Raw genomic sequence first — 58,666 nt, 5'->3', positions numbered from 1 at the left:
CTCCCATCAAACAGCAGTTTTTGTTGAAATATATATTTTAACTGTTGGCTTTGCAAAAAAAGAAGACATTTAATTCTTCATAAATCTCGAGTCATGGCTCAGATTCTCAAAAACGCTGAAATATTATTTATCAGACAGAGATTTAAAAAAAAAAAAACTGGATTTAAAGTGACAGATTATTGACACTGTCCTTCACGATGTAGAGGCGTTGCTATAAACTCTTCATACATCCCCCCACAACACAATTTCACACTTAAATAAATAGTTCAACCCGCCACAACTTCTTTAACTCTTCAGTTTTTGTATGGATTATATAAACAAGATATAATATGAATGAGTGGAGGTGAAGGGTGGCAGATTTTGTCACATATAAGCAGAGTCAGTCTCGCTGTTTTCCCCCATTTCCAGTCTGCATGTAAAGACGAGACTGTTATCAATCTTTTCATTTTACTCTCGGAAGAAAAGCCAATAAACATATTTTCTAAAATGTCAAACTATTCCTTTAAGAGTGCAAAAAAGTCTGTCAGAACCATCCAAACATTTGTATTTATCACGTGACCCTGTTAACAGCCCTCATCCCCCGACGTCTCCTCAGCCTTCGACATGACTTCACAACTAAAACTAACACATTTAACCCACAACTCAACCTCTGAACTTTAAACACGGCCTAATTAAAAAAAAAAAGGTCCTCACGCCCCTAAACACACCTTTAAAACCACCTGAGTGTGTACACACACACACACACACACACACACACACACACACACACACACATGGAGCCTTTCATTGTGTTTCAGCCACATTTGCAGGCTAATCATACCGCACATCCTGTATTTCCACATTCCAGCGGTTGTCGTGGTGACTGTATGCTGCCCACAGTGACCAGACAGTGATGTTAGTGTTGGGTCGAATATCAAAGAGCAGCAACACACAAAGGGAGAAGAAACTCTTTGTGCAACTCAGATTTAACAGAAGATTGTTTCCTCTTATAATATATAAAAATAAATAAATAAAAAAAAATAATAAAAAAAAAGCAATTGTGATGAGCGTGCCAAATTCTTTCTGTGATCTATATATATATATATATATTTTTTTTTAAACACTTTTTTTTTTTTTTTTACAGACTTCTCTGTTTTAAACTTGCAGCACTGAGCACAGGGTCCCATTAACATGAGTCACTAGTATCAATATCAGTCATACATTGTATTTTCCTTATAAAAATCGCCTACATCATTGATTCATCTCTAAAAATGTCCGATATAAAACGCTCACCGCAAGTTACCGCGATGAAAATGACTTAATTCGCCTCATCAAAAGGCAAAAAAAGGCCAAAAGTGCAAAATTTGCATTGACGAAGCTGTATTCGGCAGTTTCAATGAAACATCTGGGGAATCCAACATACGCAATGAAATAAAAACAACATACAGGTGCAATTAATATAAAAAAATATTTACAAACACGCTATTCAAACACACCGTGTCGTGCTGCACACCTGTCTGAGAAAGAAGGCCAATAATATTCTGCTGTTCATTTTGGGAGTGGAACTTTCCATCTTTCACAAAGGTGACATTGTAATACGCGACCGACTTCTTGTTCGTCATCTAACCAATCACACATATTTATGTCGGCACTCGTCCTCTTTGCATCCGTCTTATTCTCGTATGAGATGTGTGGAAAACGTCTCTTTGTTGCTTTCGATAAAATCACAAGTTACTTGATGCCCCTTTAAGATTTAAAGAATGTGCAGGAAACTTGATATTTGCAGCCAGCACTTGTTCATATACAGCAATATATCAATAAATGACATCGATTGGGAGGTCAGTTTATTAACTTAAAGTGACATTGTGGAAATTCCATTCTGCAGATCACGGAGTATTGACCATTATTTCTTTATTATCATTAAAACCTGATTGTAGACATGATTATTATTACCTGGAAATGTTGAGACGCTCTAACCCAGTTATCTTTGTCTCCCCGGAGCACCATTGTGTCTGAGGAGGAAGAGGAAGAGGAGGAGGAGGAGGCAGAAGAAGAGAAGTCTCCAGGGAGTAAGTTGGAAAAATGATCCAGGAAGCAAAGAGCTGTATTTATCTTGTTGTGTAACTAAGTAGACAGAGATTCATTTTAAGATACGTTCTAGTAAAGAGGAATTCAGAAACAGAATAAATGAGCTGAAAGACACAAAAGTGGTCCGTTTAAAAAAAAAAAAATTTAAACACATAGTTTGTATGGTTGGGCTCTTTCTGAGAGGTCAGAGGTCGCAGTCAGCTGAAGAGTCAGATCTTCTGGAATGCAGTTTGTCCGACCGCAGGGCTGCTCATGAGGTCAGAGGTCACAGCGTGCTGGAATGAAATCCTGAAATGTGAAATTTCCTTCTCCTTTTATGGATAAAAAAAAAAAAAAAACTGATATGCAGGAATGCAAAACACAATCCATACTTTATCATTGTTTGTATAGGTGTGCTACAGTGTGTAACTACAACCCACACTGACAAATATCTATTGTACTTTGACAGACCAGGCAGGGGTTCCCATGGGAGTGTTTGTGGATGTGTGTGTGTGTGTGTGTGTGTGTGTGTGTGTGTGCGTGTGCGTGTGCGCGTGCGCGTGTGTATTTGCCTGCCTGGTGATTAGGACAGGCCTGAGACAGTTTTATATTTCACTGTGTGACGAGATAAAATAAACTATTAAACGCTCTGTGGGCGAGTTTGCAAGCTTTTAAAGTTAGTGACTAAGGAAGAAGGCATGCTGGGAAATGATCACTAGTTTCTTCGATGACCCCGCTCCCTCTCATTTGTGATAACTTGCACCGACATTTCTACTCATCAGTTCAACCTTTTAGCGAGAAGCTGTTGAGCAAACGGTCGAGAAGTTAGCAGTGTAGGTTGTGAGCATGGGCTCCGGTTTGGACGCAAAACCTACGAGAAATATTTGCAGCCGGGTCGATCCCATTTGTTACGCTGCAGAAATCACCTTCATCAGTTTACCAAATTAATGCCAGCTTGAGTCTGTTCAATGTGTCCTATTGTTTTACACATAAACGATATTAATTTTTAAACCTGCATTAACATAGACATATTATTTGCTCTCATTTATAGATGTTTTTTTTTTTAAATAGATTTGAGTGAGTAGTTTTGTTAATTACAGTCAAGCACTAAGCTAAAGAAGCAATGAATGGTAATGGCAGTTATTATACTTCATTAGAAATACCCGCCCTGGACATTTTTGTAGTAGAGCACATTTAACAGGTTTTAATTTATGAGAATGACCTCATTTATATACTGAGTCACAACCTTAAATTCAGGGTGTTTCTGGAGGGCGTGATCAATGAAACCGTTGGAGGAGGTGACTGCTGACTTCTACTCCACATGAACCGGTGATGCTGACGCGAACAAAAGACAACAAATGTCCTGCTTCCTGTTCATGTTTTAAAAGAACAAATGCAATCGGATCTACTCGGTAAATCCCCCTCTGTGGATGTCATTTTGACCGGATCACATCGACCACAGCACAAACCTCGTTCCACTGACACTCGTCGGTGTGTCTCTGACCTCTCGAGCTCTGTGGCAACTCAGGAGTGTCCCCATAACACACCTGAGCGACCTTAGCGAAGGTTAACAGATTAACGGGTTGACTCCGGGCGTGTCAGCCTCTGCAGAACAAAGCAAGTCTCTCTCAGGGAAAGAAACGTCCCACGTTTGGTCAGCATGACAGCTCCTTTCGCAGAATGACTCACGGCACAATTTCAAAACTCTGCGGTACCTTTTAAAATGACAGTTAGCCAAGTGCGTCACCAGCACAAATCACAGGATGTATTTTACCACAAACCAGCACTCGTTTGAAGCCTGCGTATGAAAAGGATATAATACGAGTCCCAGTTCAAAAATCAATGCACATCAGTCTTTCTGAGTTTTATTTCAGCAGCATTCGTTTGAAGCTTGCGTATAAAATATCTATTATTGCGTGGTTCATTATTAGAGTTCTGAACTGAAATCCACACAAAGGTTAATCAAATTAACCTGGTTTTGACACTAGATGATGGGAAAAGGTTATGAAGACAATGGATATAATTTTGAGTCATATTTCAAAAATCAATGCACATCAGTCTTTCTGAGTTTTATTTCAGCAGCATCACTGATATAATATACTGCTTGACTTTTGACTCACTAAAACCACCACGTGAGAGGTCAGCTATATATATATATATCTATATATATATATATATATATATATATATATATAGAGAGATCTTCCTCCTGTTAGTTTAATAAAGCAGTGTTACAATAAAGATTAATAAAGTACTGTTGCTATAGTTGCCGTTTACGGTCGACAGAAGGTTGACCGACAACCGTTCGCCTTTAGCAGTGCTGTTAAACTTGAACATTTATTCACTGCGAGCGACTTTCTGCCAACGTTTAAACAAACTAACAGCTGTCCGGTTCACTTTGTTCAGTCACCGTAAATGATAGATAAAATATCAGTTGAGGAATCAACATTTTATTACAAAATAAAAAATAAAGAATCCAAAAGTGAATCGATTTCCCCTCCCGCCCCTTTGACACATCGAGCTGTGGTGCGTCCAGTTAGAGACGGTGTGCAGCAGCTCCTCCTGGACACAGAGGAAGCCACAGAAACACCTCCATGACGCACGCGTGGCAACCGGAATACAAATTCAAACGTGCGCCCGTGTTGTTGTTTATTTCCTGACAACCCAGCGGGCCCGGCGAACTGAGACACGGATGAAAAGGTTGAACTGATAAACGCTCGTCCCACACAATGGGTTTTGTGCATCGTTGTTGAAGTTTTAATCCCTCAACCTGGAAACCATCACGTCGCGTTCTGACAGGTCGACACACTGCGAGACAAAAACACAATCTGACTAATTGGTTCTTCACGCATATTGTGACTCACAGCTGACTGACATTTGTCATTTTAGTTAAAAGTATAGTGGGACTAGTTAAGACGTTTGGGGAATTTGCTTTTGTTCCCAGATTAATTGACGATGTCATGTGTCGGTGAGCATTTGGTTAGCTTAGCGTAGCCGGCTCGGTCCAAAGGCAATCCACCTGCCAGCGCCTCTAAAACTCAATAATTAATTTTCATCAATGTTGCCAGGAGGAAAACTACAGTTTAACAGGTGATAAATAAAATCCCAGCCACTCCGAACCTGCTGCCTTCACCTTGAATTTTAGCCTGATTTTGTTTTTGTTTCAGTGGAAAGCCAATATAAAAGAATCAGTTTAAAAAAAAAAAAAAATCAATTTCAGTGGGATCCTGTGCAAACACGAGAAAACTCAAAACTATACAAAAACCTAAGGCTTCCTTTCAGCTGTTCAGGGGTTAAAAGGTCAGTGACTTGGTGTCAGAGCATTCAAAAGTGGACGAATCTTCCGGGTCTGAAAAGTGAGTGCGAAATTGCCTTGAAGTGCAGTACCACCAAAGGGCAACTAGGGGCTGGCTGCAAAAAGCCTCTGGCTCATACACTTCCATTCAACTTCTCTCATGAAAGTCAATGACATTTCCCCCCTCCCCCCAAGTCATTATAGTGTCGCTAAAATTACTCCTTGTTATTCCTTTTAGGGATGTCCATCTGAAAATAATCATTAATTACAAATTAGGCCTGAAAAAGCGGTACTTTTTCTTTCTTTTTTAAATTTAAATGTTGGCTTTTATTTCTGGATATGGTGCCCCCGCTGAATGATGTTTTCAATTTACCCATAACTCCCCCCCTCCCCCCCACATGAACACTGCATAAATTGCCTCGCAGTCATTTTTGTTGTGTGCATGTAAACGGGTCGTCGCCATTATTAGACACCATAAATATGAGGGCAAAGGTCTAAAAACTTCACACGGCAGCGCGCGCGCACACACACACACACACACCCATTGATACCAGATCCATCCAAGCACCTGTCAAACCAGTAGTTTTGGCTGGAGGAACGGGTGGATGGGTGGAGTACAGGAGACACGGAGGGAGGTAGAGGCGGAAAGAAAGACAGCCTTTAAAAAGCAGGTTAAACAGAATACACATCTCATTCTCGAGGAAATCCCACACACATACGCGCACTGTGTTTTGGACTATGGCCTCCTCCACCTCGGGTGACATCCTGCCTTCGGGCGGCAAGATCTTCACCTCCATTCCTGACTTCTTCTTCATCCCCGAGTTTGTGAGTTTCTCATTTGGTCAATGTTGTTATTTCTGGCGCGTTTCATTAGTTTTCCTTCTTTCCGTGTTTGAAACATGTCTCAGTTTGAATCTCCCCATTTTCACTGTGGTGACCCAGAAGATCTTATTCCCCCTCTTTTATCTGCCTGTCTCCCTCCCGCACATCGTCTCCTATCATTCCTTGTTCATTCGAGTCAGCATCGTTTAGATTACGATCTAGTTTCCTTTCTTCTCTTCTTGCTTCCCCATCAATGCTCCACTGAGGCGAGTCTTGATCCGACAAGAATCTATCTTGTGTCGTTGGTCAGCAGGCATCAGTGTTTGATCAGTGGAGCCAACGCAGAGAGAGAGAGCGCCTAACCAACTGTGAAAATTAGAAGAGCTGATAAGAATAATTTGGTTTCAGCTGAGCTGATGAAGCTGATCTATCAAGACTCCCACCGGTTAAAACATCTCATACCTACTCTTTATATTAATGATTGCTGGCAAAGAATTACAGGATATACAGTATTTACTCAGAAAGCTTGATGGTTGTCCCTGCAGGAGAAATTGCAGTGGAACAAAATTGGATCCATAGCAACGGGCAAACAAGCAATCGCAATTGATTTAAGCAACGAAAAGTAAAAACGTTAAATAAAAAAGTAATTCCGTTAGTCCATAGGACATGTGTGATGCAATAGTTCTACTGTAATGATGATAATATTTTTCTACACTTAAAATAATAATAAAAAAAAACGATGTATGCAAAGCAGCTACTTCCTGCAGGGTTTCATGAATTGGATGAAATCATTTCCTTAAGGTGTATTTACAAAGCTGACGCGTCGCATTTCATAGATACGAGCGACGACTACCACCACTTAAAAATGAATGCTACAAACAGATGTTTGGGGAAAAAAAATAGTTGTATGTCAGCCTTGTAAATCATCACATTTTCGTCTAATCTGGTAATCGTAACAGCAAACAGAAGCTCAGTTTGTTATCAAAACTGTAAATACCAGATATCTTTGTGCTTTCGGGAACGTGGGAGATTAAATCTGTGATACGTGGGAAAACTCCTGTGACAGATTTGGTTGGTAAATTTAAACCGGTCATCAGTTCAGGTTTTGCTCGCTGGCTTGAACCTTTTCATCACATGATCTGCTGCTCGGGAGTGGAAATGTACTGATAATGTTTACTACTGTGGTCAAAGTTTGCAGTGTAAATTTACACCATCACAGATATCAATAGGGCGGAGAGGATAAATGGCTGAGGATGGGCTTGGGAACGGTTCACAGTTGTTTTCTTGGAATGAAACCGGATGGTGTCAAACAAAGAAAATTCAGAGGGCGAAACCAATCAGCCTGTTGCACAACATGAGCAGTTTAGTATGTGGTGGGAGTTCACTCAGCTGTAACCGTGCTCTTAGTTTTAGGGCTCACAAAGACAATGGACACTGTGCTTGTAGCTACATGCAACATAATACAGAGCTGCCTCAAATAAAGCAGCTTGATCTGACTTCACACTACACTCGTCTCCTTCGCGTCTCCTGGGCGTCTCCTGGGCGTCTCCTTCGCGTCTCCTTCGCGTCTCCCGGGCGTCTCCTTCGCGACTCCTGGGTGTCTCCTTTGCGTTTCCTTCGCGTCTCCTACGCGTCTCCTACGCGTCTCCTACGCGTCTCCTGGGCGTCTCCTGGACTATCAAAGATGACGCGCAAACACTTTTATGTTTACTTTTACAACGCTGGTTTAAGTTACCGGTCTGAATGTGAGTGAGTCTTGTTTTTAGTTTGTATGTCAATTATTTCAAGTAATCATTAAAAACACTATCAACAGATTGAAAGGAATACTGCACAGAAAATCTTTCTCTTGAAAATGAAAAGCTTCCCCTCTGTAGACATGGAAACCATGGAAACAGTACTCAGTCTGGATTCACATCAGTTACAATGGATTTTAGTGGTGACCCAGGGTCAAGGCAAGTAATGTGTCAAAGCTTTTACAGATGCAAAAGAACATTTTTCAACAACTTCGGTAGCAGCAGAGCAGACGGTGTTCTGTTGTTACACGTGCTGATAGTTCCACCACAATTTGCATATTTAGCTTTAGGCGAGATCAGAAGTTTCCCGTTTTGTACAAATGCTCTACACAGAGCAGGGGAAAAGCTATAACCTTATACACGTGTGACCCCTGCATCAAAAAGTTGGTCTGTGTGCGTCTGCGACTTCTTTACGCACCTGAAACTTGAGCAGAAAGCGCACATTTATGTTACGAAAGAGTCAAAAGTGAGTAAACAGATCATTTATGACTTTCTGTCTTATACCTATGGAGGTAAAAGCAAAGACTCATTTAAAGACGGCAAAAGTTGATAAGGCAGAATGAAATCGATTTTTGGAACAAGTACATTCAAACTAAACTAAAATATATTGTAGAACAGAGCGGAGCAAGCTGTCTTTATAACTTCAGAGATACTCAGCTGGGTTGAGTGAATGTATCAAGCTGGAGAAATATTTGCAGGTGTATTGTTTGATTCAGGGCATGGCGCATTCTTCTTGGTCAGACTGAATGTCGGTTGTCGAGGATAAAAAAGCAGTTTGTGAATAGGCTGTCCAGGCTTTGAACTCACTGTGTTTACACAGCTGATAGAAACCAGGTTTCACTGTTTTTAGCAAAAAAAAGAAAACTTACATTTCATTTATAATAGTTATAGAGTTTAAGTGTGCAGTTAAATAATGGCTGAATATGAGCTAAATAAACTGATTCACTGAGCAGATTTAATAAGGTGGTTTAAGAGGTGGTCCGTTTCTTGTTCTAATCTTAGTTTCACTTCAGTTAAGAATGTTTTTTTTTTTTTAAGGAGAAAGATACATAAAGGAACAAAAATAAATACAGATATAATATTCAGAAGAAAAATAAATACAGATATAATATTCAGAAGAAAAAGTTCTGATGAAGCTGGTGAGAAAAGACCAGACCTTAAAGAAATTACTTTTCTAACGGGTAATATAAAAGGCACAAGAGGCTTTTGTTTTCTTTCCGAGTGTAAATCATATGTTCGTTACTTGAGTTCATCCTTTACAAGAAGCAGAGTTAATTTTTGACTTTTTTTTTTTTTTTTATAGTTGCAGTTGTGGCAACATTTCCTGACTAGAGAGCAAAGCTGCTGGTTTGGATCCAAAGCTGTCCCCGCTGGTGTTTGCTCCAGCTCTACTCCTGCACACCTGATCACACTTAATACTGATTGGCTGATTGAAACACGTGACGAGGGCCGCGGGTGAAACCCCTTACTTAGAAGAAAAGGACACAATGGGCCTTTTCCACCGCAGACACTTTCACTCGTCATCGTGAGAAAAGTGCAGGTGTCGCTCCGAACATGAACAATGGCTCTGTTCTGGTGAAGCGTCTCAAGAAGCCGTGACGGAGGGGACAAGGAGCCACAACACCAGGACCTTCAGACGGAAGCAGCTAAAACACACTTCATTCATACCCAAAGTTTATTATTTACACCTGTGCTTTTTTTCACCATGACGTGTCAAAATGTTTACTGTGAAAAAGCATTGGAGTTGCACGATAAAAATTAAACGACAAAGTGCCTCTTATCGAGGAACAATTGCTGGAGGTTCATGCTCTATCTAAACGACGGAGACTCTTTCAAGCTCAAAGTTTGTCAAAGGAGGAGAGACAAAAACTAACAATGCACCCACAAATGGCAATATTGTGCGTGTGTGCGTGTGTGTGCGCGCGCGTGTTGGACCAAACCATACTTTAAAAGAGACAACTCAAATGAAGGTCCGGAGAAGCTTTTCTAAAGTCTGAAAAAAAAGGCAAACACTCAATCTTGGACACTATAAATGTACAACAGAAAGCTTTACAAACTGGGGATGAGGAGGTTTCTCTCTAATGGAAGTATGCTGCTGAACTGCATCATGGGAAATAGCTTGAATCGTACTTGAGTAGATTTTCACCGCATATATGTCTATTTTCCAATATTTGCAGGTCCTTAAGTTTCATTTCCACCTGATGGAAATCCTAATTGTTTATCACGACTCTCACATTGTATCTGATTGTATCGTAAGTAGCTCCAACCAGGAATTTTAAAATCCTGTTTTCAAGAACGATGTCCATCCATATGATTAATGCAAATGATTTAAAACTTTCCATCACCCCCCTCCGTGTCTCTCCTCACCTCTCCTGTGTGACTCTGCAGGTGTTCGGAGGTTTGGTGTGGATGCTGGTGGCCTCCACTCAAATTGCCCCGGTAAACCCTCTGGGCTGGGTGATGTTCGTGTCCGTCTTCTGCTTCGTAGTGACGACGCTGTGGTTCTTCATCTTCCTCTGCGGAGCCAATCAGAGCAGCATCTGGCCCGCCCTGGTTAGACACGCCCACCACCTGCTGATTGGTTAATTCTATAATTAGTTAACAGCTGTCAGAAAGATGTCATTAGAAACCAGGAGTATCAGTATGCTGCCTGCTTTCGACGAGACTTTGGACACTGTTGAAACACTAAAAACAAACCTTTTGAACTTCATTTAAAGTGACTTAAGCATGAGTTGTTGAAACCACGAGTTACTGGCATTAGCGTTAGCTTGCTGCCCTCTGCAATTATTAGCAGCTAAGTCATTGTTTATGTCAAAAAATAATAATACCAGAGCTCTGAAATAAGTCCTACAAAACAGGAAATGGATGTATGGAGTTTTTTCTTTTTTTCACAGGGTCAAAAGTTTGAGCTAAAACAGTATTTTACTTTTTTTTTTTTAACTTGCTGTAAATAATAAACAGCATTTGTGAATAATTTAAGAGGTAAATAGGCAATCAGAATATGGGATATTTAAGCCTTTGTTTCAGAGGTCAATAAATATTCATTTAAAATTGGAGAACGTTGATGATGAATTTGAACTCATTACAATGGGAGAGGTTTGTAAAAACGTACTGACCATGGATTTGTGCCGTTGCAGGATGCCGGGTATCATTTTGTGGCGGTGGTTTTATACCTCAGTGCATCGGTGGCTCTGGCCTACATCACCGTCTTGTACGGCTCGGTTGCTGGTTCACTTAGCATAAACAACAAAATCTACCGACTGGACATTGCTGCCGTGGTATGTCAATCACACACATACAGGAAACTTACATTCATTTCTTAAAGATTTGAACCCAACCAGGCAACTTCATTCTGTCAAATGGGAAATAAGTTACATGCATAAAATTATTAAGATGTATAATAATAAACATATTTGTAATGTAGGTTTGAATAATCTTTGGATGCTTAGACAAAAAAAAAAAATTTGCAGGAAATGGAAGTTAAGTACCTCATAATTATACGTGAGTAAATGTGATTTGCACCTTTGTTCAACATAGCAAAGGAAGTAAGAGTAAAGTGCACTGATGTGTCATATCTCTATTACTTTAGTTCATATTTTAGCATCTGACGAACACTTTTTACTTTTCTACTCTTGGGAAGAAAACTATATTTGACTAATTTAACAGTTTAAAATGGTCACCTGATCTCTGGACTGTATGATGGGATGTTATTTTTTACAATTTAAAATCAAATATTTACAAAGTAATGGATTAATTGAAAAAGATGACCTGACATAATTCCTCCATCCTCTTACCTCAAGGTGACAACTTTCCATCTGTGTCTCTGTGTGTGTTTTCAGGTGATGTCCTACCTGGTCACTCTTCTCTACTTCCTCCACGCCATTTTCTCTGCTATTCGATGGAAGAGGTCCTAAAACGCCAACCCAACAACAAAAACATCAAAAAGAAGAAACCAAATATGAAGATAACCTGTCACTAGACTAAACACAGAATTTTTTTTTTTTTTACCATTCTTATTGTTGGCAAGAGTGACTTACTTTTGAAGCAAAGTGGCCAGACATCAAGTTGATGAATGAGTGGGAAACAAATGTTAGTTGTCAGCGAGGTAAATTTGCACATCAGTGCCCCACAGTTTACTCTTTTTTTTTTTCATCAGAAACGCAGCAGTTTAGACAAAATAAACGCATGTGAAGTGACCCTGTTCACAATAAATTTGTTTGTCGGAAATGAATCTGTGGTAAAGAAGGTAGATGACTGTAAATAACTAATTAAACCACTGATTGAATTAAATATTTAGCAGCAGGTATGATATGATATTTTAAGGTAAATTTACTTGCACTGTAGTCTTTCCCCAAATAAGAAAAACTTCTCAAAAGCTCAGTTTACTTAGACCAAAAGTTGCATATAGTTCAATTGAAAGGGCTTTACTGGCATGAAAGATTCAAAAACAATGTAGCTAAAAGATCATTATTCATTGTTTTGGTGTAGCGGCATAAAAAGAGAGACATACCAAAACCTGGACACATGAAAAGCCAACACTGTCATTTTGTAACGCACAACTATAACGTTGGGCGACTTATATGTTAGTTTGGGCCTCAGCTTTAAGGAGAGCAATAAAACGGCGCAGAACTTGGAACTATGAAAAAGCGTCTCCATTCTGAAAGCGTCTAATCTTTGTCCAGATGTATTCCAGAAATTTACGACATATCTTCAAAACTAATTAACCGCAGGTGTTTGGCTCCAAACATTTCCACAAATCAAGAAAACACTGCAGCTTTTCACAAGATGTTCAGCAGCAGAGCAAAGCTAAGAAATCCCAACGAGGCTTCAAAATGGAGCGCAACACCCTTTTCCTCCATGTTGTTTTCCATTTGTTTTTGATAAACAAAATATTAATGTATGAAATATAAATGGTTAAATGAAGCTCTCTTTTGTCCGCCTTTTTATTCCATTTCAATACAATAGTTTTAGTGTCATTTCATTCTTTTTTTGAAAGGCTCAGTTTTGATGTGTTATTGATGGATGTTTGAAATATCAGGGCTGTAAATATTTAGATGATTTTACTTCACAGGTGATTTTTGAATCTATGATGTGAAATAAATGAATCGGACACTCGAAGACTCAAAGTGATGTTTGTTGAGTGTCAACTTGAGTAAAATAAAAATCAACACGACCCAACTAAATGTCATGGGATAAGCACCTAACACAGGTTATTTGTTCTGGAGGGGAAATATTTGTAAAGATACAATCAACTTATCATTAAAAAAAACAAAAAAACAATTAGATTATTTTTTTGATTTTTAATCATGTCACAAATAAAGTAAAAATAATTGTTGAGGTGAAACCCTGATATTGTTTAAGCTACTGAAATCAGTTTAATCGAAACTGTGTAATATAACATACAGAAAAATAAAATGATTCTGATCCAGAAAAGATTTGAAATCAAAATGTGTAAACTGAATTATATGGAAGTGTAAAAACCTACTTTTCACAAAGATGATGAAGGTTTAATGAAGCTACAGTTTGGATTGTTGCTTTCTTTCCTTCTCTGTTGCCACGTCTTGCTACAGCACAAACTATAGATGGTTGTATTTCATAGCTCCGGGATATAAGATTTACAGGCTTCCAGTCAAGGACTTGAAAAAGGGACAAAGTGGCTGCTGTACATCTCTGCATGAAAATATGAACATTTATTGTATGTTTTGTGTTTGTGCCAAATGAACACAGAAATGTTCACTTTGACTTCTGCGTCTTCTCGGCATTTTCCTGCTTTATACCCTGCTGGTCATCCAGCAAATGATTGCTTACCTACATTTATTTTGAGTGTGTTAGCCGTCTAACTTGCCGTTTCGGTGCCCTAATTCTTGAGAACCATATTAGACTCTACCAGCTACAGTAAAAAGCTAGTACCTAATTGAATTTGATGATTGGTGTCATTTTTTTTTTGCATGTTTCTGTTCTGACTATTGCTGCTGCTGGAAAATGCTAAGAGCGGTAATGGGGAAGCAAAACAATAAAGTCTTGAGCCCTAAAACTCAAAGAACAACTGGAAACATGCTAAAACACTGCAAAAGCTGAAGGGAGGTGCAGAGCTGAGTGGATTTGTCCATAAGAATTACACCTTTCGCATTTCACATACTCATTTGATCCTTTATCAACATAAAGTGATTCACATATTTACCAGCGCAGCATCCTGAGCGTCTACTTTTTTTTTTTAAAGAAACTCCTATGTGCAATACAAACAGAGGCTGCAGGCACTCCACTAAAAACACAAAGTAAAGGGTCATAAAGTTACTATATCCTGAAAACTCACTGAGCTGTGTGTTTGCTCAACACAAACAATGACGATTTTAGCCCGGTGCCACAAGATTCCTCTTCTGGCTGTTTCAAAACACGGGTCACCAACTTGCATGAAACACCCAGGCAGCCCTCGGTGCTGCGAGACGAAGGGTGTGTCTGGTCTGTATCTGAGCAAAGGAGCAGTTGTGGGAAGGGATCTCTCTGCCACAATAGGAGAACGGGTTTGTCCACTCTCCTATAAGGGTGGGTAACACCTGCCGCTGCCCCGTTAGTTCTGAGGAGAGGGCAGGTCGCTCGCTGCAGACTCGGCACCGGGAGAAGGAAAGAGGCAGAGATGGCTGCAACTACCGCTCAGCCTATGGGGAGCCTCCCCAGCGGAGTGGGCATCTGCACCACGGCCCCGGATATATTTTACCTGCCTGAGCTGGTGAGTGGACAACGACAGGAGACAAAGACGCTGACCTTGAAGTCACGCGTGACGGAAATCTTTCCATTCTGGAGACACTTTTCGAATTCAGTTAAGACTTTTAAAATGATTCGCTTTGCTTTTATTATTTTAATGAACACGGTATTTTACTCAGAAGTAAAACAAGTCATCCAGTCTTACAAAATGTTGCACGTGATGCATGAAATAAGAATAAATTCTATTCATTTGACAGGACAAATAGGCTACTGTTTGACACACTGTTTTAACACTGCACCTGTTTGGAGCCTCAGCTATACATTTTATATTTAAAAGAAGAACAAAAATTTAAGTTCTTTACACCAAAATACAAAAAAATAAATCATGCCATTTGTCCTGGTAAATCTCCAAATAAATGTACAAATGATCATTTTGATAAAAAAGTGAGATAATGACACATTCCTCGGGTGGGAGGAGCAGCTTCATCTTTTCACATCTCAAGTTTCGCTAATATTGTGTCCGTGCTACTTGAATCTAAGGAATAATGTGGCCAACTCTTCTTCTCCCTGAACAATAACAAAATATGCTCTTAGAAACTGCTCATATGACTGCTGGAAAAATCAGCTGCACAGATAAGGAGCTTTTAGTCTAATGAAATGTTTAGTTAAATGTTATTTCAGGTTTTTTATTTGGGCTTTTATCAAGCAGAAAGCCATATTTCCACTCAGAGACGCATTACAACAGTCAATAAATCCAATTACAATATTCTGTACACTAAAGATGAAACGGAGAAGAAACATAAATTTAAGGCTTCAAAGCTTCTTTTTTTTTTTTTTTGTACTTTGTTCTGTGTCATCCAGTTTGACTGGTATTATGTTAAATGCCATATTGAAAAGGACGTTATCGTCACTCATGTGCATTAAATATATGGGCTGGAAGGGGTAACTGAAACATAGTCGGTCAATTTCCATTAATTTAAAATGTACTGTATATTCAGGTTGTTTTATGGTGTGATTCGGGGGAAATTTACTGTGTTATATATGATATAACGTCTTCCAGAAATCGTTTTCCTAATTATATAATAGAACTGCCAGAAGGCAGGTGAGGTGGATGGCAGGAATTCAAAGTGGAGGACTGAAACATCCAGAGACTGTTGATCGCATCAATAGTCTCATCAGTTGTTTGTTTACGTAAAAAAAAAAATCCCACTCTGGTTAAGGATCGGCCAAGATGGTGGTTTCACTTACTCATAGATAAACACATTGTGTATAAAGGAGACTTTTTCATGTATTAAACCAGACCACCTTTGCCGCTTAACGTTCATCATCCCCAACGCAGACGGAGGGACATTTTTGCTGCTGAATTATGAATTAACTCGGCCTGTTCTGAATTCAATTTGACAAAGTGTACATTGTATAAAAGTATCATGATTTGCATTCACAGTCGCACAGTAGTTTTTTTTTTAGTTTTTTACCTTTTCTGTCAACCAGTGGGAAACATACTGGTTGAATCACCTGGTTTTCAACAACGAACAAAATGCCTAAACATACCCTTAAAACAGAGTTTGATGTCACAGCAAATGCACTATGTGCCGCAAAATTTGATATTTTTGCAGAAAACCAAACAAATATGTTGTCACTGCAACATTTTTGCGACTTCCCAAATTCAGTCATGAATGACATTTTGTCATTGTGTTGCTAGAAAACAATAATCGGTCAATCTTTTTAATACGCTTCAGGCAGATGAGGGGTATTTCAAACACAAGACTCATAGATATTAGATGCTGTCACTAATTCGGACTTGATTCGTGTGGTTTAACTGCTACGATGAAGCTGTGGTCACGTGGTCGGTTCGTACGCTCACTGTTTATCATCTGGGTTTGACACAGTATAACACATTGAATTCTAGAGAGTTTAGACTACGCGGATGTGGCTAACACTTGAGTAACCTGACAAACCAAACACCACCCACGCACAAAGTAAAGGGAGCTGTTTGTTTCATCAACATTTAGAGACGTGGCCTCTGATGCTGATTCATTTGCTGACTGTATTCTGACCCGCTTTCTCTTTCACATTTGACGGGTTTTGATCAAAGTCAGATTTTTTTTTTTGGTGTTGCTGTCATTTTTTTTAAAATGTTCATTTTATGATTTTTCAGCTGTTGTCCGAAAGAGAACTTCTGACTTTAAAAGGACTAAACACAGAGACATTTAAACTTGGGTTCATCGTTTTTAGATTAGTTTAGATTTAGATTTAGACTTTGTTAATCCCGCAGTGGGGAAATTTAGTCGTCACAACAGCATAGAAACACAAAAAAGGTGCACATAATATGAAAACAAATTACAAATACGTATACATGAAATAAGATAGATAAAAAAAAGAATTGTTGTAGAAAACAAATTAAATAAAAATAAGAGCAATGAATAAATACACACACACACACACGCAGAATATATATACACAAAAAATGAATGAAATGAAATTAAAATAATAAATAAATACAGCTTTGGATGAATGGAAAAGTGTCAGCAGTATATGAACCATGCGCAGCAGTGTGAATCGGTTTACGTCCAGGTAATGTTTAATCAATACAGTTGTGTCCAAGTCCAAATTATGGCGATGAAGGGAGTCTGCATAAGTCTTTCCCTTCGTTACCATAGAAGAACAGTCTTGGTTTCATCAGACAGTTGGCCCAATTAAACTGAAAAGGAAAATATGCGTGGAGGTCAGAGGTCATTGTGGGGAAAGAAGTCCGCCTAAAGAACAGAAACCAACAGGAGTATCAAAATACATCTCTGCTGAGGGTTGGGTTTCTCGTCTTCAAGGAGGCGATCCAACGTCACCGATTCATTCAGAGATTTTCTGTCGTCATGTTGGGGAAAGGAGCGATTTGAGATGTAAAAACGATACATAAAAAGAGGAAAATGAACTAAAGTCAGGAAGAAAAGAGTTTGTTAACTTTAAATGTTCCGTAATGTCAAGTCTGTGCAAGAATTTTTGCAGTGTTTAAATTTGTGTCAACAGTTAAGGGAAGTAGAAACTTAATGTTCTTTCAGATTAGACAACCATTTTTAAACTGCTGTCAGTCCCATCATCTTTAGTCTTGACACACATGTTATATAACAAAATGGTCACACAGAAATCCAGTGTTCAGCCATGGAATAACTAGTTTGTCGCACAGGTGTTTACAGGTCTTGTCTCTTGTTTGACTCTTTAGTGATTCGACTTTTATAGTGCAGCTGTTAGTGAGCGGAAAAACTGAGAGCTTTTAAAAAAAAAAAGTGTTATATTTTAAATCCTGTTTTGCCGCTGCCTTTTAAATCAAAATAGTTACTGATTTTTCAAACTGCGATGTAACATTTGCTGTAAATCAGGGCAGGTTGGAGGTGGTTGAATTGAACAAACACAAACCAGCAGACCCGGGTTAAAGTCTGTGAGAAAGAGATGTGGATTTCTTTAAAGACATTTTTTTTCCTAAACCTAAGTCTAACCACGTTTTCATGCCTTGGCGAGGCGAAAGATGACATTGACACAGTATCCTCTGGTGAACCGACAGGCGTATCACACGTTTTAGTGTGATAGCATATAAAATATAATTAGAAAGATGTTTTGTTTATAGACAACCTTGTTAAAGATGCATTCTGCTGCGTGTAAATCTCAGAAATCAACAAACCGTTTTTTTTTTTTTTTTCTCCCCGTCCCCGCAGGTGTTTGGCGGTTTGGTGTGGATGCTGGTGGCGTCGACCCACGTGGACCCACCAAACCCTCTGGGCTGGGTGATGTTCGTCTCAGTCTTCTGCTTCGTCATGACCTTCCTCTGGATGATCATCTTCGCTGCCGGGTGTCATAAGAACAGCTCTGGTTGGGCTGCTGCTGTAGGAGACAAAGATACGATGAGATTGGAAATAAAGCTGAGGGAAGATGAGATAATTTAGTAAGCTTTACTCTGTCTGTGTGTGTGTGTGTGTGTGCAGGACTTAGTTTACCATGGCCTGGCAGTGCTCTTCTACCTCAGTGCGGGGGTGGATTTGGCTTACATCACCCTCTTGAACAAAAGCAAGGAATTAAAAATCTACAAGATCGACATCTCTGCTGTGGTGAGTGTCAACAACCGTCCACTTCAAAACACCACCGAAACAATCACCTGAAGTAGCTTTAATTTGTTTCTTTTACTCTCTTGGAAAACAGTTTATTACAAATAGCTTTTCGTGCCGAATTAACTTTATTCTGAACACTTTTTGGGAATTACTTTAATTTGAATTCCTGCCTAGATTTAGTTGAAAAGATAAGAAAGCACATAGATACAAGCACCTCCAAATCTCAAACTAATTGACTGACTATAGTAAATTATGCCCGGCCAAGAAATAGCCGTCAATCCTGCCCTAACAAAGCTAACACACCATAATGACGTATCCTTTCTGGTCAATATCAGTTTTCAGTTTTCAAGAAATTCAAAAGTGTATAACAACAAAAAAAAGAGATAATGTTAAAAATCAAATGGGTAATAGCTTTAGTGAAAACTATTAATTAAATGTATCCGATCTGTTTTCTGTAACCAAAACACTTAACTTTAATACTACTACATGTCAGGAACTTCATCTTTTATACCGCATGCGGTAAACAGGACAGTAAATCTAATCTAAATGGAGAAAAGTAACACAAAATCTGGCCAAATGCTAACTAGCCCAGCTTACGGTCAACGGTGGCTCTTCCTGTGTGTGTTTTCAGGTGTTTGCCTACGTGGCCACACTCCTCTACTTCATCCACGCCATCCTGTCCGCCATCAGATGGAAATATTTCTGAAGAGTGAACTACAGACCTCCAAGAAGAAGTCTTCTGTGTGTGTGTGCTTGTGTGTAATGTGGAAATATCCACACCAGCATGGTCAAATTCAACATTCTTGATTGTTACATCATTTCTTCTTTGCAACATTATCAAAATGCTTCAACACGCAATACGATAATCCTCATTTTGAGACTTTAGTGTTGGAGCACCATTCAATTTTAAAGTTTCAGGGGGGGGGGGAAGTGAACAAATGAAGTTATATTCCAGAAATATCATCCTGCACGAAGAGACAAAAATACGTTATATTCTAGTAGTACATGATCAATTTGGTAAAAGTGCTGTTATTTTCTGAAGCAAAATCTCAAAATAATATTTTCCTTTTTATCTCGTGAGTCACACATTCTGTACACGAGAGAATGGGCCATATGTTTGTGTCTTTTTATAGAATGATATAAAATGTATTATTGCAGATTGAGGTTCAATACAAACATACACAAGTAGAAACTAGCATTAAATAAAAACTCACATTTTATGTTTTCCATACTAGCTATGATTAAATATTTCAAATAGGCTATATATTGTATGTATTTCAGAAAACAATTAAATTACAAACAACAACTATAAAACTGTTAATGAGCTCAGTTAATGTTGTGTACACTACACTACTACAAAGTTTGCTGTGATCAGTGATGAGCATGCAGACGCCTGACGATTATTAAATAAACACGTGTACACCGATGCTGAAATGAGACGATGGAGATTAAATGAGATTAAAGCTGCTTCCCTTTACTCACACTATCTTTAAAGTCTAATGGAACAAAATACTTCTATTACAGATTTTTAATACCAACAAATTGACACGACTAAATGAGTGATGAAGTCTTTTTTCCTCGGTTTAAGACCTGTGAAATTTGTATATTTTTGCCATTTTTTGTATTTTCAAGATTAAAATAAGAAACAGATGTACACTTGTCTGTGTCCTTCTATTTGCTCAATTTCCCTCGTTAAAATTTTTATATTTATTCATTATTCAATCATTCATAAAAGTTGTTCAGAGCCACAGAGCGCTGCGGTTTGACATTTAAACCTCCTCAGTATCATGTTAGAAGTTTTCACATTTCAGAATCAAAAACACGGAGGGTATGTAGGGTACAGCAGCGACATCACCGTCACACACGCACAGTCATCGAACTTGTGATTTGACTATTGTAAGTATCGACGGCCACCGAAGACGCTCCAGTGGCGCAATCGGTCAGCGCACGGTACTTATGAGTCAGTGCTCTGCAGCGCAATGCCGAGGTTGTGAGTTCGAGCCTCGCCTGGAGCACGTCTGTACTTTAGACAAAAATATTTAATACTTAAGCTTCCAGCTCAATTTCTGCAAACACGCCATTATCCTGTGGCCACTAGCATGTTGACGGTGAAATAAATTGGTGATCCAGTCATCTTTGGTTGTAAAACCTACTTAGATTAATTGATTTGCTCCAAACTTGAGAGCGCCATAAATCACGTCATCTAACTATTTTCATCTCCCACTATAAACAAGCAGCCGCAAGAAAACTGCACGAATGCAACTATTTTCTGGAACTTTTCTAAAGAGGGAAAACTTCAACTGCTGGAAAAGTAATTTTCCCCTTGATTGCCATTATTTTCTCCAGCGGTACGGAGTCTGGTTTTAACTACAGTCAGTTAAAAAACCTGATATTTAAATTAATGAGGTGCAGACAATATTAGAAAACACATTATAACACGCGTTCAGCTCATTGTTTGTTCTGTGAATTTGCTCTAATAGTTCATTACCGATATAACATGCTGTACGTAATGAATGAGACCGAGCATGAATATCTTACCGATTTATACTTTATTGTATTAGTAACCATTCGGTGTCTCGATCCGCCTTTTCATGGTGGATCCGGAGAACTAAGGTCGTCCAATGAGGCGTCAACATGTCGAGAAACATTTTTGAAACTTTCAGTCCTCGGTTCAACAAAGCAATCAACACACTTACAACCTGATTCCACTAAGATGTGGAGATGATGAGACAAAAGTCAGGTCCTCGGTCTGACGCCGCTCGCTTCCATCGGTCCGACCCTGTGTCCCGCGGTCCGATCCAGACATCAGGCGCTACCAGATGGTGCGTTTGATGCCGGCCCAGATGGAGCGTTTGATGCCCTGCGCGGCTTGCACGTCGTCCCAGTGCAGCCGCGTGTTGGGGATGTCGTCGCTGGACTCCACGTCGGGTCGGGCTCCGTCTTTAGGGCTCGCCACCACCATGGGCAGCGGGCCCGTCTGCGAATGGAACTCGACGACGTGGAGCTGCTTCTTCTCGGCCAGCATCTGGTGGGTCTCCTACAGGGAGGCAGAGGAAGAGGAGGGACGGGAGACGTTGGTGGAGAGAGGAGGGACAGGAGACGTTGGTGGAGAGAGGAGGTGAGGAAGAGGAGGGATGGTAGATGTTAGTGGAGAGAGGAGGTGAGGAAGAGGAGGGATGGTAGATGTTAGTGGAGAGAGGAGGTGAGGAAGAGGAGGGACAGGAGAGGTTAGTGGAGAGAGGAGATGAGGAAGAGGAGCGATGGTAGATGTTAGTGGAGAGAGGAGGTGAGGAAGAGGAGGGACAGGAGAGGTTAGTGGAGATGAGGAAGAGGAGCGATGGTAGATGTTAGTGGAGAGAGGACATGAGGAAGAGGAGGGATGGTAGATGTTAGTGGAGAGAGGAGGTGAGGAAGAGGAGGGACGGTAGATGTTAGAGGAGAGAGGAAGAGGAGGGACGGTAGATGTTGGAGGAGAGAGGAGGTGAGGAAGAGGAAGGACGGTAGATGTTGGAGGAGGTGAGGAAGAGGAAGGACGGTAGATGTTGGAGGAGAGAGGAGGTGAGGAAGAGGAGGGACGGTAAATGTTGGAGGAGAGAGGAGGTGAGGAAGAGGACGGAGGGTAGATGTTGGAGGAGAGAGGAGGTGAGGAAGAGGAGAGACGGCAGATGGAGGAGAGAGGAGGTGAGATCTTTACCAGATGTTTTTCTTAATATCGAGTTAGTTAAATCAGTCATGAACAATATTGTTTCTCGCTACTACATGCCCTCACCTGATTGGCTAATCCCATGAAGAGGGCCCGGGTGATGTTGAGGAGATTCACCGACCCATCGACTTTGCAGTACAGGTCCCGTATGCCGATGAGCTTGCACAGAGTGATGATCGCCCGGTGGCACTGCAGGCCGTAACCTGCGGAGACAATCAAACACCGGCTGTCTTTGTTGTTGTGTTTTCTACTGTAACACACGTCAGAAATGTAACGTTGGGTCTCCACAGGAAAGAAAGCGAAGTATATTATCTTTCTGAGCTCAATCTCAAATCCTGCGGACCAGAGCAGCACAATCTGGGAACCTTCTTTGTTTGTGCTGTAAAATCCTAACAGTTATTACTAAGTGCTGTTGAAGTGTGTCTTACATCACTGACACTGGACTGACAGGGAAGACGAGAGAGGCAGTGGCACAAACTGGAAATACGACGGGTTTTTTTTTTTTTTTTTTTTAACACTAAATCCTGCAAAAATAATAAAATGACTATCACACAGATTAAAGAGTATCACACAGGATCCAGGACCATGCGTCCTACGACCGAGTGTCTCGGCCACATTAAGGGGGAAAAAAACATTAGAGGAGGAGGAGGAGGATTTTTTATTTTTATTTTTTTTATTGTCCAAATGTCGAGAATAAAGTTGAAATTGCATTTCCAGAGTAAAATTACATTTCAAGATTAAAGTCGAACTTTTGAGAATAAATCAAACTACTTGCTTTGGGCATATGATTCTACTAGATGTCTTGTGTGGATGAACTCTTGCAATTGTACTTCAGAATCGGTTTTAATGGACAATACAAACAGGATGTGATGAATCACAAGACACGATAGGACAGTTGATCAAGTTGTTCAAGCTCAGGCGCTTCTTTTGCTTCTCAACATTTTGACTTTATTGTCGACTTTTTCTTTTACATTTCCACTTCATTATCAAAACACAAAATGAAAAAAAAAAAAATCTATCTTCCTCCTCTACTTTTTTGTTGTTGTTGTTGTTGTCAGTGTGGCTCTTAAAACTCCGTCGTACCATCCAGGTGAATTTTTGCCGCCTCAGCTCCAAACTAAATCCTGAACAAACAACAAACGCACCTTCGTTTTGTTTCTTCATGCGCAGCGTCGTCCTCTTGAACTTGGACTGAATGTCATGATAAACTGTTGAGGGGAGAAAAAAAACAACAACAACAACAACAACATTACACTCTGCAGAGCAGAAAGCGGCAGAGCAAGCCGACACGTAACAAGCAGACGTAATGATTCCAGAAAGTCTCGTTATCTTTCACGACTGCTGTGCCTGTTTTTGTTTTGTTTTTTTTCCAAATGGAAGCGCTCGAGTTTTGTTTATGCATCTTCTCTCCTGTTCTCCCCGAGGTCTCGTGTTTCTCTACCTGCCCACCAGATGTCCTTCCACATGCCGCAAATCACCAGCTCGCTGCGGCAGCTGCGGTTCATCAGTTATTCAGACGCGCAGAGTCTCCGAGCGGGAAAGCTGTGCGCCGCCGACGCCGAAGCTTCGGGCTAAAATCTTGTTCGCGTGTCGCGGCGCCTTAAAAACATCTCGGTGGCTGCTGTCCCTGCGTCCTCTACGGCGTCCGGTGAATCCAACACACTTAATGAATCGGGGGGTTGGGAGGGTTTGTACCGGGATGGTGCGACAACGGGGGAGGACTTCCAAAATATAAAACTATTAAAAAACACACACGCACACACACACACACACACACACACACACACACACACACACACACACACACACACACACACACACACACACACACACACACACACACACACACACACACACACAAGGAGCTGAACATTTGCTGTGGCTGCAGGAGGTCCAGCTTCATCTGGCAAAGTGATAGACAAATATATATATATATAAAAGCCAAAACCATCCTCGACAAAGCCTTCCTTTATTTTCCAGTAATCAGATCATTCAAATAAAAAAATCTACTCGGACTTTTTTGGATCAAATGGAAATTTGTTGCAAAACAGTTTGTTGTTGTTCCTCTTCTGTCCGAAAGGTTTTATTTTCTCCACAACAAAAGAGGGGAAAAAAAAGAAGCCCAAAACAGACTGAACCGAACATGCTGCAACGTTTTAATTCATTGAAATTCACTTTGCGTGGTTCATTTATTTCTGCTGGGCACAACTGAAGCTACATGAACGCTCACAAAGTGAGCCAATAACACTAACGAAGGTCAGAAGAGCTCAAAACTTTTAAATTACAACTTAAAACCCTGCAGTTCCCTCGTGTGCGATATTTGTTTATCGGTTTTGTTTCTCCGACCGAGCGAGTCGAGTTGGGAGGATCCAGATGTTGGATTTCCTGACTGAGACCTCGAAGCAGCAGAATAATTATGGAGGAAAACTTCAGATTTCTCAGATCTGGTTTGACACCAAAGAAACTTTTGGAGTTATTTCGCGGAGTATCAAACAAACAGACGGATTAAAATCTTGAAACGTTGCCGGTAAAAGTAACAAAACAAAAAAAAGACTTCAGCGAGGGAACAACAAAGGAATCAGAGGAAATAAAAATGATCCCAAAGCTTTTGCAGGTTTGATACGACTGATATCCTGAGAAAGAAGCAAACAAACAACCAATCACGCAGACAGGCTGCAGATGGTCGCACAGAGAGAGCTGGCGTGTGGTGGCTTTCTCTATCTATGAACGTGCAAATACGCACACACACACACACACACACACACACACACACACACACACACACACACACACACACACACACACACACACACACACACACACACACACACACACACACACACACACACACGTCTGGTTTTCGGCCAACGCAGGAAGCAAACTTTCTCCTCCGGTGGTTGCGGTGGAGGCCGATGACTCACACATTCACCTTTGCGTCTCTGCTCTCCGGCAGCAGCACAAGAAGCCAAATGGAGTTTTTACAGTAAGAAAGTACGAGCGGTGCACTTTTTTTTAGAAAGGATCTTTTTTTTTTTTTGGTTTCAGATGATGTCGCTCGTACGAGTACAAGCAGGCGATACGATGTGATCGCGTTGGAGTGAAAGAGACGGACAGAGAGGTGGAATAGATGCAAAAGTAACGAAGCGGGAGAAAATATTTCGGATAATTACTTTACTTTAAAGTCCGAAACAGTTTTTTTTTTTTACTCGTAGAAAACTCCCTGCAGAAGCACTTGTACGGCGGGGATCGGTGTGAAACTCTGTCAAACTGACAGATAAAATATGAGAAACATGGACTTACTGGTTTGGTTGTTGTATCGATCTATGTAGTACAAGTAGTGGATGGCTCTGTTCTTGGCCTGCAGATCACACACAAACACACAGACTGAAAGTTGGCCTTTTGTTGTGATAATGAACACATCTCCTGCTGGAGCTGCTGGAGACAAATTAAACCGGAGCGTTAACAGAGGAAATATATCATCAGCAGAAAAACTGCTTGTGTCAGAAGTTCACAAAACTTTTCAGACCATGTATCATGATGTACCAAATACTATTTTCATAAAAATAAAATGACCTGATTTAACCCTGCCGTAGCCTCAGAATCGTAATCTCAGTTATATAAGGCTACCGTTTCAAAATGTAAAAATACATTTACATTTCTTCTTTCAACAGCAGCTCAACTGTCAACTCCGACTCCTCTCGACCAGCTTTGTCACTCAGCACTGTTATTTGGAGCTTTTACTTATTTCAAAATTCAAATCATTCCTCTTGACATCAACAATTGAGGAGTCTGAATCTGACTGCCTCGAGCTAACGTTATGCTGAGTCAGACATAAACATCATGTCAAGCGGCTCAGCTCTGGCAAATTCTATTTTGAAAATATTGAAATGATAGAAAACTATTTTTTACATCATCGTTTTGTGACATGTTGATGTAATACTGGCTGTCTGTAATAAAAGGAAATCAACTGATGAGTTTTTTAGACTTGGGCCCGTTGGAGTGCTCTTGCGTACCACCAGTGGTACACGTACCACAGTTTGGGAATCACTGTTGTGTGTAATAAGGCCTTCATAGGAAAACATACTGAATTCAATGGAAGCCGGTCTCTTTGTTTTTTTTTAAGCTCCTTCAGGAAAGTTTATTCTTCAAATATGCCTTTATTCCAAATCTTTTTAGTTTATTTCTAAACTTCAGAAATGTCCTTTAATTCTTCTACATTATACTAATTGTCAGGAAGGTCTTTGGACTTCATGCATAAAATGATGAATGTGAACCGATGATTTGTAAGTTGGCAATTACGTCTCCTGTTCAAGTTAATCTCTCAGTATTAATCAATTATATTCAAATTCATATCACAAAAATTCAACATTTAAAAGGCACAAAAATCTGACTTGTGGTCTTACCTTCCTCAGAGCTGTGTTTCTGTCCGTTGCTTTACCCAATGCAAAGCCTGGTGGGAGGGGCGGGAAGGAAGTGGTTAAAATGATTTTCAGGTCAAAACAACCTTGAACAAATTTTGGATTTGTTAGATATCAAAGTTATGTATCTTTTGGAGAAATTCAAACCTGCAGCTCCGTTGCCGTTTCCCACGGCGACCAAACAGCTGATGGACCTCTTCCTGCCCTCTTTGGCCGTCATGTTGAACACACTCTTCACCTACAAAATAAACAATCACACATCAATAACCAACAACATCTGATATCTAGAAAATGCAGTCATATTAAAATGACTAAAACTCTGTGTATCTGTGACTGAATTCAGAACCGAATACACAAACAGATTTAAGTGACTTTCACTGAACAGAGGAGACCGTCATCTATCTATCTATCTATCTATCTATCTATCTATCTATCTATCTATCTATCTATCTATCTATCTATCTATCTATCTATCTATCTATCTATCTATCTATCTATCTATCTATCTATCTATCTATCTATCTATCTATCTATCTATCTATCTATCTATCTATCTATCTCACAACCAAGACTTCCTGCAATATGACTCTGAAACAGCAGGGGGCAGCATAGATACACCACAGAAACAAGAGAGGAGAGGAGAGGAGAGGAGAGGAGAGGAGAGGAGAGGAGAGGAGAGGAGAGGAGAGGAGAGGAGAGGAGAGGAGAGGAGAGGAGAGAGAAGAAGGAAAAGAGGATTTATTGCCTGTTTAAACAGGAGACGATAGAGGAGAGGTGATTAATCTGATTAGCAGGAGGAGCAAAGTGTAGCAGGAGAAGAAGATAAGAAACAACAAGACAAATGAAATAAACAAATGAAACAAGAAAGCGAAGAAAAAAAAAGATGAGGAGGAAAATTTTATAAGAATGGGCGGTGTGTATGTGTGTGTGTGTGTGTGTGTGTGCGCGACTGAACATGGAGGTATGTGTGCAGCACACAGTAGATGTGTATGAGATAGAAAAAGTGTAAACACATTGAAAAAGAGACCGTGGGTCGCACCGTGTGTGTGTGTGTGTGTGTGTAGTTGTCTTAAGTTTTTTTGGGGGGAGTCAGCACTTTGCTCGTCTGTTATCAACCCCACACACACACACACACACACACACACACACACACACACACACACACACACACACACACACACACACACACACACACACACACACACACACACACACAAAGCGAGCGGCAGTAGCGCTGCTAAATGTCACTGTGATACATAAAACAGCCAGTTATACTGATGAGTTCATTAAACAGAGTTAATTAAGATCATTAGAGGGCAGATTAGAAAATATTTCTATGCCACAGCACCTCTCTTCACATGATGGTTTTGTAATAAAAAGCCTGATTTTACAGTTGTTTTACATTAAGGATCACTAGATCTTCTATATCTGAAGCTACAATAACGAGCTCTTGACCACACAAGTCTACAAGCAGCTACAGATCAAACCTCTTGACATATTATGACCTCATTAAGTCGTTGCCCGTTTACACATTCTGCAAATATGGAGCAAACGTTCTTTATTTCTTTAGACCTGGTTCCTGGAAGTTGAATATTCACCCTGCTTTAAAGTTAAACTTTTGTTTGTCTTGTGTTTGTTTGTTTGTTTGGAAGCCTACGACGGGTTTATCGAAGGTTTATCACTTAAAACTGATTCCTGCTGTGGCTGGAAAACCAAAACAATGAGCTGAAAGATGCTGAAGCACCCTGGAGAGCTTCTCTGTCGGTTCATCACCACAAGCAACCCCCGTTTGCATTACACAGTCATTGATCATAGAAAAATATTGATTAGTGCACTACAAACACCGTGATGTATAGTAAACAGGTTTGAGTCAGGCTGTTTTAAATCTTGGTTATAGGACAATAACACATTAAATCGATCATTCTCCACAAATAAAGACATATTGTTGAGGTTGAAAGACTTGTAAAGAAGCGCATTCAGTAATTCATCCATTATTAAATATGTATTCAGGAAAGGCAGCAAGGCAAATACGATTTTTTTCCCTTCCGTGTGAGATGTTAAAGCTTCTACTGCTCACATTGTGTGAGCGGGAGAGAGAGGAGGGAACAAAATAAGAAAAAAAAAAATGGGTAAAATCAGGACACAGAGTGAAGCCGGAACAAACCGAGTGGATAAAAACAAGACACGGAGCGAGAGATTTTACACTAAAACCCTCCTTATACGAATACTCAAATAATATACAGACACATTCATTTCACACTCTGATGATAAAAGCAAAGCTCGGAAGTTAAAGAAGAAAAAAAAAACCCGACATCATCTCCGACTGTGCGCGCAAAATCTTCCTTCAGAGACGGAGCGAAGTCCGCTGTAACGGGAAAAACAACCCCGAGGGGGGGAGCCGCCGCCGCCAGCAGCCGGGAAAATTCAGAGGAACATGCTAATTCTGGATTTTATGAAACATTTTAAAACCGTGACTTCAAAAGTGACCTGAAACACCGCAGAAACAAAAGGACACGCAACTCGACAGATCCCATCGCAGCGTGCTACTTTTCTGTTTTTATCTTTTGCGTCTCCGAGCAGCTTGAACGCGGACCACCAGCGGGCTTGCGCGGCAGGGGGGTGTGAGGATTTATCCCCCCCCCCCCCCAAAAAAAGAAGAAATTCACAGTTCGACTCGTCTCTTTCATCCCCGCCAGAGAGCGTAAGCGACAGAACAGTGCAGAATTTCAGCAGAAAAACTTCAAAGTCAAGATGTGCCTTCAGCGCCGCTAGTTATGTAACGCACATTTCAGTAAAGGGTTTATAATTTGACTGCGGTGCCACAGCAGAAGGATTGGGGTCAGGGTAGCAGCACACACCAAAACACAACCCTGCAGGACGGACACACACACTGCACACACACACACACACACACACACACACACACACACACACACACACACACACACACACACACACACACACACACACACACACACACACACACACACACACACACACAGAGAGAAAGAAGGGAGGCCTTAAAAAAAAAAAAAAAAAAAAAAAAACGCAAGCTTTTCCAAATTTCTTTCTTTAAACAAACATGCATGAACACGACGCTGCTTTTAGAGCTTAGATGTAAAATGTGTAGATGCAACACTCTTGCTTGTAAACTGCAGGCCTGTGGAGAGGAGCAGAAACGCGTCCTTGTGTGCGCGTCGTCGAGGATAAGGAAACTCTGGTTCGGACCAGATGGCATCTCAAAACACTGTTTTTATAACTAAAAATGCAACAAGTTCTCGTGTTTCGCTGCGGCTCGCATCCAGTTTGGATGAGGGGCGTGTGCGAGCGTCGCCGGTGATGTTGAGCTTCGGTGGGGGGGGGCAGACATTTGCCATCGTAGGTGAAGGATGCAGCAGTTTTTTTGTTTTTTTTTGGCCTAGCGTTCAGCAGCCGAGCAGATGGACGGCGTGTTTTTCCTCCACCGGATGAGCGGCAGCATGGCGGTGGGAGGACGCTTCGGGCTCGCTTCTTTTTTAATGTCTTATTATTTTTTTTTTTTTACTCAATCTGTTGCTGCACGGCTTCCTATCGGGATCCGTCTATACGCTGCAGTGCAGGGGAGGAGTTTTCAGCACTCGGGGGAAACAAGAAGGCGCCTGCGAGAGCACCAACGACGACACACGTCTACACAACTCCACAATCGTTTCTTGTCACTTGGATTTTAAGTTCACATCTTGACTCCGAAAACCCACCGAGGAGTTTAAAAGAGGATATTTACTACTGCACGGCTTGAAAATGATAATCCCTGTTGTAAAATTACAACGTAAAACCTTTGTTACTGTTCAGGGATGTTCAATGCTGGATAAAATGAGGACAATGAGTTTAGATTATGATTCTAGTTTAAAATTGTATTTCAATATACATGTTTATTGAACTCATTTACCTAAAACAGAAGGAAATGCAACAAAAAAATATAGAGAATTGTAATTCTGTTTTTATCCAGCGTTGTGAAGCCATGAAAGGAAGCCTGTTAGCAGAAAAACAATCATGCTGGCTCAAGGAACTGTGTATCAATCATGCAAATGACTCAGGAATGCACACACGTGTGTGTGTGTGTGTGTGTGTGTGTGTGTGTGTGTGTGTGTGTGTGTGTGTGTGTGTGTGTGTGTGTGTGTGTGAATGACAGGAAAAAAAAAAGAAGGCAAAAATCAATTTCTAATGAAAATCAATTTCTTTCTTGAGGAATATAAACACACTCAAATAGTAAATAAGTATCTTACAACAGAACCAGCACACAAAAACACTGCATTTCTCATTCATTCAAACTGCTGTCAACTGTTCTCAAATTAAACCTTCACAAGCATTCTCTAAATTAACTCTAGATTATTATGTGACTCATGCCTTCAAACTTATATTTTCAAATGTATTAATAACTGAATACATATGCCATTCTTTTAATTGCACTAATTTAAGTGACAATCTTCCTGCTACAACTGTATATAACAGAGGATACGAACTGTTACCAGCTTGCATCAACAATATAAGTAATGCCTTTAAGAAATTACAAACAAAGCTGTATTAATACCATTTATGTGAATTCCACTTTAGGTATTAAGCCACGTACGTGCCTCCGCTCGGCTGTTTAAACACATCTAATCCAATTGAAAGTTTTTCAGGTTGCCGTCATCCGGCCGGCTGCCTGTTTAGTTTCAACAAAACTTTCAAGGTTGTTGACTTCAGGGAGGAGACAGCAAAGAAGAAAAATAGACAAAAACCCTGTTGTGACACTGACAACGCTCCATCTCTGTTAATGAAATCACTGAATCCTGTCCAAGTGGCTGCTGTACCTGGACAGAGGCCATGAACATCACTTCTGTCTGTGCCGCCCCGACTCTCCAAACCTCGCTTTCCTGTCCGTCCTCCGCCCTCCCTCCCTCTCTTCTTCAAAGTGTGCCAGGGACGGGTGATTTAACTTGATGGCCATTTTTTTTTAGGGTTGTAGTTGGTAATGTTATTGTAGTGGATTAAATGGTGCATTACGGTGCATGTTTTTCATTTGACGAATTTCTTGACTGTCCTCACACACACACCTGCATAAACCTGATTAAATGTGTGTATTGTGACGGCCGGGGGGAGGGGGTGGGGGCAGCAGGACAAGCTGTAACACACAACACTGGCATGTTTTCACCTTATGAAGTTGTTGTGACATGTTGCTTGCTTACACATCCCCTGCCACCCTATTTCTGGACACTCAGTGCACCTAAATCCAACTTTCTCCTTTTTTTCCCCCCCACCAACTCCTGTAAACTTTGTTTACCAGCTAGCTGCCAACTTTGCTTTTTTCATAATAGCAGCAAGCTGTGGCTGGAAACAAGCCTGATGAGAGTGGTCAGACAGAAGTTGTGGGCTGGAAAACCAAAACAATGAGCTGAAAGCGGCTTAAAAAGCTCAGTACAGCTGAGGGGAGCAGCAGAGTTGGGGGATAATTCTTTTTGGGTTCTTCACTTTAAATCGATGCATTTTACTTTCCATAATATCAATTGACCCAGTGTTTGTTTATATAATGAACATATGGACCTTAACATTGCAGAAATTCTGACTTCTGTACAGGTGTATTGATGACGGCTCAATTGTGTGTTAAACATGCACCAAAGCAGGACTTCTCCTACGTGGAATTCAGCCACGTAGGTCAATGGGTTGAAATAATGTGCATAATTAAACGGATTACATGTAATATATTAAGTAGTGCAGGCTTCAATATACTCAACTGCACATCGTGTTCCTTTATACACTATATATCCAATATAAGCCTTAAAGCAGAAAAGCTGCATTTCAAGTGGCTGAAAAATTATTTTCTTTATTTTGGTATCTGTGCCAAAAGTCAGCTTTCTTATTGGCCATCGTATAAAAAAAAAAAAAATAGCATAAATACCCAGAATGTATTAGTGAATACACAGAAAACTGTTTAAGAACACAGAGTATTGTTAGCTATGATTTTGGGCGTATCCACTTTGGAGAATACTACAATACTGTATAGTTTACTAATTCATGCTTTCTCATCAGTTATTGTCTTTGTTATTATCAACCTTGTATGAGTCACACCCTGCAGTTTACCATCTTCACTCTTTACTTTATTCTCATCTTCTGACATCCTAACTCACTTTCATAATTTTTCCTCCTCCCTCCCTCCACCCCACCTCACCCCCCGCCTCCTCCCGCCCCACCCACCCTCTCCCTTCCCGCTGGATGTCTTCACTAATGGCATGCCAACATCGTCGTCCTTGGGAGAGAAGCCTTTTTATTCCAGTAATCCTCTTTCATTTCATTAGGCTTGAATTTATAGTGGCGCGCGCACAAGCACACGCACACACACGCACTGAGCGTATATTTATACAGAAGGTGATGACTCCGTAAAAGCATCCGTGGGTTTCCAGGGGGAAGCCTAATGCCTGTGACACCACTCTTATTTATGCAGGCAGGAGTGCTGGGGAAGACTATCAATGTGAGAAACACACACACACACACACACACACACACACACACACACACACACACACACACACACACACACACACACACACACACACACACAATCTAATACTGTGTGTGTAGACACAAATTAAATACACACGTGGAAACAGGCACACGTATTGAAATTATAAGAAAATTTGACTTCTAATATACAAAAATAATGTACCATGTATTGATTTTATGCACTGATCTCCTCGCAAGATAATGTGTGTGCGAGTTTGCGAGGGGTACACACGCATATTTGTGCGTACATGTGACCTTGCAGCCTTAACCCCCCCCTCCCATTAGTTCAGTGGGGACCATTAGTGCTAATTGAAGTAAGGTAAGACACAGCATGACAGAGAGGGAATCTAAATTAAGTGTCCACACAGTGCACCTTATCTCTCACACACACACACACACACACACACACACACACACACACACACACACACACACACACACACACACACACACACACACACACACACACACACACACACACACACACACACACACACAGTTTTGGGGGTCAAGCGGCTTCTGGTTCAACTACTTGGCTACACTGATCAGTTTGCAAGTCTTCGGTTGGTCACATGATAACACCTTTACTTAAATGGAAGCATAAGTAAGTATCTATTAAAGATGGGTCACGATTTTTGAACATTCGAATACTCATTAAAACATAAAAAGTGTAATACTATATGCGAATACCGTCCTTTTTCATGTTTCCTTTTTACCAATGGCTGGTTGTAGTGCATTACTACCGCCAGAAGGTGGCGGTAATGCACTTCAAAGCTTTCTGCCAACTGCCATTAAACAACATAAAGAGAAGAACACATTGCTACCAGACTCCGGAGCTTTGCTGGGTAAAACTGTGCTGCCAGCGTGTCTGCTGCAGCGTTGATACTGCCGGCGCTATCTTTCTATATCAAGTTTTCCGTTGATAATGGCCATCAGCGATCGAACGTTCGATGTCCGACAAACGAAGAGATGCCACCAAAAAGCAGTCACGTGACTTTTGTTTAGCCTCGTTCAGACCAAGACAATCACAAGAGAGACAGATGGAGACAGCGCATCGGAAAAACACCTGCTAAATTATTGACATTGTATAATTAGTGCCTACATTAGATTTCTGCTGTGACTATACAGTGCACATGTGATCACAGAACTCAGCGCTTCGCGCTTAAAAAAAAATAGAAAAGTCTAGATGACGCGCCAAAGCAGTGAGGTGTGACTCACGCATCCCCCGCAGGCTGTGTTGTTGCTCTAACTTTTTAACAGTTTTTGGCATTGTAACAATGCGACCACACTGCCACCCTCAGGTCAAACTGGAAATTACAACATTGTCCTTATAACTGTCATCCAGCAGTCTCTCATTTCAAAAAAACCTTCGTTATTACAAAACAAGTGGACACTATAGATTTTTTAGATTAAAACATTTTTGACAATTTGACACTAAAATAAACCATTAAAGCCAAACAATTAAAGGAATACGAGTGCAATGAGTCACACAGAGTGTTATGTGTGCGTTTGTGCTCGTTTCTCTTCGGTTCAAACGCCTGCATTGATGTAGAAATACAGACTAATCCACCTCTTGAAGGAACAACACTGCTTTTTATTTACTTTCTATCAAACACGGATGCAAATGTGACCTTCCAGAAAGTACACTATTTGGCCTCAGTGAAATTTAGTGCTCAAAAGCAGCTTTACTTGTTCAACAAAATCTAGCCCCATCGCCCTACATGTGTACACGCCACACCGGGTTTACAATATTCTTGAAAACAGTTTGTCCCCGCTGAGGCTTCCTATTGCATTATTCTGAAAACACGCACACAAAGCTGGAGGTTTTCTTTTTTACCATCAGTACAACTGCGATTTGTTTCGTTTTGTTTTTCCTGAATGATTAAATGTCTAAAGAGCAATTTTACTGCTGCCATCAGCCATATGTTAACATCCAAACTGCAGCATAATGAACAACAAAGGGTTAGATATGGAGAGGCAGGACAGGTTTCATTACCTTTGAGTCTTGTGGATAATAATAAAGCAGTTAAAATAATTTATCTGTCAAAATGAGGTGAAAGGATTTAATTACAATTCCAAGCTAGAACTGATACGACAATTTGATGGTTAAATATGTTTGTGTCAGTCATGATACTGTTTTCTGGGCTTTTTCTTAATATCTTAAGCAGTTTTTGTGGTAATGTTGAAAACGTATGCAAGTTCGTAGTTTGTGAAAAGTGTGACTCACCTCAATGACACGCGAATCAAAGTCCTCGTAGGTTTCTGCGGACAGAGGAGGGAAAGAAAGACAGTTCAGATTAAAAAAAGCTTTAACAGACAAACACGTTTAGGCACAGTCTCTCACACACACACACACACACACACACACTCATAAACAGATTAAACCAGGCTCCTGCTAGCGTAACAAATACCCAGAAGCCCTTGCAACGGCGTAACGAGTCTGCACTTTCCATTGTCAGTGACCTCTGAAGGATGCTACTCTCCCAGCAGCGCCCTGTTCACTTCTAACCAATTAACAGCAAACAAAGGAGAGTCGGCTCGAACGGCTCCGAGGAGAAAACACTCGCGTCTCTCAGCTGGGACGTTAGCCCACCATCTGCAAGATACCAAACCTGATCAGAGAGAAAGCAACCTGGTTACAGATCCCTGCACATCACATTCACCAGGCCCCCAGTGCATTTATGGGTGAGTGAGAACGACAGGCAGTGTGTGTGTGTGTGTGTGTGTGTGTGTGTGTGTGTGTGTGTGTGTGTGTGTGTGCGTGTGCTACAAGAGAGACTGCAAGAGGTGTATTTCATGATGTGAGAGAGCTTGTTAGCGTGGGGACGAGAGAGAGAGAGAGAGAGAGAGGAAATATCAAGAGGAAATGAAAAAGAAAGGATGTGAAGCAGCAGGCTGAACACAAGAAGAGTGAGGAGCGAGAAGTAACTACCGAGTCCCTCATCTGTAAGCAGATCGAGGTAAACAAGCTCAACTCGATTCCAACAAAGACCGAGGTTTGAACGTGTAATGAGGCTGGGAACGGGAGGTGAGCAGCTCCATCAGTGGATCAGCTGGAATAAGCTCCCGGTGCTCCTCAGGGTTTGTAATGAAGAGCTGATTAGTCAGGAGTTGCACCACTGTGGGCCCCAGAGGGTTTACGGTACAATATTAGATTCAAGCTTCAATCCAAAGTACTGATCGAAACCCTCCCGCTCCACGAGGCACGGTTGACAATACGGTGATTTTCAATATCGTAACGTAACCCCACACTTAAAGAGGAATCATACTACAGCATGTCTTTATTGTCCCTGAAGGACAATGTGTTATGAAGCTGGCAGCCATTTAAACAGCAGAACTCATGAGCGTAAGAACAGGAACAAAACAAGGCAGGAAAAAAACACGACATGTCATAGATGAAACACCCACAGGTGTAACTAATAGGATTAAAAATGGCCGCTTTCAGTTTCGGCGTGCCAGGGATGCAGCGGTGTGCGTGCTGACTCACTGAGAAGAACTAATATATAAAATTACACATGAAGCTCTGAATGAACTGATTGAATACATGAATGGATTCCCAAAAACTGACAGCACAAAAGAGGCAAATAATAAAACACAGTCAAATGTATTTATTAATATATTGGACCTAATACAGGAAACACTGGGCTTCATAATAAAAGGGCTGGGGGCTGGGTAGCATTAAGGTAACATTGCGATAGTGATAAGATAACATCATTTGTTATTTGTACCCCCTGAATGATCACTACAGACTGATCACCTGTGTTTTGGTTTTGTTTTCTCTGTGTGATTTTATGCGAATGGGGATCCAAATTAAGAATAAAGACAAATAGGAAATCATGATCATTTCCTTTTCCGCATGCTGTACGGCTACATTATGTTTCTAGAGCAACTGCTGGTCAACGAGGCTCGTGTTTATTTTGAATATCAGAAGCATCACTTCAAAATTCCTCAGAGACTAATTTAAGTGAGACTCATGAGGCACCAAGTTAATGGCAAAAATACTGAAAGCGTGACACATTTCATTACACATTTCATTATAGTACCGAAGAGCTGAAGATGGTACAATAGCAACAACATGTGGAGTGGCGGCAGCAAGTGCAGCTGCAAAAAGAATTTAAAAAGACATCAAGCGTCATGCATGGAGATATATATCGCATTTGAGTCGGATGATCAGGATTCAATTACAGACGACCGAAAGCCAGAATGGAAACGGTGTCACGCAGGCGTTTTATAACGAAACCAGAAAACACCCGAAAATGATCCGAGTGTCAAAGACAGTCATCTGGATCTGTTCACCGAATTCAGCGAGTAGCTTGTTTAGGCTCATATAGCGATAGTTCATAACATGAGTATAAAAAAATATAGTTTATTTTTGAAAGACATTCAGCTGGTTGATTCATTATTTTTGGGACCCTAAAATTCATGTATTTTAGTAGTATTGGTCCCAAACTACCAAATTTCTGGAATTCCCACTAAACTATGAACTCAGTGGAACCGAGAGACAAAGAGAGACGGACAGAAAGAGAGAACGAAAGAGTGACAAGTACAAATCCAGGTTAAAAAGACAAAGTGTGAACAGGAAAGCCACAGAGAGCAAAAAGAGAGGAGAGATGAACAGACGGGGGGGGGGAGAGAGAGAGAGAGAGAGAGAGAGAGAGAGAGAGAGAGAGAGAGAGAGAGAGAGAGAGAGAGAGAGAGAGAGAGATGTCTTTCTAAATTAGGAAACTGGCCCAACTGAGACTTCTGTCAAATCCTCCTCTTCATCAGTCCTAATCGTCCCCCATAGCAACCTCTCACTCTCTCTGACACACACACACACACACACACACACACACACACACACACACACACACACACACACACACACACACACACACACACACACACACACACACACACACACACACACACACACACACACACACACACACACAGCAGCAGCACACTCCATCTCCTCTGTAACTTCCACCACACTCACCATGACGTCTTCCAACAGACATGTAAGATGCCTACAGACCTGCTGTGTCATGATCTGGACTCTGTAGGTTTTACTGTCTTTGTATTCTTGACGACACCATGCAGCAAGTAAAAGAAAGGTTATAAAATCTTTCCCTTTTAAAAGAAATTATCTCAGAGATTCTGATAATCCCTGACAACTGAACGAGCTGCGTTTCCGTGGCGACATTTCCCAGAAAAAAATAAAAAGCAGCGAAAAGAATGTGACGGAGGGACGGTGTTTTAAATTCGTCTCATTTATTTGTTTAAGATGTCGTGTGGTTTCAAAGGGACATTTCAGCTGTTTCTAGTAAACTAGAACCATTTAAAGGATTTCAGTCAAAATATTTCACATTTCTGTCTTACAGATTTTTAGATTTTCGACAAAGTGCGAGTGTTTCGGGCGTAGCTTACCTCCGTTGGGTCCAGGGTCGGGGGGGCCCAGGCTGATGCCCCCCCAGGAGTTTCCCGTCCACCCTCTCTCCCTCTTCACCTTAATCTTCTTCTTCCTCTCCCAGTCGTCCCTCTGGCGCACTGCAGGTGAGACACAGCCGGAGAAACTTATGCCACGGCTGCCGTCGAGGAGCCCAGCGCAACAAACAGCAAAAGGTGCTATTTGTCATTGTTAAGCTATCAGTTTAATTACTGTTAACAAATGAGATCACAGTGGAGACAAATTGGCGTCTTCTGTGTCACACCAGTGGTGCTTCTACGTCTCAAAATGAAGACCTCATTTCCCCTGCCGCTTCTTCATGTAGGTTCATGAAGAGACGATTTTATTTTCCAGTAAACTGACTTCTCCTTTGGCTTTGTTCCAGCTGACTCGTGGACTGACGAGTGCTGACGACTGATTGACAGCTGTGAGATGAGATCGCAGGAGGTCGGGTTAAATCAACGTGTTCCTGAAGTCGTACCGGTTTGGGGCGTTACAGTGGCAGTATGTTTGCATTTGATTTATAATTTAAACGGCTTTTGTACATCTGCATGTGCACATAAAAGTGAAGTGTGTGTGCGTACCGAGTTCTGCTTGAACCTCCTGCTGCTCAGCCTCGCCTCTTCGACTCATGCTCTGCAAAGTGCCGTCCTTTAACACCGGCGTGTTCAGACCAGGCCACAGAAAACCACCTCGACCTGCGGGGTTAAAGACACAGAAAAGAAAAAAGAAGAAATGGATCCAAGACTGTAAAAAAGAAGTGTCCAGCGTTTCACGTTTCTTGTTTTGGACCGTTTTGAGTGCATCATCCCGGTACTTGTTTCCGTCTTTGACAGTGTGAACGCACTTAATGCACTCAAAACAGTGAGTGTTAGTACACAAGTACAGTATTTGGAACACAGCACGAGAGAGAAATAATAAACAAAGTGTACTTCCATTGAAAACAGCACACTCAGAAATTAACAGGGTTAGTGGTAAATAAATAAACAGGTAGACATTTTATCACTAATTCTCTTGTTTCCGCCAAAAGCAACTGTATTAGTCTTAAGAACCTCCATAAAGGATGGAGAGCTGGAAGCCAAACCAATAAAAACACTGGAGTGGTTTGTGCAGCGTAATATCGTTCACTCAAACTGAGCTGCATGTTTGGTTTGGAGACGTTTGGAGGCATTTTAAAGCTGTTTTCACCCAGATTAAAGACTTTCACACCACCGGAGATGGATGGGGTCGGGAGGTGAGCGAGGCACATTTAGTTAAAGTCAAAGCGAAAAAAGAAGAAGAAGAAGAAGCACTGAGGACAAAGACACTGAGACTGAATGAGGACCGGTGGTTAATGAGAGCAGAAGTGAATAAGACAACTGAAAACAGGAACAAGAGGATTGTCAGAGTGAATGAAGAGAAATCCATCTCACTAGTGGAGCAGTGTCATAAATTAATCAACACCCAGCAGTGAATATTCTAGTGTCGCGTCTATCAGCTTCTTATTAGCATTAGTTAGACACACTGGTGACAACTTCTGAAAAGTTAACGGCAGAGGAGGAGAAATTTGAGCACTTCTGAACAAAGAAAATAATAAAACACTCACATTTTCATATTTAGAAGGAATACAAGTGAGACTTTCTGAGTTTCTAATGTGCTTCACTCTTCACTGCTCCCAGGATTGTCCAGAGAGTAAAAAAAAAGAAAAGACGCACAGATGACGTCTCACCTTCTCCGATGCTCTGGCCTCGGTTCAGGTCCCTCTTCAGTTTGCGTTTGGTTCGCTTCCCTCGGCCCTTCCTGGCTCCGGAGCCCGACTCCGCCAGCACACCTTTCCACAGCTCCTCCGCCGTCACTGAGAACACACACATAAATAAACACAAGATAAACAGAAATGTAACAGCTCTAAGGATTTAGTTTCTATCTCCTTGTTATCTGGATGGAAAACAACAGAGAAACAGGGATCGACTGAGAGACATGTGGCCGGCACCAAAGCTTTGCTGAACACACAGTGGCAGCAAATACAGTGAAGTCCAGGGAATTCATCCGCAAACAGAGCTGGTGCCGAGCTCTCAATTCAAACTGAATCTGCACGAAAGAAGAATTTATAGAGTCAAACCTCACCAATACATTCAAGCAGATGCGCTGAACTGTACCCTGAATTTAGATTTTACAATAAAAGAATCTTTCCGGTTTATTTCCCCCTGGTGTATTTCCTACTAGTGTTTCTATTTTGGTTCTCAGGGAAACAAGGAGTCACACAAAATATGAGCTCCCTGCAACTTTCCAAAAAAAACAACCATAATTTTTACATGGATTATTTTAAAGTGTTTTTTTGTCTGCCAAAAAGTAAACAAAGAAATTAGTCACCAGGAATGACTATTTTGCGAACTGCATCAGAAATCTCCTTTTAACAAACAAAAACACACTTTAATTCGTAGTTTAAAAACAACTACTGAACGTGTCCACAATGCACATCAAAATGTTTTATAGGAAGATTTTGTTGCAGCAATTTCACAATTTAAGAGTCCCACTAACGCAGCGTGAGAATGTACGGGACCCTGTGAGGGCCAAAAATAAAGATGTCCAACAAGTGACATACTGGAGCACCTCAGGACTGTAATTAAAATACAATAAACTGGTAGTGTTGGTGGATTTACAGTACCGCAGCAGGTTCGGTTTAAAGACCCGCAGTACATCCGCAGATTAAGGCCCATCTGAAAAACCACTGAGAAAAACTGGAGAATAAAAAGAAAAGTACGACGGCCAAATCTCTCCTGAGGGTAAATATTTAAAGAAGATATATGAGCGCGGCCTCTGAGTCAGTGCAACGTGACAGGCCGTCGGTGTTTGAGTGCGTTTTCCTGCGATCGCGACGCAAACCGTGAGCGAGACATGTTGACAGCCGCAAAACATTAAATTGTCTGGTGAAATGCTGAGGCAGTAAAAAAAAAAAGAAAAGAGACAGCACTTAAGGAGCCGGCGAGGAAGCGAGGCAGAGAGGAAGCCTGAGATAAAAAAAATAAAATAAAAAAAGATGTTTTGACAGCTCCACACATTCCCATTAAAACACTGTCGTTAAACTGACATATCCGAACAGCTTCCGCGGACACGCAGCTGCATTTCCAGACGGCAGAATCACTTTAAACATATTTTACGTGGCTGAAAGTATGCGGACACCCGGGGCCTCGTATATAAAACATTACGTGGGACATACTAAAAGTGTTTGTGTGTGTGGAGGGGAGTGGGGGAGGTTCCTGTGTTTTAAAGACCAAACGGAAAGCGATCCATTCATTTCTGCTCAGCAACGTTCGAGTAAAAACAAGAAAAGGCAAATTTATAGCAATTTAAACCATCAAACAATAAATTGCAAACCAACCACAGCGGCATTTGCACCGTTTAAACAAAAACATGCGTATTCCTTTGCAAATCATGAGATAGTGTGAATACAATATTTTGGTGAAAGGATAGTTGCTCCTTTGTGGCTGCAGCGGGAAGGAAATGTTTTTTTGTTTTTTTTAAATAATCTTTTTCGTAAACGTACGCTTGTTGAAGAAGCTGCCGTGTCGGGTTTGCTGCCATGATGTCGGAGGGAACAGCGGAAGCGCGGAGCGTCTTCGGAGGGACGCTGCCGATGCTCGACTCGCAAAGTGGGACACCTGAAGGGCTCCTGCTGCACCTGGAAGACAGAAACACCCACCGGAGGACAGACGGACGTATCAAAACTGACCAATCAGGTTCAAAGAAAACACAGTCGCATGGAGACAACGACTAATGACACTCATTAGGAGGACATGTTGATGGTCCTGTTGAATTACGCAACACACGGATAAAGCAACATACACAGCATTTACATAATTACAATAAAATGAGTTGATGTGAATGACATTTTGTTTGATTACATGATTATGATGGTGTCTTTCTCCTGATACCTCACACTGTCTCTCTTTCCAAGAGGCTTTTTTTTTGTTGTTGTTGTCTTTCGAACACATTTTTTTTAATTCAGTTTTCAACATAACAACACGCATTTTCATACAGTTACTATCTTTGTCCATTTTTTTTCAGCTGTATGTAGTCTGTGTACACGTGATATTCAGGTGTCCTTTTTTTTTTAAGCCTATTTTGTCTGGACCTGCTGTTTACAGATGACACGTCAATAAAATGAATCCATCAAATATATCAAAGAGGGGAGACAGAAAAGAAAGTCTGATAATCCTTGAGATTTCGCCGAATTCAGGTATTTGAGTACTGCGTTATAATCCTCTGCTTATTTTCTCGGAGACTTCTATAGTCACAAAAAAAAAAAGCAGGGCGACGTTAAATTGAAATAATTTTGAATGGACTTTGGTGGGGTTTAACCGTGCATCATTTCAAAGGCTACTTGGGAGATTTGTTTTGATTTGTCGCAAAGAAAACTGACGCATTAATCATTTGCACGAAACATTTAAGGGCTTAAATATTATTGTTAACTGCACATTAAAAGCATTTTTTCTCTGACTACACCGATTTTAAACTTCTTTTCCTGACCTGTCTGATCACGTCACCTTCGCCAAACACAACAGACCCGCTTTCAGGTCATTAAATACTATAAACAGACGTCGAGCTGTTTTCATAAAGCTGTGGAAAATAAAATTAAAATTAAAATAAAGAGATATAACTCACCTCCAACAGTGATGCGGAGGGCACAGCACACCCGTACGGACGCCGCCATGCTGGAATTATGAAGGGTCCTTCAGAGGATAATAGGGTGTCTCAACTATGCCTGTTGAAAAATAGGAAAATACCGGGAATTTCTACATTCTTTTAAAAATAATTTTGTGTGTTATTTTTTTTTTAATTATTATTATTATCAGTAGTTAGTAGAAGGAAGAGGAGTAGTTGTAGTAGGGTGGTAGTAATAGCAGCATGGTATTACTTGTAGTATTATACCAATGGCAAAAAATGCACAATTACATTCAATAATAAACAATACTAAGCTTAAAATATAGATATAGCTTTGAAAGTTATAAAAGTGCTACAGAATAAAAGCCAATAGTTTAAAATACAAAATCAAGACAATGACAACAATAACATGAAGATATTTACATAAGACAAAATAAATAAATTAAAAAAAATAGAAAAGGGGATGAAAAGTCAATCAATTAAAATTTTAAACTGAACAAAATCTGTGATGACTCACAAACCTCCTTCCTGAACTTCTTTATTTTTTCTTCTGATCATTTTCTCATTCATTTTCTCATTTCCTGTTGAACTACACAGACGGTCACTTTCTGTGGCTCTGCTGCTGATATTATTGTGCTAATTTACCATAAACGTCTCTGCTGTTTGTGAAGCAACATGATTGAGTTGCAACATTAAATGAAGTCGTGTCAGAGTGAATGGCATGTTTGTGCCTTTCCGATGACTGCGCATATAAACACCCAACTGTGTTTTTTTTTTTTTATTATTTGCTCGTCTTTTCTTTACATCAATTATCACATCAAAAGGAAATCATGGTGTATGTTGACGTGTAAATAATCCAATGTGTGCATCTAAAACGAGAAACAGTGAGCAGTGAGGCTTGATGCATTCCCACATACAAGCATGTTATTTGTGTGTTCGTGCACACAGGTGTCTCTGAGCGCTTGCAGCAGGAAACCAATCAGCTCCTCTGTAGCCTTTGGCCATGATTGCCATGCAGCAGAGTGACTGGTAATTATCCACCGTGTGTGTCTCAATTTCACCTTATTCAGGATAATTTCCTCACTATCACAGCCCCCGTTTTCCCTCTACGTTGGAGATCTGCAATCAAAGAGCAGCTAAATAAAGGACGGCTGCCCAGCTGTGCGACAGCGGGAGGCGTGAGTCGCTCTTCAAAGAATCGATGCCTTTCCCGCAGCAACTTTTCTCAAAAATAATTGCCCCATAATGGCAGCTTCATGCAGGGTTTTATTTAAAAGAGTGAGTCACTTTCCTTGGCCGTTGTACGGAGTGGAAGAGTGAAGGGTGAGAAAATGTGTTTTTGGAGGTAAACACCGTTGCTGGAGTTCAATTAAACTCAAAAGTTTCATCTTAAAAATACATAAATGTCACTAAGAAAATGTCCGTGACGCAGGTTGTCGTCAGACTGGGTTCCTGTTTGTCTATTATGTGGAGTATTAACATTGTATTCGACAGAGAAGTAAAGTTTGAGGATTTGTTTGGGTATCCAGGATCTTAAAACTCAAACTTAAATTTTGTAGACGAATCATTTCAGATGATCGATAGTCGGAGCCCCTCTATAAGACTTGAATGGACTCAGTACAGACGATGCAGCTGCATTTGGCAATTTCGAGTTGTTTGATAAAAAGTCAAAAGGTAAAAACACAATATGCTGACGGTTAGCCATGTTCCCTCTCTTAGTTTAGCATGGTACCATTTGAAGAAATTGCGAATTGACAAAGTGAAGCTGCAGGCTGCAGGGAATGTGGTTCGTATTGGACAAATAATGACAGGTCATGAATAAGACCAACACAAACCCTGTATGAGCTGTGATAACACAACTAAATCCTCAGTGAGGGAGTATAGGCAACAGATAACCACCAATCCTGAAGAAAAGTGTTTCAAGAAAATTCCACTTTTCAGCAGAAAAAAACTGCTGGAATTTACTTAAGATTATGAACAAGTGCAAGAAATCTACCAAGAGTAAGTTATTGTGTTGACTTGGCCTTCTGCTTGTTTGCCAGTCTGCAATGTATTAATAATTGTTATCATTCAATTATGAATAATCCAGAGGGAGGTACGATATCAATGTTTGTACCAAATTTGATAAATATTAACTACAGAAACATTGACATTGAGAAAACAGGGTTTGGTTTGAAGGCTCTTACATATGAAACAAATGCAAAAGTTGTAACAATAATTTTATGGCAATTTTATAAGTTTAGATAAAATGTCAATCAGTCAGATTCTGCTTGTAATTCAATAATAACCAAATATATGTTGCATTTTGGACACATTTGTTCATGTCACTCATGTCAACATGCAAACATGTTGGCGCTATGGATGAAAAATCTGTGGATCCACAAAGTCAAAATCCTCCTGAGAACATGAACATCGATATGAGGTTTTATGGCAAAATTTTCAAAAGCAAAACTTTGTTAAACTTTCTTATTCTTGAACACAGTGGACGAAACACCATCGGTGGGCATCTCTAAAAACACGGACCACTACAAAGCACGTTATATCATGATGGTACCAGTAAACAGTATCTTAGGGGAACAGGAGTCTCAAGTTCAGTCAAACCCTAACACACACAAACCCTTTTCAACACACACTCGTTTGACACATCGTCACCATATAAACAGCTTAATAAAGGAGGACCGAGAAGGACAGAGAAACAGAAGGAGAGACGGAGCGAAATCCTCCATTTATCCATCTTCTCCAGGTGGCTTTAGAGATTAGACATCTATCTCAGCGCCTGCCAAAGACTCCCGTCTCCCTCCGGGCAGGGAGACAGGAGTTGGACATTGTGTGTGAGTTCAGTTTGTTTCTTGTATGCGTGTTTGTGTGCGAGAGAGAAAGTAAACATCCGGGAAAACTTTATTTATAATCCACCTCTAAAACTGCTGTATGAGAAACAGCAACTGATCAGAGTGAAAACCATAAAGCAGCACATCATCTATCTGTTCAAATCGTTTTTAAAAGCTTTTTAAAGTGAAGCAGTGACTCAGATGACCTGAGGAGGAGGCAGCTACATAATGCTGCAGCTATAACAGTTAAAGCACAGCTTTGTTTTGAGGCCTCACCGCAGAATATTTTACAGTTGACACCGCAGCATATAGTTTAAAGACTGAAAGTAAGTGGTAAAATGGTATGATGCCATTTACAATTAAAAGAGGACCTAGGTATTTCCTTAAGTGGTGTCTTTTTCTCAATAATGTTTTTTTGGGGGGATAATGGTGTCTCATTTTGGGCTTTAATTGTGCATGAGACAACAACAAAATAATCAATAACAAAATGTATTTCAAAAGAGACAATTTTGTCAGTTAAAAGAGATTTACAATTTACATAGCAGTGATGAGATACACTGTTTAAACTCCTTATTAGGAGCGCAAATGGAAGCATATAAGACAAATAAGAGAAGACCCAGAACAGAACCATGTGGCACACCACACAACAGAGGTGCCGGTAAGGAGGTTGTTTTACCAATATTTCTGCTTGCCATGTCGAAAGTTTTAATCAGGCAACTGTTTGGCCGTAACTTCAAAAGCTCAGCATATCCGTGTAAATGGTTAGAGGTTCACAAAAGCTCGACAACCAAATGAAATTCTACTTCTGTGGGAAAACAGATCTGTTTAAAACGGGAGTGATTTCAAACGGATCATAAATGTAATGTATTGTGTGGAATGAAAAGATGAAGTGTTTCGATCATAAAAAAAAACTTCCTGAACGACTGAATAAATACTTTTGCGTGTATTTGGAATACGCTTTTATTAAATTACAAAGCACCTTGAATTTACCTGAGGTAAGAAGTGACACAAAAGCAGAAACCAGCAGGTAAAAGAAACGCAGGGAAGTTACAGCACTTAGAACGAGAGGTGAAAGCTTCTCCCAGCGGAGTTGTCTGCGGGTCATCTTAACCTGACGTGGATCGATACTGCAACTCCCTGCTGTACCGTCTGTGACACCTCCTCTTCCTCGCCTCCTCCTCTTCTTCCTCCTCCTCCTCACAAAGATAGGAGGTGAGGCCACACCTGCCTTTGACAGTGCGAACCAATAAATAACTTTCAGCAAATCTCTCCTGGCTTTGTTTTAATCCCATTATTAGTCCAGAAAATCGCTCAAGAAAGATAGATAAAGCACCATGTACTTTTCTCAGTGGCTATTTTAATGTGTGTGGCGAGCTTATTTATTTATTTATTTATTCCTCACACTATCAATTAAATCTGTTTATTTGTTGCAGTTTTGGAAATCTATGTTTACTCCAATATCAGTCACAGACAATACATTTCAGACCTGTTAGAGAGCAAAACAGAGCTAAAAGCAGAGTGAATGTTGGATTTACCCCAATCAGCTCCACTTAAAGGGTCACTATTATGGCAAAATTAAAAAAAAAAAAAATCAAACACTAGTTTAAGATTGCTCTTTAACTAAGCGGGTTTGCATTCTATTGAAACAGCTGAACTAGTTTGATCTGCCTCTGTTTGTATTTCAGCCGCCCTGTTTGTGACTGAAGTTGATTTACAAAGAAAGTAGGTGGTCCTGATATTTTTGTTCTCATTCCAGAGTCATTTGGTGTAATTGAGCTTTGTATGTGAAACAGGGAGTCATTTGGTGACTTCTCATAGAGAAGATGTTTGTAGGATCGACGAAAACAGTCCAATTTCCAGGTTTTTATGACGCAGCAGTGAGCAGAGGAGTGGTACTTTTGAGTGGAGAGATTATTTTATGCAGATGATTTACCTTACTGTTTCTTTGTTTTTTTTAGCCCTTTGTTTTCTTTTACTTCTGTCATTTTCTTTCAAGCCATTATGGACTTTAATCGTTTTAGCACCAACTATAATTGCAATAATTACCATTAAAAATGAATCCATCTCCTCACCTGCAACACATGCTTTCCCTCTTTTTCTGATCTTTCTAGTCTTTGTCGAGAAAAGGTTAACAACTTCTTGCACAGATCGTGAATTATGCAGCCACTCCAGTGTCAGATGAAAAATGTACCATGTGAGGCATGATGTAATATTAATTGTTGTAATGGGGGAGAGAACTAGAGTATTGTCTGTGGAAACACAAAAGGTGGAAAAAAAAAACGAGGACATAATCACAGAGGAGAAAACGGAGACATTAAATTGGAAACAAAAGGAAAAGTTAGAGGAGGAAGATGAGAGAGAGGAAAAAGATGAGGAAACAAGAAGGGGAATAGAGTGAGAAGGAAAAGGGGAAATCGAGGTTGAGGTACAAAATGAGACAAGAATGATACGAGAAAAGGAGGCGAGGGTATAAGTAAGAACGGGACTAAATACAAAGGTGGAGTGCAAGAAAGGAGAACATGAGATGAGGCAGAAGAAGAGGGTGAATTGAAAGAGGAAGAAGGAAAATAAGAAAATCTGAAAGTTAAGGTTGCCATGGGAGATAACACAGTTGGAGGAAATGTGAATGCACATTATGGTAGGTGGGCACAGCTGGACTTTAGTGTTCTATTTCATGGACAAAAACTACACAGCTGCAGTCCATCTCAGTTCTCACCGATGCCACTTGACATTTTGGCCCCCTACAACACATTGTGTCCTGCTAAAGCAAAAACACATAGATTACATATAGAAGCTGCTTTTCAATTATATTTTCATAGTTTTATAAGAAATATAAAGTACTGTTTTGTAGAAATCAGAAGCAACATCCTTGCAGGCAGACATCAAAGAAAGAGTAGGAAAGGTGCACTGTCATACCTCTGATGTAATCATATATATTTCAGCTTGTAGGGAAAGAGCAATGATCGGGCTGATGACTGAGTGAATGCAGGTGGGGAAAATTAGGAAACAGGTGAGGTGGGCGTAGCAGGCAAGAGATCGAGCAGGAGAAGAACCGCTGGGAATGACATGAATAGAAAAACAAGGAAAGATAAATGAGATTAGAGAGTGACACAGGGAGTGGACAAAGAAAGAGACACAGAGATACAGAGGGAACATCTGGTCAGTGGGGAAAATGAGACAAGGACCAAAAACAAGGACAACCAGGACAAAACCATGAAACAGATTTTTCTCAGCAATGTCCAGCCACTATTTTTGCCCATGATTTTTTTTTTCTTTTTTAGTGCTGTCAACTGGCCAAATGTAAACAAAAGGACATCTTGCAGATATTTCCAGCAGCTTTGCTGAAACTTGACTTTTCCTATAAACCTGTAACCTTATGTCCCTTACAAAATAGGAGCAAGAGCTTCTTTATGTATCACCATTCAGTCATCACACAGGAGAAATCCACTAAAGAGTGTCAGAAAATAAACCTCATGCAGTGTAGCCTCAATATACGTCAAACGAAAGCTAAATTGTTCCTATATCAGAATGCAATCATTATCTTATGGAGGTACATTTACCGCAAGATGTGCTGTAACATTTCATCAGAAAAACACTCCATGAAAGTAAGTGAGGGGGGGAACAATAAGCTTGACTGATTATCTGATAGAGCTGTTTTTTTTTAGGAGGGAAAATGGTATTGAAATTGGTTGAGGCAGAAAAACTTTATTGTTGCCAGGAGGAGAAGGACACGAGAGGAAGGAGGAGGAGGAGGAGGAATCTGATGAGATTCAGTTATACTTCAACATTTGGCTTGAGGGAATGAAAATGAAATAAAAAAAAAATGAAAAGGGAGACTCGAATAGGTAGAATTGGAGAGAGACACACAGATGCAGAGTAAAAAACCAAAGGAACGGAAATAAAAGAACAGTGAATGGAAACTCAGCAAGAGAGAGGTGAGATGCAGGGGGGGAGGGAGAGGAGGGAGATTAATGGAAGCAAAAGAAGGAGGGGAGGAGTGAAGCAGCGTCAAATGGAAAGGAAGAAATGGCAAACAGGGAGAGAGGTTAAGATTGTGGGAGGAGTAAAAAAAAAAAAAAAGTCATAAAAGAGGAAAGTAGTGATGGTGAGATGAAGCCTCATGAGGCATCGAACCACTTCAGCCAGTTGGTTCGAGAAAGGGTTCATTACTCGAAGCTTCATGTGAACACGAAACCACCTACTGGCCAAGTGTATAATGACAGGCAGCTGTATCTGAACCACATAATGTGATGCATTGAATGTTTGTGTCTGTTATGGCTGTTGGGAATGACTATGAATTACAAAAATGTATGACCAAATAATTTCTGTACATAAATTATCACATATGTGCATAATAAAATATCTTTTGAATGTATTCTGTGTGTGTACATTTTCCCAAAATGGTAGTATCATATGATATGGCAGGTTGTGTAATCATGTTTTTCTGTCACTTTAGGAAAATGGCATGGGCTTAAGCAGGCAGAGGACAGTGGAAGTGTTTGTGGAACTAGGAAGAGGGGACTGAATATGCTTGTGTAACTTGGACAATGATGTACAGGACAGGGGACATTTTATTCATTTTTATTCAGAAATAACAGTTTCTCAACAGTTTTTGGTTTTATGGATGTCCACATGTCCGAAGTAAGGCTAACAGCAGCCACCTTTTCCACTTTAGCCTTAGCCTTCTCCTTAGCTGACTCATACTTGGCCTCCACCATGGCCTTCAGAGCCTCAAGGAAAAAATATATAGTGCTGAACTGTGAGACACAATAAAGTACTCATTTGTTTCATGCATGCACCCATACATACCTGCCTTGTAGGGAGGACATAATTAGGATCCAGTTTGGACACAAATGCCCTGAATTCAACATCATCCACAATACTGAAGGGCTGTGTGTCCTTCACTATCATGGAGATGAGGGCTTCATCCAGCTCTGGTTTTCTGGTGGCTGGTTAAAAGAGAATAAATACAGTGTCTGTTACCTGTCTTTATTTGCACAATAAACAAAAGTGAACAGGGAAAAATTGTGATGGTGCATTTGTAATATTGTAATGACTTACCTTGGCTGGGTGAAGCTCCAGTTTCCTCCTTATTCTCATGCAAGGCACGGTAACGCTTCAGCATGGATGAGGTGTTGTTATTGTACCCCAACTCCTTGGAGCACAATAAACACCTCACCTTTGAATAAAATAAGAAACTGAAAAATACAGTTCTTGATAAGCAAACCTAATGTGTCTGAAATAGAGTTAGATATAGCTTACCTTATTAGGAGTTATCAAATCAAAGTGTTCCCATACAGGGGAAATCCTCTTCTTCCCAGCTGGCTCCATCTTATCACCTCCTTCTCTCCTCACTCTCCTAAATCTCCAAACTATCTCTCTCTCTCTCTCTCTCTCTCTCTCTCTCTCTCTCTCTCTCTCTCTCTCTCTCTCTCTCTCTCTCTCTCTCTCTCTCTCTCTCTAAACTCTCCAAACTATCCAAACTCTCAACTGACCTCAACTCTCCACCAACAACCCACATTTTGAATGGAGCCTGAGAGGTTTATATTGCCGTCAAACCTCCCGGCAACACCTGAACCACTTCCCGAAGCAGTCACGTGGTACAGCCGGCAGCGAGGCTTCGGACGTCATCATTTTTGGCTCCTCCCCTAAATGAAGCAAGCTTCGACACACGCTTCGAGGAAACGCCCCCTCCATTACTCGACACACGCTTCGAAGCGTCGGCACACCTCGTAACATCACTAGAGGAAAGGAATTGGGAATGCACAGAGATGGAAAGGAGGGAGGAAATAAGCAAAAAGGAGAGGACACATGTAGGGAGTAGTCATGAAAGGAGGAAACAAATGGGAAGGACAGGAGGAAGCAAAAAGGAGGCGATTAACAGAGAAACTCCAAATTTAAGATGTAAGAACGAAGGACTGGAGGGGGAGTGAAAAAGATAGCGAGTGATTCTACAGAGGAGGACAAGGATGCTACAAAAGTGATTGAGCTATTCAAAGGGAAAAGGGGAAGAAAGGGAGGAGGAAGGAAAGGGAGAAAGGACATGCATGGGAGAAACTTGGGATTTTTAAACACTGTATTGTCAGAGCTGTTGATAGTCAGCAGCATCATGATGATATCAGCAGGGGTGACCTGACCACTTAAAGAGAAACCGAGAGTGTTTAAAGGTGATCTTGAAAGGAAATGGAAACAACAGGAGAGGGATAAATGAAAAGATGATGAAAAGAAAGTCAGAGGAGCGGAAAAACCTAAAAGAGGAAGCGTGTGTGTGTGTCAGGCAGCAGAAAAGTGAGTTAATGAGACGTCAAAAGAAAAGAAAGAAAGAGGATTAAAATACAAGCAGGAAAGCAGATGGACACCAAAGGAAGAATGAGAAACAAAGAAGGAGAATCACTGTTGTGACATTAAGACAAAAGCATAAAAAACATGGAAGGGAAAATACATTTCAAGCTTCCTCCAACAGAAACCAGAACATTATGGCAGTGAAAGATTTGTTGTTGTAGTTTTCAACAGTTTTATGAAATGTCATCCCAGATTTTTCACTTTTTAAGACTCACGTAACATTCGTCCGTTTCTGAAATAAGGTAGGTAAGGAGGAAGAAAAAAAATAGCAAGGTTGAAAGAGAAGCAGAAGAGAGGCTGAGCGACAGAAGAGAGTGAGACCCCCGCGAGCAAGATGTTATTAGAGAGAGGGACAATAAGAGGGAGCTATACGGTAAAACCTTCTTTATGCTAAAAAAAACAACATCTTTATTGGTTTTAGAGGGTCGCTCTCTTTTCTCCTTTCTTAGGGCAGATTAATGCTTAAATACACATGAGGTGGCCCTTGGTATTAGTACCGTGACCGCCTGAGTCGAAGAAGGAGGTCATGTGACAAAGTCTCTAGGAAGGGGATTGTGGGTGGTTGGACGGATCCGGGTTTGAGTCTGAGAAAAAGCAAAAGTAAGTCTGGATTTTTAGAGATATCCCGAGCTGATCTCAACGATCAATATTGGGAACGATCAAGGCATTTTTTTTTCACTGCTCCTTATCAGTTAATAATGAGCTAAATTGAGCCCTAATCCTTTGTTTTATGTCAACACAGGTGGTCTGGCTGCGCACCATAAAGGAATCACTATTGGGCGAAGACCTCGTGTTAATTTTGAAAGTATTGGAGCAGGCTTTCAGCACCATTATGTGCCGAAACTCTACGACCACTGCAACTACGTTTTTTTTTTTTTTTTTTTTAAAAGCGCTCGACTTCAAAATAATCGCATTTCGCTGCTGACATTTGATTGATCCCCTCTTCTGAATGGCTGAACGAACAGTTTCCAGACTGAAGAAAACTGAAGCTGTGAGCAATAGTCTGGCTTAGCGGATTGTTAATAACTGATCAAATTATAGAGTGCACCGTGCAGCTGTATAGATACAAGTATATTTTGTTTACAAACTCAAGTATATTTTGCATGTTTTCTATAGCATGTTTATATATCCAGTCTAAAATACAATAGGCCTAAGTGTAATCTTGTGTTTCATTTCCTGTAATTATCTAAGGGGAGTTGTGTAATTTACTTTTAAACTACTGTCTGTTACCTTGAAGCAACATCAAGGTCCTGAGTCCTGGCACAGAGGCCGGAGGAACGGGAATGGGAACAGGAACAGGACTGACGGAGAGCAGACGGAGAGCTGACGGGTGACTAATAAAAATGAACCGACAACCAGAGTAGTGCAGGGGCAGGTTACACATAGTCCGGGGAGGTGATCAGGGAGATGCAGCACACCTGCAGGTGGTGATCAGGGGTGAGTGGCTGCATCTGCTGGGACCAGTGAGGGGCGTGGCCACGGGAGGTGAGGGGCGTGGCCACAGATAAGCAGACAGGGGACACAGGAGGAGGAGAGGTGACCTGGGCAAAACAGAGGAAAAAACCGGACTCCTGACATCCATTGGTCAGTGACTTGTCATACGCAGGTGAGAGTTACGGGAAGATAAGCGCCCCGAAATTACCGCAAAGTTATTGCTGTTTATGTGTATTTAATAAAAGTAGTATTGAAGTTACGAATCATGGCGCCATTTTAAATGAATGCACGTGTATCGTGAGTTTCAGCGAAGCTAATAGCTGCGCTGCTACGAAGATAGTGGACTTTATTAGCTTTGATACAATAAGCTTTGTTTTAACCATGTTTGATGATTATTATAGTTATGGCAGCTGGCGCATATAAATATTGTAATGATAATAGTACAAAATGATGTGAAAATGCATAGTTTCTCATTTAATATCTTTCCAATAATTTCCGTGGTGGCCCAACAGGGTGACCAGAACCCAATAACTTAATTTGAGGAGAAGAGTATGTTTGTGTTGGGCAATGTGGGACACCATCGCTGAGAAGTAAATTTGATTCATGTCTATACAACTAAGAAAATAAACCCACACAATATACAATGCAAGTTACAGTTATGGCCTTTAGCACGTGAAGGACTAAACAAATCAAGTTTGAATGCAACTCTCTGAACTCCCATGCTTAGTACACAGTGTGCAGAAATGGAAGTTTCACAGTCGATGGTATTTGGCGCTACCTCACTACTGGTGTACTGACCTGTATGATTGGGAAGGAGCTGCACAGTGTGGTGAATGAGGTTTTTTTCTGCTACGGTTTCATCATCTGTCTGGCAATAATCTTCAAGTGTCAGAAAGAAGGCATCACACATTAATGTGAGACTCTCATGTGCTGTGTCCTTTGAGTCGTTTTCTCCTTCATGTGAATTTGAGACGTAGCTCTGGAAAAACACCCTTTATGTCATGACAATCACCATCTGCTGGCTTCACCCAGTTATATGTGGTTTCCGGTCTTTGTTGTAGCTGCATTTATTTTTCTCTGTGGAAGTTTTCCATTATATTCTGCTGAAATCTGCATAGCTTGGGACTTTGTGGTGACTGGCAATTTTCCCCGTTGGGGGTTGAATGGCAGCAAAGACGGAGACAGACTAACCTGCACTTGACCCACGTATTCACAGTTTGATGGACCACCTGCAGTGTATATGCATTATAGATAATTGAACACTGTTCTGTATTCTGTTTAAGTTGAGTAGAGTTATAACCCACATAAAGGGGATATTTGTATATTTGGACACGAGGGGTTGGCATAAAAGTATTTAGGCAGACATTTCTCCTAAGCTCTAATTTGGGTTCAGTAAATCTATTGACTTTGATTTGTGATGTTTAGTGTGGTTTAAAGGTGCATCACAAGTCACCAAACGCATAGTTTATAAGTCTTTATTCTTTTACTAAGTAGACAGTCCCCAACCCAATAAACTTTAGGATCATACAGTACTTGTAAGATTATTATTGAGTTAACAAATCTATGGCGCTTTTCACATAGAGCAGAACAGTGTTACACAACTATTGGATCTGGGATCAGTATCGGCAGAAACTTTATATTAAAGGACTCGGATTGTGATCAGGGGCAAAAAAAACTTGATTGGGACATCCCTATAGATTTTTTTAAGTAACGGCATTAGTTAAATAAGTAAAGTTTCATAACATATATCTATTTTTTATAATGTTGTTAAGTTTAAAAACATAACGTGCATAGCATTACCTAGGTAAAATAAATGATTTTAGCCCAAACTATTATCTTTTCTAACCACATGGGCATCTTCTGTGTATGAGAGACACCAGCAGTCTGCAACAAAGCAGCAGTACTTGACGCCCTGTGATGAGAACAGATTGGTAAAGCAGCAGGATCTGACTGCTGTGCAACTGCAGTGAGGCATCATCATCTCATCAGCTGAGAAGGTTATTACTCTCGTAGGTTATTACTCTCGTCCCATTCGTGCTGAAGCACTGGCCACAGTTTTTTTTTTTTTATGTCATCTAGGTCCCGGTTAACATTTTGAGGTGCTTGAAAGGCCTGACATTTTGCTTTGGCGTACCTTGTGTTGGCTGCAGTTGTCATCTACTTCAGATATACAACAATAAAGCTTGACTTTTAAATAGCTATTTACCTCACCTAAACCTCACACAGCTACCCTCCTTCTGCACATCTGTTCGTCATCTCATTTGTCCCTTTTGTGCCAATGTATCTTAATGTCAGATGCGCTGTGTCATCTCTCACCGTGGTAACGGGAGCAGGGCCAAGCAGCCAAAACTGAAGAGAGCAACACGTTTTCACCTGCAGTGATGATGAGCTGGCCATGTAAGGGATTATTCATAATTACTCGCTCTGTCTGACACAGAGACACTGTTTGAGCTCATCTGAAAGGTCTTTCTTATTAGAGTTGCATCATTGCTAATTTTAGTTTACTTGTACATATTGCAACATGACAATTATTTTACTTTCTCTACTCCTTTTAGCAGGAGAAAAACATTTCTAGTTTATTTTATTGTGCACTTGTGGGAGACTCAGGAAATGTCACCAGGCCACCAGTGTGTTGCCGACAATCTCACTAATGAATGATTGATCCACTGTACAATCATTATTGCCGTATGAATATGTGAAATTTAACCTTCAAAGGCATCAGCTGCCCCTGCTTTATTGTCAAAGCCCATTTAGCAGATTAAATACTGTTGTTGCATTGCCATCTGAACACAAAATAAAGCTTGAAGGATTTGGCACTTTGGGAAATACGCATATTTACTCTATTGCTGAGAGTCATATCCATCATATCTTTCAATTTAATGAAGCTATTTCCAAGGGGAGGAAAGTTAGCCTGGCTCTGACCAAAGGCAACAATATCCACCCACCTGCGTCTCTGCAGCTCGCTAATTAACATTTTGAATGTTTTGTCTGTGCAAAAACTAAAGTGTTAAAACTTAAATTCAACCATTTGATGGCGTGTTATTGTACCACAGTATTTGTGGCAGCTGCTGATAGCTTTATATTTAGGATTCAGATGGAAAAGCTGTCAAGCTTCTCATTTATCTCTTCTTTGTGAACCACTCTTTTCTCTCCCAAGATTTTTCAGCCAGACTCAAACTCCGACAGACAGGAATATTACATTTACATATACTCGGCACTTGTGCAAAACAGACAACTGTTATCGTCAATAAAGGTAATATAAATATCATCATAGTTAGCGATGCAGCATGGCACGCAGCACAGCTCCGGTGGGCCTCTTGAATCCCCTGCAGTTATTTAAAAGTGGTTACCAGTTAGACAGAGTAAGAGATGTGGTTTTTTTAAGTGATTGCCATTCCATTATTCATTTAACCAGCATTCTGCACTTATTACACTTGTTGAATAATGTAAGCTATTGAATAATTTACTATGAGATAAAAATGGCTTCTGTTAGGCTCACAATTAGCTGAGACTAAGAGAAGAGAGCAAAAGAGAGACATTAACTTTGTTAGAAAATAGGTTGGTAACTATCTGAAACTATTAACTGTGAAAAATAATAAGGTTTTTTTTTTTTTTTTTTTTTTAATAATTTGTCCATTTAGACTCATTATGTTGAGCTTTGTGGCAAAAATAATAATAATAATAAAAAAATGCAGTGATGGGGGTAACATATTTCTTCATAAACCCAGCTCCCAGTATGCATTACTGTAAGACCACGGTAAATAGTAATGTTACAAAGTTACATCACTCAATTAAAAATACTGAAATGTAAGGAAGTTTGTTTCTTTTGTCTTGCAAATCAACAGTAATGGACAACTGTACACAAATGCAGTTTCCCCAATTTCTTGCCTTGTTTCGCACCCAGAGGTGCACGAAGGGTGATCACACTGTGCTCCATGCGTATCACAACGTCAAGTCCGTTCGCCATCAGAGCAGGTTGATGGGAGAGCGTCACTTAGGTAAATGTGGTGTGGGTCACAGATTTGTCCGTCTGGGATTGGCGCCAAGACTATGGCTGGTCTCGTCTTGTATGTCCCCGTGGACCACAGCCTCCGCCGGGGGAGGTTGGTGGAGGGAGGCGGCAACAGGCCTTGGCAAAAGAAGTTACTTTCCTTAGTAACCAACTACTGGTGCAGGACACGATTAAGTTGAATTACTATTTGTCAGGAACTTGCACAACATTATTTCTGGTGCAAAAATGCATGGTGATGTCATCCGGCACATACCTGATTTATGATTTTGTGACATCATTGTTTGTGTACCTGGTGATCGGTGCTCTCAGGAATAAAACGTGTGTTGCAGCGAGCTGTAAACTGTTGTTTCATAGTAATGTGCATAGTTTTAACATCTCGGGTGCAGTAAAACTCGTTCACATTTTATTGTCTCAGGTTTACCTGGAGCACATCCACACACCAGAGCAACACCTTGATTTATGACCGAAATGGAATCAACTTTGAATTCGAATGACTTTGTGTTTATATATTACATTATATTACTGAAGTAGCCTTTTGTTTTACAGATGATAAAAATCCGACATTTGAATAAAGGTAAACCGCAAACAA

At 40.5% G+C, this 58,666-nt stretch overlaps 3 protein-coding genes and 1 non-coding gene across 4 annotated transcripts; 3 read left to right on the top strand and 1 right to left on the bottom strand.

Moving 5' to 3' along the window:
- Positions 1-5,988: 5,988 nt before the first annotated feature.
- On the top strand, positions 5,989-13,187 carry LOC138628918 (myelin and lymphocyte protein-like). Its single transcript, XM_069712294.1, has 4 exons — positions 5,989-6,166; positions 10,345-10,509; positions 11,094-11,234; positions 11,796-13,187. Exons 1-4 carry the CDS (start codon positions 6,080-6,082, stop codon positions 11,868-11,870), a joined length of 468 nt encoding a protein of 155 aa, XP_069568395.1. The 5' UTR covers positions 5,989-6,079; the 3' UTR covers positions 11,871-13,187.
- A 1,403-nt stretch (positions 13,188-14,590) lies between these two features.
- On the top strand, positions 14,591-19,537 carry LOC138628906 (myelin and lymphocyte protein-like). The gene is made up of 4 exons (XM_069712277.1): positions 14,591-14,683; positions 18,366-18,533; positions 18,633-18,755; positions 19,387-19,537. The coding sequence occupies exons 1-4, from the start codon at positions 14,591-14,593 to the stop codon at positions 19,459-19,461; spliced, it is 459 nt and encodes a 152-aa protein (XP_069568378.1). The 3' UTR covers positions 19,462-19,537.
- Positions 19,538-20,676: 1,139 nt separating this feature from the next.
- Positions 20,677-20,770, top strand: trnai-uau (transfer RNA isoleucine (anticodon UAU)). Its single transcript has 2 exons — positions 20,677-20,714; positions 20,735-20,770. It is a non-coding gene; the product is annotated as a tRNA-Ile (tRNA).
- A 515-nt stretch (positions 20,771-21,285) lies between these two features.
- On the bottom strand, positions 21,286-43,517 carry mrps5 (mitochondrial ribosomal protein S5). The gene is made up of 12 exons (XM_069712283.1): positions 43,462-43,517; positions 42,344-42,478; positions 40,529-40,654; positions 39,405-39,518; positions 38,802-38,921; positions 35,620-35,654; positions 27,024-27,114; positions 26,862-26,908; positions 25,759-25,816; positions 23,604-23,666; positions 22,525-22,661; positions 21,286-21,792 (listed from the first exon to the last, which is right to left on the bottom strand). The coding sequence occupies exons 1-12, from the start codon at positions 43,508-43,510 to the stop codon at positions 21,568-21,570; spliced, it is 1,200 nt and encodes a 399-aa protein (XP_069568384.1). The 5' UTR covers positions 43,511-43,517; the 3' UTR covers positions 21,286-21,567.
- Positions 43,518-58,666: the final 15,149 nt, after the last annotated feature.

This window comes from Brachyistius frenatus, unplaced genomic scaffold (assembly GCF_029030835.1).
Source record: "Brachyistius frenatus isolate BFR_SWC_R1_liver_20210118 unplaced genomic scaffold, ASM2903083v1 Contig_108, whole genome shotgun sequence".
Classification (NCBI taxonomy): Eukaryota; Metazoa; Chordata; class Actinopteri; family Embiotocidae; genus Brachyistius; species Brachyistius frenatus.
The sequence above is the reverse complement of the archived record's forward strand: the minus strand, read 5'-3'. Positions and strand labels throughout refer to the sequence as shown.

What these genes read in the sequence shown, in the direction of transcription:
- LOC138628906 (XM_069712277.1), top strand. Translation starts at nt 14,591, where the DNA reads ATGGCTGCAACTACCGCTCAGCCTATGGGGAGCCTCCCCAGCGGAGTG. An exon ending in TATTTTACCTGCCTGAGCTG is followed by an intron (nt 14,684 to 18,365) that starts GTGAGTGGACAA and finishes CCGTCCCCGCAG; the next exon opens with GTGTTTGGCGGTTTGGTGTG. An exon ending in GCTCTGGTTGGGCTGCTGCT is followed by an intron (nt 18,534 to 18,632) that starts GTAGGAGACAAA and finishes GTGTGTGTGCAG; the next exon opens with GACTTAGTTTACCATGGCCT.
- LOC138628918 (XM_069712294.1), top strand. Translation starts at nt 6,080, where the DNA reads ATGGCCTCCTCCACCTCGGGTGACATCCTGCCTTCGGGCGGCAAGATC. An exon ending in TCTTCTTCATCCCCGAGTTT is followed by an intron (nt 6,167 to 10,344) that starts GTGAGTTTCTCA and finishes GTGACTCTGCAG; the next exon opens with GTGTTCGGAGGTTTGGTGTG. An exon ending in GCAGCATCTGGCCCGCCCTG is followed by an intron (nt 10,510 to 11,093) that starts GTTAGACACGCC and finishes GTGCCGTTGCAG; the next exon opens with GATGCCGGGTATCATTTTGT.
- mrps5 (XM_069712283.1), bottom strand. Translation starts at nt 43,510, where the DNA reads ATGGCGGCGTCCGTACGGGTGTGCTGTGCCCTCCGCATCACTGTTGGA. An exon ending in GAAACACAGCTCTGAGGAAG is followed by an intron (nt 25,817 to 26,861) that starts GTAAGACCACAA and finishes TGTGATCTGCAG; the next exon opens with GCCAAGAACAGAGCCATCCA. An exon ending in CATGAAGAAACAAAACGAAG is followed by an intron (nt 22,662 to 23,603) that starts GTGCGTTTGTTG and finishes TTGTCTCCGCAG; the next exon opens with GTTACGGCCTGCAGTGCCAC.